This window comes from Lissotriton helveticus, chromosome 4_1 (assembly GCF_964261635.1).
Source record: "Lissotriton helveticus chromosome 4_1, aLisHel1.1, whole genome shotgun sequence".
Classification (NCBI taxonomy): domain Eukaryota; kingdom Metazoa; phylum Chordata; class Amphibia; order Caudata; family Salamandridae; genus Lissotriton; species Lissotriton helveticus.
The window spans coordinates 1,822,702,779-1,822,774,867 of NC_136063.1; positions in this window are offsets into that span (position 1 = coordinate 1,822,702,779).

The window sequence follows — 72,089 nt, forward strand, 5'->3', positions numbered from 1 at the left end:
CCGCGAGTGAGCTGTTCCGCCTGGCACTGGAAAACAGAGAGATGCATATGTCGAGGCATAATGCTGAAAAAACAATGTGCACGAGGTACAAGGGGAGGAACAAAGTGGACCTGTGGCGAGGCGCCAGAGCAATTGAACTATTACTGTAGAGGTGCTAGCAGGAAGGAAACAAATGGCTAATATGGCTCTAGTTGTGCACGCCACATTGTCTGCCTCGCTGTATTTTGAAAGAGCTAAAGCAAAAGGCCGCAAACACGCCAGGAAAGCTAGCTTAGGAATATACTTAACACAAATTTTTTTATAAGCAAGTACAGTTTAAAAATTGCCTGTTTGTAGAGTAAATGGTAAAAGCAGTGAGCTTCAGGCTAGCCTAGTCATTGTGCGTAAGGTGTTACTAAAACATGCAAAAATTGGAAAGCTGTCCAGGGGCTATGGCAACTTAAGCGCTGTTTGTGAGGCGCTAGGAAAGGGAACCAAATTACTCAGAAACAGGCATACAAATAAGCAGTAGAATGTATATGTGATGATGCTTTTAATGTAAATGCATTGTACTGCTAGCTAAAACTGCACTAACAGTTGTATATAAAAATACTCGTAACAACGTATAAAGGAAGAAAGTGAAAGGCAAATCCATGTACATGATGCCATTAACTGCGCAAAGCTTAACCGTGCCATAGGAGCATTTTGTGTGTAGCAATGGACGTCAGGGTAATTTAATGATTGTGCGTGAGGAGTTAGCAACTTAAGTGCTGTTTAATGCATGCACATTACGCACGTGTTTTTAAACCACATGCACGCTGTGCTAGTAATTTAGCACAAAGCGCTCGTAACACCATATTAAGCATAAGGGTTAAAGGCAACTTTAAATACAAAACACTATTACCAATGCACAGGAGAAGGCCTTCCGTACAAGCACTTCTTTTGTAGCAATGGGCGCCAGCCTAACTCAATTATCGTGCACAAGGTGTTACAAGGGAAGGAAGGAAAAAAGTGGACCTGTGGCGAGGCGCCAGAGCAACTGAACTGTTACTGTTGAGGTGCTAGCAGGAAGGAAACAAATGACTAATATGGCTTTAATTATACGCGCCACATTGTCTGCCTATCTGTATTTTGAAAAAGCTAAAGCAGAAGGCAGCAAACACACTAGAAAAGCTAGATTAGGAATATACCTAACGCACATTTATTCATAAACATGTACAGTTTAAATATTGCCCTTTCACAGAGTAACTGATAAAAGAGGTACCAAAGCATCGTACATAACCTGTACTACAATGTTACAATTCACGGGTTTGAACGCCACATTGTCCTACATGCATCCAAAAGAGGCGTACAAATAAGCAGTACACCGTGTATGTAATGATTGTCACAAAGTAAATGCTAAAAGCGGTACACGATACATGCTTATAAGATGTACGACCAGATAGAAGCTTTTGCCATCTAACTTCTGAGCGTATAATGTACAAAGACTATGCGCACATGTCAGGAGAGAAAGCAAAAATAATATATCGCACAAAGTGGACTAACTACAGAAAGGCAGGAAAATAAAATAAGAAGGCGCCAGAGCAACTGAACTGTTACTGTTGAGGTGCCTGGCGGCCGTGAAACTGTCTGCAGGGAGAGAGAGGGGAGGTGCTGGCGGCTGGGGAGGGGGAGGAGAAATGCGAGCCTGGCTGTGTGCGGGGAGAGAGAGGGGAGGTGCTGGCGGCTGTGTACTACAATGTTACAATTCACGGGTTTGAACGCCACATTGTCCTACATGCATCCAAAAGAGGCGTACAAATAAGCAGTACACCGTGTATGTAATGATTGTCACAAAGTAAATGCTAAAAGTGGTACACAATACGTGCTTATAAGATGTACGACCAGATAGAAGCTTTTGCCATCTAACTTCTGAGCGTATAATGTACAAAGACTATGCGCACATGTCAGGAGAGAAAGCAAAAATAATATATTGCACAAAGTGGACTAACTACAGAAAGGCAGGAAAATAAAATAATAAAATAAGAAGGCGCCAGAGCAACTGAACTGTTACTGTTGAGGTACCTGGCGGCCGTGAAACTGTCTGCAGGGAGAGAGAGGGGAGGTGCTGGCGGCTGGGGAGGGGGAGGAGAAATGCAAGCCTGGCTGTGTGCGGGGAGAGAGAGGGAAGGTGCTGGAGGCTGGGGAGGGGGAACAGATGGCGATGGCTGGCGATTTGATGCTGTGCACACGCATTCTAACTCATTGCGCTTGCGCATTGACCTAAAAGCGCACGGGCACAGCACCAAATCGCCAGTCTAGGTAAAGTCTGTTTAAACCCCTATAGTCTCGCTCCGCTCAATGCGCATGCGCATTGACAGGTGAGACCTAATAAAAATGAATAAGAGCAATATCTGGGTTACTGAGGTGGCTAGTTACAATGCTAATCAATCAGTAGGTATTGAATCATTGGGCTATTGGTTTCTCAATATGTTTACCCCATTTAGTCCTGGCCGCTTGAAACACCTCCGTAAAAAAAGTGTTGTCCATAGATTTTCATTTTTGATTTATGTTTTTGTATCATTAGAGAAGTAATTTAGCTTGGCTAGACATTGCTAATCCAGGCTGAATTTTTCTGAACTACATTTTCAAAATTAGTGCATGTGTTGCAGTTGTGGTGTTGATGGAGCAAGGATTCAAGAAAACAAAACTTGCTCAGAACAATCCTTGTTAGCAATTACTAACTGTTAAAACTATGAATGGAATGGAATTAATACACAGCAGTCACCAATATAGGGATAAAAACGTTATGCATGCTTAAATTAATGTGAAATAAAATGGCAACATGACAAAAACTCGCTCTAGTGTGTGGAAACGTTTTGCACATGTGCGAACCAGATTTGCGTAGTAATAAAGTGACTAACTTACTTTGAGAGGGAAAAACTCTCACGCATTCGCAAGAAGGACTAACATGTGGCCTTGATGAACCACATGCCCGGCATCTGCTTGCTTGAATTTAAAAGAAGGCTGCTATTGTTAATGCTTTTGCTCAGAAAATAACAATAACATGGGATAGAGTAGAAGTGGGTGGTGAACAGCGAGGATCATATGTTTAAGAAAAATAATGACAGTTTTTGATTCGTTTATCAATAGTGAATGTTTGGGCCTAATGCGATCATGACAATATGAAAATGGGGTCTGGATGATGAACAAACCGCGCATGCCTAGTAAACGATGTTTGTGACCTGATGACCGAAGAATTGAACAGCGGCCAGATGCCAATGACAGGCGACGTGGGAAGGTGGGGCTATGTATCCCTCATCTATGAAGACTGTATTGAGATGTTAATAAAAGTTACAATGATACATGTAAAATAATTAAAGTTATGAATGAGCTAAAGGGGAGGGTTTGCAGAACAATAAGTAAGTTAATAAAAATGAATAGGTCAGCATGGTATGATGAAACTCCTTATGCCCCCACCAATGATATGCAGTACAAAAGGGGGTGGTGATGGACGGAGCATCTGAACCAATCAAACACTCACACCCAGTCAAAAGATCTGGGTTTGATCCATCACCGTTCTTTAGCCCACTCTGCCACCCCAGTTCAGACATGGCTATATGCAAATCAGTCTGACCCTGTGCCTCATGGGAACAGTCCAGCCCGAACTGCCAAGCCATGCCTTCCCTGGACCGGAAACAAGCTTCCGAGGACCGGTTTCTGGCATTACAGCCGTCTTCAGCCCGGCTTGCTTGAATCCAGTGGCAAAGTGAGCAAGGGACTACCCCCCAGTATTTTGCAATGTCCCTTTTTGCCACTACTAATGCCAGTACCAGGAAAATAATATGTGGGCGCGGCAGGTCTACTTCGGTCACCATTCCCAATAGTGCCAGTTTCGGGTCCAGTGTCAGCTCTACTCCCAGTACCTCCCCCAGCTCCGTGAAGATGTGGGACCAGTACGTTTGAATCTCCGCACAGGACCAGATAGTGTGGTAGAAGTCCCCTTGTTCGACCCTGCATCGAAGACATGTGTCGTCTGTTATCCTACCCATCTTGAGGAGACGTTTCCTATCAAAGTAAGTCCTGTGCAGTACATTCAATTGAATTAGCCGTAGCCGTGACTTAATGGCCACTTCTCGGGGGTGCATCAGGATCAGCTCCCAGTCTAAATCTTCGAATTGCCCCACTTCCGCCTCCCACACTCCCCTGAGTTTCGCCAAATTTCCGAACATATTATTTGTGAGTGTTTTGTATGTGAGGGAAACTGCCTGGTGTATTATTTGTTCCTGTAAGAGTCTGCCTTCTAGGGGTGAATATTCCGGTATATCTTGTAGTGATATCTTTTGTGCTTTCCAAGCATGTGCCAGCTGCAAGTGTTTGTACTGTTGTGTGTGATGTAACCCAAACTCTGCCTGCAACATTGCAAATGTCTTCAGCTCACCTTGCCTAATCACGTCCCCAATAGTAGATATCCCTATGTCGTCCCACCTTCGGAAGCCTTTCAATTTTTGAAGTTCCGTGAACCAGTTGCAGTGCCACAGTGGTGTCTGACGCGTAGGTTTCTCCTCCCACCCCGTGGATCTCGTGGCCCGTGTCCATGCTCGAATCGTGATCATGGTAGCGGGTAGGAGCTTTCTCCCCGCCCTCCCCCCGTACAAGAAGTGGAGTATATTGTGTGTAGACAATTTATGTCTCTCTAATGCATACGTCGGGTGGTCCGCTGGTGTATGTAACCAGTCGTTTATAGGGGTTAAGTGTTCCGCCTAGTAGTATGCCTCCAGGTTCGGCAGTGAGATCCCTCCACTATATTGGTGTCTTTGGAGTGTCTGGAGTGCAATGCGCGGTTGTTTGCCTAGCCATAGGAACGATCGCAGGTCTGCATGGATTTTGGTGATCGTGTTGGTCGGGAGCGGGTAGTATTCATTCTGAAGTGCGTAGAGGAATTTGGGTAGGGTGATCATTTTGTACATCGCTGCCCTACCCAGTAGGGTGAGCGGTAGCTGCCTCCATCTCGTCATATCTTCCACTGCCTCTTTCATTATTCGTTCCACATTATTCTGAAACGAGAGGTTCTTGTCCAGAGTGATATAGACCCCAAGGTACTGGAACCCCTCCGCGGTAGTGAGTAAACGGTCCGGTAGCGTCACTTCCGTCACCGGTCCCCGCGGCGTATACAGGACAGATTTGTGCCAGTTGATGGTATGGCCTGCCATCGCCCCAAAGCCCTCTAACTCTCTGAACAATGTCCCTATTGAGACCTCTGGTTTCGTAATGTACAGTAATACATCATCGGCATATAATGAAACTTTTTCCTGTGTTTCCCCCGAATCACTCCACGTGAAACCATGTATCTCTGGGTTTTGCCGAATTTTGGCCGCCAATATTTCTATCGTGAGTGTAAAGAGTAGCGGGGACAGCGGGCATCCTTGTCTGGTGCCCCTCTCTACATGGAATTCACGTGATAACCATCCATTTACTCGTACCCGTGCTTTCGGTGTCGTGTACAGCAGCCCGATCCATTTCTGGAAACGTGGACCAAAACCAAACCGCCTCAACACCGCCATGAGAAAGGACCAGTGTACTGCGTCGAACGCTTTTTCAGCGTCTAAGGACAGGAACCAGTGCGGTTCCGTCCTATCTTTCACTTCTTGAAGCCAGTTGTGTGTCCGTCGGAGGTTGAGCTTTGTCGCTCTATCCGGCAGAAACCCTGATTGGTCCGTGTGTATAAGGTCTGGAACGACAGTCCGGAGACGTGCCGCTAGAATCGTGGCCAGCACTTTCACCTCCATGTTCAGCAGTGAGATGGGGCGGTACGAGGCACAGTCCTCCTCTGGCTTGCCCTGTTTGTGTATCGGTACTATGGTCGCCAATGTTAGGTCCCGTGGGAGTGTCCCTATCTCGTAAGCTTCCACATACATGGCCAACAGGTGACGCGTTAGCAAGTCTGCCGTTTTTTTAAAGAATTCCGCCGGAAACCCGTTGGGTCCCGGTGTTTCCCCCGTTTTTAACTTATTTATGGCTATACTAATCTCCTCCAATGTGATATCCGCCTCTAGTGGGGTGCTGAGTTCTGCGTCTAGTAATGGGATGTCCACATTTTCCATATATTGGAAGGCCTCGTCCACTGTTCCAAGGTCCCTGCCTCTATAGAAAGTCTCATAGTGGATAGCGAATGCCTCTGCTATGCCCTTGTCTGTAGTTTCCATGTCTCCCCCGTCCCTCCTGATTTTTTCCACCCACCGTGCTGCGCGTTCTTTCCTGCTAAGCCATGCCAGAAGTTTGCCTGACTTGTCACCTACATCATATAGGCGGTGCAACGTTGCTAGCGATTGTGTCTGTGCCTCGTTAGAGACCAGTTGTCTATATTCCCTTTGTTTGTCCTGCAACTGCCTCAGTATGCCCTTCCCTTTCTAGCGCTAGGATTTCAGTTTCTAGCCCTGTAGCCTCCCTGTGCTTTTTATTGCGTTCGTCCCTTAGTCTCCCTCTAATTCTATCCCTCAACACCGGTTTCATGGCCTCCCAGAAGATAATATTGGAATCCACGGAACCCTTGTTCTCCGCCACATACACCTTTATATCTGCCCTCAGTCCTCGTGTTATCTCGGGGGTTTGTAAATCCCATGCTGCCAAGCGCCACTCTGTCTCCCGCCTCACCGTGTTCTTCCCTAAATGTGCATACAGAGGTGAGTGATCTGATATCCCCCTTGCTTTGTATGTGAACTCATCCCCCTCCGCCAGGTATTGCCTTGCGATGAAAATGTAGTCTAACCTGGAGAAGGCTTTATGTGCCCCAGAGTAAAAGGAGAATGCCTCCAGTGTCGGGTGTCGCCATCGCCATGTGTCTGTGAGTCCCATCTCCGCCATGTATTTTGCCAATGCCGTTTGCGTCCCCCCTCTGCGTGTTGTACCTGAACGGTCTAATTCTTCCGACATGACGTCATTGAAGTCCCCCCCACTATTTGCATCGTGTCTGCCGTTTCCAATAGGATGGATGCTACTGCTTTGAGTGTGCGCGATTGGAGTTTGGGCGGGGCGTATACTGAGATAACTGTCATGTTCCGTCTATTCCATGTCCCCTGTATGCCCACGTATGTACCCTGTGGATCACTCCATGCGCGTGAGACAGTAAAGGGATGTGTTTTGTTAATTAGGATTGCGACTCCCCTGGCTCCCGACGTATAACCCGCGTGTGTCAGAACTTTATATCTCCCCCTCGCTATGAATGTACAGTGTCTCGCCCTAAGGTGTGTTTCCTGTAGGAGGATAAGGTCTGGGGCGACCCTTTTGATGTATGAATTTACCAATCCTCTCTTTATTTTGGACCCCAATCCATTAATATTCCATGTCAGAATGGAAATCCCCCTCTGAGGATTTGCAGTGGTCGCTAGTGTGTCCGCCATACTGTGTTGCTCGTCTGGAGGTCAGTAGGAGACCATAGCAGCTGTGTGCGACAACGTTGATTCTCGTGCATCTGACTGTTTCCCAATGAGTGTTCCCGTATCCAACAACCCCCCCAATGTCCCCAACTTGTTTTCCTACCCACTCCCCCACCCCAACAAACTAGAAAACCCTTTCCCCCCTCCCCCTCCCCACCTCCCTCCCCTTCCAGATGTGCCCCTACGCGGGACATGACTTTCAGTAGGAGTAGGCCTGTCGCCCACCCACTATACCCTCCCCTACAAACTCTCAAAAACACCACAAAAGTACAAAACAAAACATATGGGGGTGCCAACTTGCGTGCTTCCCTGCGACGAGCTGCCATTCCCGTCCCACGTAACTGTTTGGTCCCAAAGAGTCTGTCCACACCTCAATGCAATTGGGCGCCTGGATAATCGTAACTGCGGGTCCGCATCTGTTCACGATTTAGAGTCTGGAGTCTCCGATTCTGGTGCGCTATGTTGTCCTGACAAGTCCTGTTCCAGTACACGAATCTCTTGTACCAGTGGGTGGTCAGAATGTCCCTCTTCCTCCTCCTCTTCTCCGGCCGATGTGCGACTGTCCAGTACCTCGTCGTCGTCACCCTCCGAGCGGGCCGTGATGTGCAGTGCTGCAAATCTTGATCCTGAGCCATTCGCCCCGTTTGGTGAGGCCGAGCGCCCCCTTCGCATCATTCTTGTTTCCTGACCCCTATATGGTGTCACTGGGGTCCGCCTCTTGGATCTTCTGGCCTTCAGTCTCTGTGCCCTGGGGATTTCCCATTGGGTGACATTCCTCACGGACCTGTCCAGCAACTCTCGATTGGCTATCTCCCTGCTGTTTAGGATCGGTCGCTCCTCCAGCCACTGCCACGCATCCTCCGGGTGTGCGAAGAAGAGGGTCTGTCCATGAAAGAGCACCTTGAGTTTCGCCGGGAACAGTAGCATATAGGCGATTTTCTGGTCTCTCAGTTTCGCCTTCACTGCATCAAAGGATCGCCTCTGCTTCTGCACCTCCTGGCTATAGTCTGGGAAAATCATGATGTGTGTGTTTTCAAAGCGGATCTCTCCCAGATTCCTTGCCTCTCTCAAGATCAAGTCCCTGTCGGCAAAGTTCAGGAAGCGTGCAATGATCGGACGTGGCCGTGCTCCTGTAGGCGGTTTGGCAAGGAGAGCCCTGTGCGCCCTCTCTATTACGAAACAGTTTGAGAATTGCGTCTCCGGGAAAGTGTCCACCAGCCATGTTTTCAGAAAGGCCACCATGTCGGACTTCTCGCATCCTTCTCTAAAACCCACGAAGCGCAGGTTGTTGCGACGCGCCCTGTTTTCGGCGTCATCTACTTTCCAGAGGAGTTGGCGATGCGAAGCCTGTAGTTCCGTCATGTCTTTACGCAGGGCAGTGATAGAGTCCTCCGCTTCACCCATCCGCGGTTCCGCATTGGTGACCCTTTCTGATAGATTCCGAAAATCCTGTCGCAGAAGCGTTACTTCCGAACCCACCTCGCCGATCTTGGTCTCCAGAGCCGCTCTCGACTCCTGTATATCGGTACGCGACGCCTGGATGGCCTCCATGAGCCGGTCCGTGTCCGAGTGTGGACCCGTGGCCGTCGGGAGTCCAATCACCGCCTGTCGCGGGGCAGCGAAGTTATCCATTGGGCCTTGCTTTGGCCCTTTCGGTACCGTCTCCCTCTTGCCCATGATGAGTCGCGGTCGTCCGGGCCGTTCTCTTCCCACGTGTCGGTGGTCTATGTGCTAAAGTTGTTCCCGGGCTCCCCACGGGTGTTGGAGGCCCAACTCCCCTCAAGAGTATTGCTCAGATCCCAGTCCGTGGTTGCCCCGGGGGTCCCGGCGCCCCGCTTCAAGTGTCTGGCCCGTGGCGTCTGGGTCACTCGGGAGGGGGGCCACCGCCACTGTCGATTTACCGGCGCCCCCGCGGTTCCAACTGCCTCCGGACCACGGGAACACTCCTGCCTGGATGTCCTTCGGGTTATGAAGGTCTCGGGACCTCACCGGACTCTGCCCACCTCCACGCACCGAACAGCTCAGGGGGGGGAAAACAGCTCCCTCGCACTCACTCTTCCATGGTCCGGGGTCCGGACATCGCTGGGGTTCTACTGTGGGGATAAGCCTGTCTCCGGGCTCAGTCACGCCTCCCGCCCTCAGTAGGTGTTGTCCGGTTGTGTGGGGGGGCGCACCCGCAGTTAGATGCACCCGCGGCGGTTGATGCCTCTCCTCAGCCGGGATTCCCGCCCAAGAGCTTTGCAATGAGCACCGCTCCCTTTAGGTAGTCCGCACCAGGCCTCCGGGGATCAGGGTCGAGATTCGTGGTTGTGGGCGGGTCCCGATCCTCACCTCTAGGGTACTTCGCTCGCCGCGCCGGTAGGCCGCCTCAGACCCGCGGCGGTGCTCCACTCAGTCCGCTGTATGCACTAGCCTCCTCTCGCCAAGCAGCCGGTAGGCCAGTCCGTGCCTCTCAGAGCCGACGGCTCGCATTCCTTGCTCCGGGCGCCATGTTGGTGTAGGTCCCCCTCTGATTCCCGGTCCCCCACCGGACAGGGGGGGCGGGGGGTGCGTCGGTGCTAGAGCTCGCCCTAGGCGCGGCTGTGCTCCCCTGCTTCCCTCACCTCGGCACACTCGATCGGGGTTGGAGCAGGAAACCAGGCTCACAGCGCACCGAGCACTCGGGAGCCGACAGCCGCCATGTTGGTGTAGTCGGGCGGGCGAGCAGGGGACTCCGGAGCGTTTTCTCGGTCCGTGGCGCCGGAGATCTCAGTTTTCTTGCCTCGTGCCGGCTCAGGACACCTTCAGCCACAGATTAGTCGATTTTGGTGGGTGCAGGATGGGTTTCGACGTCGGATCATGAGGCAGCCGTATAGGAGCTCTGCAGTTGCACGTCCTAACCGGCCATGCTGTTGGCCACGCCTACAACTATCCATTCTTATGCATTTTTGTTGTCGAATGAGTTTGTGTTAATGATTGTTTGCCAAATTAAATATTTTCTCCTATGCAAAGAATGAAGGGGTTTGCACTGTGAATTTGTATCTGGGGGTGTTCAGTTTATGACTGAAAATTTATATAAACTTATGAATCTTACCCAGAGTCTGTGGTTAGTTCACTGAGCTCTATGAATTAGTTAGATAGCTGTTAATATCACCATCAACTAACTCAACTTTTGGTCCATCGACCAGAGGAAAGAGTGTTGATCAGTGAAAGATTAGTTAGTCACAAATATGGTTATAAATTGTTTGAGATGACAGAAAGCTGACTAATCAGAAGTGAGTGAATTACAAAACGTGACAAAAACAACCCTCCAGTGGATCTGCCAGGGAATGTGGATGGAATATTTGGGTTAAATGTATATGAACCCCATTGAATGGTTTGAATTTAAAGTGTTCATTCTTGGCCTTTTCTCTGGATCAGTGTATTTTTCAGTAACCATGAGACCTATATACTTCATTTTGGTGTCAGAACAGAGGTTTTGGGGGAAAGTAGTCTTATAGAGGTAGATGATAACTCTTCGGAGCAACCCTTCTCCCATTTTGCAAAATGGCAGATCTATGAGGATTTGTTTCAGCCATCACATTGGTCATTTATTTTATTATTGTTTTTGTTTCAGGTTTTTTGTTCAAATTCAAATCTGTAAACAGGAGCGAATTAGGTGGTAGCAGAGGATCTTTACCTCCTGATAGAGTGTTGCTAACTATAAAAACTGTGGACTCCTCCGACAAAGAAAAATGTGTCATATGCCAAACTAATCTAAAATAAAAGCTAACATCAACTGTGGCTGGACAGAAGAGAGTTCAAGATGCTGCAGAAATACGGCAAGAGGAAGTTCACAAAAGATTGAAACTGATCGGTGAAGATGATCAAATATTTTATCATTGTAACAACAAGTACATCAAGTTGTATAACATGGAAAATATTTGTCAAAAAATAGCAGAAACCAGTGAATCACAGCAAGAATGCGAGTCTTCTAAGAAAGCAATAACAACCAAATCCAATGCCCATCCACTTAGAAGATCAATGGCTACACCTCGTCCATCTCCAACAACTGATCAGAAAGCAGAGGATCTTCAATGTGTTATCCGTGGTTTAGACAGAACAAGGGCCAACTGGATTGACGAAATAACAAATGACAGGGTATGTGAGTTTCAAAGGGCAAACATGGTTTTAGTTGAAGCTATTTTTTTCCAAGATGAGGTTTTCAGCTGAGTAGCTGATCTAAACAGCGAGATGAATGAATGTATTTGCAGCAGATCTGTATGCCCTCCCGAACTGCATGCACGCATACATTCGAAAATATGAATGTACAATGAGCTCCTGGGAGCAACGTAACCGCCTACCTTCAGTTAAGTTTGCACACTTTGAAAAGGCAAATTAAGTTTAAAAGCCAATCTTGAGTGCTGACTATGGGTTTACACTCAGTGCGATCCGAGAAATAATAGTCAACACTAATGAAACTATGTTGATCCATATCAATGAAATTAAGGTTTTTCATGTGAGAATGTACAATGACAGAATTCATTTTTCTCAGTATAACAAAAACAATGAGCCACTCGTGGTGTTCAGTGGTTGCGCACCCAATAATTAGGTGAGTCCCCCTAGGCACAATGGAAGCCCTGCACAGGGTTGTTGTGTTAAAACAAATTCAAAATCCCAAATAAAGAGATACTGTGTAGTCAATTAAATGATTCAGATGTATAATCCACGATGCATGAATTTAAACTTTCAATCCATGGTAATTCAAAGTAAACATGTATTAACAAAAGTTGTCCGTGGTCATTACACAACAAGTATTCTTTCTTGATTTTGTATGTTCCAATGCATTTCAGGTGAATCGCCCTTCGTCAGGGAACTGCGCTATAATGCGAAGGAAACATAAAATACAATGAGGAAACCTTCCAGAGAATAATAGTCAAGAGAATAATATTGATAAGCTTATGGCAAGCTACATAGGTTTTCCATAAGAGAATAGTCAAGTGCGTGGGTGAAAAAACGCAATCAAGTTCATCCATAGGAGCTGAAGGCTCCGGTTGTTGAGTCCTCATGAAATAATTAAAAACAACAAAAAACGAAAAAGTCAAGTGATCACAACATTCTTCTTAGGCGAGCGTGGTGAATGGTTAAAGAGACAAATGCCCAAGAGTATGATAAAGCTACCAAGCCCATGGTTCTGCACGAAAAGGTAAACGTGGCTTTAAAAGTCTAGTTTGCCCAAAATAAGTGTGATGCCTTAAAAAATAAAACATACGTGAATACACGTGCTTAAGTTGAGGGTTACGTGAACTACCCTAAGTAAAGGTGCAAACGGTGCTCTGGAGACAGGTAGTGAACCGACAATTTGGAAAAATGTGATAAGAAGGTTCGGTTCGGTGAATAAGTGGGTTTAATGCCTTGCGAACAGGCACGGATACACATGCTTAGTGTGCTGTACGAGTTAAACAACAAGTGCTTAAAGAGTTAAAGTATCGGAAAGGTGGTGACGGAATATGAATAAAATATCGCTAATCGAATCTTGTGGGTTAATGTCCTATGAGTACTTACTAGTGCAACAGCAAAGGTGTGCTAAACAAACGGTTTTGGGTGTCCTTAGTGAACAGTGTGAGCCCGGGCAATGTGCTTAAGAAATATACTTCCTGGTGTAATAATAGTAAAGAAAGGACTCCTAAAAGCAATGGAAATGGCAGCCATCTTGTGAAGTGTTTGTTGATAAAGATTAGATGCACAACAGTATGAGGTTAGGGGGATAGAAACGAAAATAGAAAAACAATGAAGGTGGCCATAGTGGAATAGCCCAGTGTATATAGAAGGGAAAAAGGAGAGTAAACGGGACAGTATGAATTGGAAATAAATATACCGAATATTAGGAAAAAAGACTGAATATAAACAGGAGAAGTAGAAAGACAATACAAGTTGAAAATAATAAAAATGAAGTAAAAATAAAGAAGAAATATATAGAAAGTTAATAAGTAGGAATTGCACAATTAGGTGAGATAGAATGAGAAAGTAGATGGAGATACTGAATAACAAAAAGTGAAATGATAAGAAGGTTCAATTGTCTAATCAATAAACAATTACAAATAGCATAGAAATTCCATTCGGTCATTCATCTCTTGGGATTTCAAAGCATCAAGATGTTTAATCCAGAAGTTCTCTCTTTGTAGTAAATAGTTATTGTTGTATCTTCCCTCCATCCTGGTTCTAACTTCCAATACCAAGAATTTCAATTGGCTAATATTGTGATGATTTCTTTTTGTTTGAATATGTTTTATTGGTTTTACAAAAAACATAAACATGAATACATCATCATATATTGACTCAAGCCATAACCATGCATGTTATCTCCACAAGTCTATACATCAATCACATTATACCGCTGTACTCAGGATGTTACCGTCGTCTTATCATGTGAGAAAGGGTGAACTGGCGTAGGGTTGGTCACAGTGGTCTTGTGGTGTGCCAAATGTCATTGTCTCTACTCCCAATGATCGGTGCCATCCATATACCATTGGAAGGAGCCATCCCGCGGAATGTGACACAACCCCGGTATCTCTGTCTTGTGTGTCTGCGCAGTGTTAGCTGCGAACTCGGGCGGCGAGACCAGTATATTGTCCTCGCGTCTCGGGGACGACATGAGGCCCGTCGCCTTCTCATATCGTGGCCAAAGTCCGACTGCCCAGTGTGTCCGTTGTTGTGTCTGAGTCACTAGCGTGCATCCCCCCTCTCGGGTCATCCAATGTACGCATATTACATTGCAGGCGCGGTCGAGTGTAACAGTGTTGCATTAGACATGTGGGCTTATCTCCGACTGCCTGACCAGTGTATCTGTCAGTGGAGCTATCTCAGCCCTCAGAACCGAGAACCGGTAATATAGTCAAAGGAACAAGGGAAAAAGAAAAGGGAAAAATGAAAAAAAAAAGGGGGGAGTCAACTTGGAAGCGTGCGCTGTGCGATATGGGGAGAGCGTACTAGCTTAATAGGAGCGGGGAGTGACGGTTGCGTGTGGTCAAGTCCAGCATGTCTGTCAATGGACAGTCAACTCGGTGGTCGTTGGGCGGGTCGCGGCAGGGCGGGGGGCACATCCGTGTATATCCTCTGTGTGCATGGCCACGCGGGGTGTAGTGCTCGTGTGAGTGGGTCACGGGCACTCCGGGGCAGGTGCATTGGCTAATATTGTGATGATGTTCAATGAAGTGACAGGTGACAACAGATTTCATGTTCTTTGTTCAAATATTGCTTTTATATTCATTTATCCTTATTTTTATTTTTCGCTCTGTTTTTCCCACATATATTTTGCCGCACGGGTATTTCAGTAGATACATGATATTCATGGTGTCACAGGTGGCTGTGACTTTTAACTTGATCTTTGTACCTTTACGGGGATGTTTTATGGTGGAACCCTGAATGATGTTATTGCAGTTGTTACAATTATGGCATGGTATTGTCACTTTGTATGTTGATGGTTCATTCGTCATTGGATTTTCCAGGATTTCTCCAAGGTTTTTGCCTCGTTTGTAAGCGAATATCGGGGTTTCAGTAAACAGCTGGTTAAAGTCAGGCTCCAAAGTTTGATGATTCGTTTGAACACTCTGCTCATAGTACAAAATTTAGAAACGATACACATACATTCGAAAATATGAATGTACAATGAGCTCCTAGGAGCAACGCAACCGCCTGCCTACAGTTAAGTTTGCAGGCTTTGAAAAAGCAAATTAAGTTTAAAAGCCACTCTTGACTGCTGGCTATGGGTTCACACTCAGTGCTATTAGAGAAATAATAGTCAACATTGATGAAACTATGTTGATCCATATTAATTAAATGAATTTTTCCACCTGCAACAGAAACGTGAGAAATTACAAATTCCACATGCACGTGAAATTTACTAACAAGTTTAATACAAGAGCTTCCAGGGGGAAAATACAGTTCAGGCCTACAGAATTCGGTCAACATAACAGATAGCACATAGCCTCATAGAAGTAGACGCATAAAGTGAACATTATTACTGAGTACATTCAAGTTAGCATGCTACATATGCACATCAATTGTGTGAATACTCATTAGCTACATGTACGAATTCTACATGTTAAGGTTTTCGTCTAACCCATATAATTGCAACATTAATTTCTTCACGTTCACATTGAAATATATCCAATACTTCACTTTTCACGTTATTACAGTGCATGTCCTAATGACCGAATGTTAACACAATAAGGGATTATATGCGGGCGCAAACTACCCCTGAATATAATGCACTCCTACAAATTAAAGAGTAAAATCATGCTTTAACAGTCCTCCCTCTGACGACTAGTGTCATCACACTCATTTTACAACTTCCTCTAGAAAGAACTGACCAGAACAGAAGTTATAGCCAGTCTTCCCTGTCGAAACATGTCTAAGTTCTTGAGATTCTCATAGTGCCTGTCCTACAGTTTCTCCAGTCTTCTCTGTCGCTGTCTAACAGAATTCTCAGATCGTCTCGACTGATGCCACTTGTGAACTTTCACAGTTCCCATCAACAAGATGATACAAACCCCAACTATTACTATTGGTTTCAAGATATAACCAAGAATTCCTTTTCCAAAGTTCACAAACCAACTTCCAACCTTTCCAAATCCTTTATCAACCTTGCTCCAAACTCCCGCAGTTGCCAACCTCAGATCTTTCGCAAAAAGAGAACATGTCAACGAGCTTTCTCCGGCTCTGCACCAAAATTCTGGGACTCTCTTCCACCGGAAATTCGTAGAGCCTCCTCCAAGGTTGCTTTTAAATTGTAAGTAAAAAGATTTCCCATGAATAAGTTCTTACCTTAATAGGATGCGCAATTGTCTGCTCTAATGCATTGGACATACTCCTTTAAGCCCAGAGCTGGATGCTAATCTTGTATTTAAATTTTTCTCTTTTCTCTTCTTCTTATCTTGTTGATTCATTTGTTCCCCTCGTATGTCGCTATGTATCAGTTACTAGCCCATTCTTTGCTGACCCCCGGGATGTGTAACTGGCAATGTATGTGAGCCCTTTTGATTCACTGTCTGTTTTATATTCCCATTTGACTTATGTACTGAACTGTTACCTTCCTTTCCCTCAAATTGTAAAGCGCTCTGATATCCCTTGGGATCAACTTCGCACTATATAAAACGTTATAAATAAATAAATAAATAAATGTATCTCATGATGTATCTCAGTGATGTTACTTATATACTTTCTCTGATCCTCACTATGGTCTGGAATATAAGTATAGCACTGTTGAACGCTCAGCATTTTAAGACTAGCCCTCTTTTGCTAATAACACATCTAAAGCAAGATGGTTTTGCATCACCATAGCTCTTATCGAAACCAATCAATCAATCAATCATGCCATTTGTATAGCGCACTACTCACCCGGGAGGGTCTCAAGGCGCTAGGGGGGAGGGGTATGCTACTGCTCAAACAGCCAGGTCTTGAGTTGTTTCCTGAAGGCGAGATGGTCCTGGGTCAGCCGAAGGTGGATGGGGAGGGAGTTCCAAGTCTTGGCAGCCAGGTAAGAGAAGGATCTTCCTCCGGCGGTGGCTCTTCGGATGCGTGGTACGGCTGCGAGGGCGAGGCTGGTGGACCGTAGCTGGCGGGTGGGCGTGTAGAAGGTCAGGTGGTCTTTGAGGTACTTGGGGCCCAGGTCGTGGAGAGACTTGTGTGCGTGGGTGAGGAGCCGGAACGTGATCCTCTTGTCGACGGGGAGCCAGTGCAGGTTCCTCAGGTGGCTGGAGATGTGGCTGCGTCGGGGGACATCCAGGATGAGTCGGGCGGAGGCGTTCTGGATGCGCTGGAGTCTTTTCTGTAGCTTGGCTGTGGTTCCGGCGTAGAGGGCGTTTCCGTAGTCCAGTCGGCTGGTGACTAGTGCCTGGGTGACAGTCTTCCAGGTCTTGTTCGGGATCCAGCGGAAAATCTTGCGAAGCATACGCAGGGTGTTGAAGCACGACGAGGAGACGGCGTTGACTTGTCTGGTCATTGAGAGGGAGGGGTCCAGGATGAAGCCCAGGTTGCGTGCGTGGTCGGTTGGCTTGGGTGCGGTGCCCAGGGCTGGGGGCCTCCAGGAGTCGTCCCAGGCGGAGGGCGAAGATCCCAGGATGAGGACTTCCGTCTTGTCCGAGTTCAGTTTCAGGCGGCTGTCCTTCATCCACTTGGCGACGTCTTTCATTCCTTCGTGTAGGCAGGTTCTGGCGGTGTTGGGGTATCTGGTGAGGGAGAGGATCCGCTGGGTGTCGGCGTAAGAGATGATGTTGAGGTTGTGCTGGCGTGCGACGGCTGCGAGACGTTTCATGTAGATGTTGAAGAGGGTGGGGCTGAGTGAAGATCCTTGCGGGACGCCGCAGATGACTTCGGTGGCCTCGGAGCGAAACGGGGGGAGGGCGGACTCTTTGTGTTCTTCCGGCGAGGAACGAGATGATCCACTCCAGTGCCTTCTCTTGGATACCGATGTTGCTGAGGCGCTGGACTAGGGTGCGGTGGCAGACCATGTCGAACGCAGCGGAGAGGTCCAGGAGGATGAGGGCCACTGTTTCCCCCTTGTCGAGCAGGGTCCGGATGTCGTCGGTGGCTGCGATGAGGGCGGTCTCGGTGCTGTGGTTGGCTCTGAAGCCGGACTGCGAGGGGTCGAGGGATCCGTTCGTCTCGAGGAAGGCGGTCAGCTGTCTGTTGACGATCTTCTCAATGACTTTAGCAGGAAAAGGGAGGAGCGAGATGGGGCGGAAGTTTTTGAGATCGGTGGGGTCCGCTGTAGGTTTCTTCAGGAGGGCGCTGATCTCGGCGTGCTTCCAGCTCTCCGGGAAGGTGGCGGTGTTGAAGGAGGCGTTGATGATGTTCCGGAGTTGGGGTGCGATGGTGGAGTCGGCCTTGTTGAAGACGTGGTGTGGGCAGGGGTCGGTCGGTGATCCGGAGTGGATGGTGTTCATCGTGCGGGCTGTGTCTTCGGTGGTCACCGTGGTCCAGGTGCAAAGGGTGGCGGTGGGGGGCATTGGTTCGACGGTTGGGTGCGTGGGTGGGGCGCCGAAGCTGTTGTGGATGTCGGCGATCTTGCGGTGGAAGAATGAGGCGAGGGAGTCGCAGAGGTCTTGTGACGGAGTGACATCGTTGGTGCCGGTGCTGGGGTTGGAGAACTCCTTGACGATAGTGAAGAGCTCTTTGCTGTCGTGGGCGTTGTTGTCCAGTCGTTCCTTCAGGGATTTCTTCTGGGTGGTGCGGATGAGCTGGTGGTGCTTGCGGGTAGCGTGTTTGAGGCGGTCATGTTGTCGGTGGTCCGGTCGAGGAGCCAGGCTTTCTCGAGGGTGCGGCAGGTCTTCTTGGAGTCCTTGAGGTCATCGGTGAACCAGGATGCCTTCTTGCTTCTGGGTCTGCTGGGAGGGTTCTTTAGTGGCGCGAGGTCGTCGGCGCAGGTGGTCAGCCACTGTGTGAAGTTGCGGGCTGCTTCGTTGGGGTCCGTTGTGTTGGCGGGTGGGCTCTGGCTGAGGGAGGTGGTGAGCTGGTCTGCGGTGATCTTGCTCCAATTCCTGTGAGGTACCTGTTGCGGGTGGTGGTGGGTCGTGGATCTTTTGAAGCTGAAGTGGACGCAGCTGTGGTCGGTCCAGTGGAGACCGGTGGCGTGGCTGAAGGTGATGTACTTGCTGGAAGAGAAGACGGGATCAAGCGTGTGGCCGGCGTAGTGGGTGGGGGTGTTGACCAGTTGCTTGAGTCCGAGGTTGGCGAGGTTTTCCAGCAGGGCGGTGGTGTTGCGGTCCTTGTTGTTCTCCAGGTGGAAGTTGAGGTCCCCAAGGAGGATGTAGTCAGTGGAGGGGAGGGCGTGCGGGTTGATGAAGTCTGTGATGTCTTCGCTGAATTGTGTGCGTGGTCCCGGGGGTCTGTAGACGAGGGTGCCTCTGAGGGTCGTCTTAGGGTCGGTGTGAATCTGGAAGTGGAGATGTTCGGCTGCGGCGAAGGAGTCGTTGGCGTCTGTCGTGATGCGGATGGTGTTCCTGTGGACGATGGCGATGCCGCCTCCGGTCTGGTTGATGCGGTCCCTCCTGATGATCTTGTACCCGTCCGGGATGGCGATGGCGATGTCGGGTGCAGAGGAGGCGTTCATCCAGGTTTCCGTGAGGAAGGCGACGTCCGGTGATGTAGCGTCGAGGAGGTTCCAGAGTTCCACGGCGTGTCTGTGGACGGAGCGGGTGTTGATCAGAATGCACTTGAGGTGGTTGCTGCTGGTGTTTGTCTTGGCGGGTGCGGGGCAGGTTCGGAGGCAGGTGAACTTGCAGGTGCAGCAGGTGAAGGGTCCGTGGGTGCGTCTCGGGGTGGCTCGGCAGCAGGCGTGGGTCCGGCCGGCATTGAGTGCATTGAGAGTGGCGGCGTCGTAGGTCAGTCGGGTCGTCTTGCCTCGGCGGGAAGGGCCAGGGGTCCTGGCGCTGGACACGGACCAGGCGCGGACGGGCTTACCTTTGGTGCACCTTCGGCGCTCAATCGGTGCTCCCGCTGCACGCGTCCGCTGCGCGGTCGCTCTGGGGGCGTCATAAGTAAGGAGCCGGGAGGGAGGAGCAGCTGGGTGGCGGGAGCGGGGCGGCGAAAGGAATCACAGGGGGGCGGGGCCGCAGGGAGGCAGCGGCGGGAAATTCCAAGAAGCAGCGGGCAGCGGGAAATTCCCAGGAGCAGCGGGAAATTCCCAGGAGCAGCGGGCAGCGAGCGAAGGAATCTGCAGGCAGGAGGCGGCAAAGGCAGGCAGGAGCGGCAGCAGTGAGTGGGGCGACCAAGCCCTGTGGAGGGCTGAGCGGTCACACTCTGTGGTCCCCTACGGTCCCCTTAAGTAAGGAGCCGGGAGGGAGGAGCAGCTGGGTGGCGGGAGCGGGGCGGCGAATGGAATCACAGGGGGGCGGGGCCGCAGGGAGGCAGCGGCGGGAAATTCCAAGAAGCAGCGGGCAGCGGGAAATTCCCAGGAGCAGCGGGAAATTCCCAGGAGCAGCGGGCAGCGAGCGAAGGAATCTGCAGGCAGGAGGCGGCAAAGGCAGGCAGGAGCGGCAGGAGCGGCAGCATTGAGTGGGGCGACCAAGCCCTGTGGAGGGCTGAGCGGTCACCACCTCTCCATCCACGAGTAGTAATGACAAAGCTGTATTTACTGACAACTTATCCACTATAGTTGAGAACCTTCTGATCTTGCCATCATTTAAAACCATTCCCAAACTTGGTATCATCGCTCCAAACACATCTCCTACAATCTCTCCTGCACTGGTACCACGTCTCTTTCTATGTTGTGGCTTCCCTTCCAAAGTCTTCAAATCCTCCTCATGGTATATCTTAGTAAACACAACAGCCACATAACATGTGCCATACCAATTCAGATATACGCATTTCTCCCACACACAAAATACACATTCGGCACCACTTGTGAGAATGGGTGCCTCAATTGTGAAGATGTGATCACACACTGTCCCACAAATATTTTATCATATTATGTCTGTTCTTGTCTGATGCAATGCTTCCTTCGCTGTTCCCAGTCTAAAACAAATGGACGATAACTTCCCCTATCCTTGTGATCTAACTCTTCCTTGGTCCATTCAAAACTTCCTTTTCTATTGTTGACCTTAACTACTAGTGATCTATGTCTATCTTCTACTTGATCTACAAACTTCTTCTCTATGTCAGTCAGCATGCATGTCTAATTATGTCTATGTGCATAAGCTGTGTCTAATGTAACTGTAGGTATGAAATACTTTCCCATTCTCTCTTCTTGTTTATAATATTCATACTTATTCAGATGCTTTGAAGCTGGAACCTTTGAAAGCACCACATCATAATTCGAGAAATAGTATGTGCAATGAACCATACCATTAAACATGCTAAGCAACAAACTACAAGTGATACAATACATCAAGGGCAGTTGATGGTACCTGATACGCTCCTCAACAGACGCAGGTAATTTCATGCACACATAACAATCTCTCACATCCATAGTATTTACGTACGAATATAGCAGCTTTGCATACGCATTCAACGTTTAATCACCCGTAGATAAATCTACGTGTAGCAAGCAACTAGTCTGATTGATCAAAGCACTGTCAGCTCCTAATGTACCCTCTTTTGTGCTAGAAGTGGTAGGTGTGGATGTCTCATGTACTCCCACTCTATTAACTTCATCCTCGTGTGAACCTATAACGGACATAGTAATAACTACAGCTATAACTATGATTACTTACTTATTACAAAAGTGTGGAACACCAATACATGCCAGTAAACCCGATTCGGGTGGGAGAAAAAACAAATTTTGGTTGCTTCACTCCTGAAATTGCCTGTTTCAATAAAAGTTAATGGAAAAAATGCTAAGCATGGAGGGCAGTTGCAGATCATCGAGCCATGAAGGGTGAGGGCAAGTGCATGGACTCAGACAACAGAGGGCAGGGAAAGGTGGGTAGGGGCCGCATGCTAACAGTGCAGGGCAGGCAATAAAAGGCCGTGGCAGAACAATTGCCACTCAGGGCTCGAGTAAGGGGGTAGGGGATGGATTTGAACAATAGGGGGCAAGGAAAAGTGACCATGGGCAGCAAGCTTGGGTGGGGCAGCACAATGGACACTGCTTAGTCAGGCCCTGCATCCAAACCCCCCACCATGCATAGCAATTAATGTCTTCAGTTAAATAACACCCTAGAAATTCACTGAAAAAAGACAAGTCAAAGTGAGATTATAGTTAGGAACTGTAAGAATATCTAATTGTACATAAAAAAAATCCTTAGAAATTCACTGCAAAAGCAGCAAAGGTTAAAGGGAGGTTATAGCTTGGTGAAAATGTCACTTAAAATTTACCATTTGAAACTAACAATGCCACTGAAATTCACGATCTATATTTATCGTACCCTCGAAATGCACTGCTTTTACCTTTGCACATTAAATCAGTCATGACATATTCATTGACCATATCTATAACATCTCTAATCACATCTGAAATGCCATCATTGTTGACAATACTGTTCATGGCAGGGGCACAAGTTATAGTTACTTTTGATAACTATAACAGGTGAATGTCAGTGGTTGTGTTAGTTTCAAATGGTATGTTTTAAGTGACATTTTCACCTAACTATAATGTCCCTTTGACCCTTGTTTTTTCCAGTGAACATATGTATATACTAGCAGCCCGTCCCGACGTTGTCCGGGTATGAAATAGAATGTGTGCATGAAAGCCTGTTATTTACAGTGAGTACACAAATGTAAATCGTCACGTATGCAGCATTAGGTAAGTATCACAAAAGCTAAGATGAGTCAGATGCCTTCTTTAACAATGACCTTGCACGTCGTCTTTTACCTGTTCAGTTTAGTTGTGCATATAGGGTAACGGCACTTGTCCATTGCTGTGCAACATGGGCGTCCGCTTGTGCAGCCAGTGTGAGGAACCGGCCTTGTGATATGTGCCTCAGCAGCGGTAACGTTTGCAGCTTGTGGGTGCTGTGGAGTCCGTTGGTGTGACAGTCCCCGACAGCGTCCTGGTCGATGTTGTTTGCCTGGTGTTAAGTCCTTTATGCTGAGAGTTCAGTGCGTGACAGCGTGCATGCGATGCTGCGCGTGTGTGAAAGAGCAGTCAGTTGAATTTTTTGTAACCGCGTTGGTACGCTGACTCGCCTCAGCCCCCGCCTGAGCACCGGAGCAATATGTTAAGGTGTGTGGCGGCTCCAGCCGTGAGCGTGTTTGTGCGCTGTAGTTGAGGCCACTGAAAAATGCGAAGTGTGTGAGCCGGGAACGTGTTTGGCCGCTGTCTTGCCAGTTAGACAACCCACATGGCGTCAACGGCGAACGCACCGCAAATTGCCAAAAGCACCGCCCAGTGGTATTGTAACGGTAGTCGCCCCCAGAACGCTTGGCGCAAGCGGTGGAATACAGCTTGGTTTGAGGCGCGCCCATCGCTGTATCCACACGCCCCCAGCACAATGCACACGCCCACAACGGAGTACTGTGAACGCTTATTTTACACGCCCCCAGCTCAATGCACACTCCCACAACGGAGTACTGTGAACGCTTTGTTTTTCGGAATGCCGCGCCCATCGCTGTGTATGCATACCGCGCACATCGCTGTATGCACACGCCCCCAGCACAACGCCCCGAGCAGAACGCCCACGCCCACAAGGGACTACTTTGCCCCTAAGGTTCTTTTACCCAACTAATGTATATGGTGGGCAGCTGTATAGCCTATGTCCATCTGCTGAAACTGTCCTTTCCAATGCTGTATTGGGTGTTGTGATTGGCGCTGTGGATCCTGAGATAACCCGCCTCCAAGGTTTGGGCTCTCTCTTTATAAAATTAGTATGGATGTGTGTCTGTGACTGTGTGTCTTCAAGGTACACAAATGTGGAGTTAATAACAGTAAATCAATACCTCCCTCTGTTCGCTTACCTGTTGTTATTTTGGCCCTCCATATATTAGGGTGGCAGATATTCCATTCTCGATATTATGTACTACACTTTTTTAGCAGCAGGCCATGATAGCGTGCTTTTGTGCTTCTGGAATACTTCAAAAACATAAGTAAGCACTGATACATTTTGAGATGGTTAGTGGGATGGCTGGATGCAGATTTGTTATGTTATTTACATTGGGAGTATCTAATGAGGGAAAGGAGGACTTACTATTTATTGATTATGTTGGGATATGTATTCTGATACTGGTGAAAATATGTGAATTGAGTAGCAGACAGGTGCTTGGATTGTCAGGACAGGTGTGGAAGAGAAGCAACCTGAAGACGATTAGCACAAAACAGAGTAATTTTATCACTGAAGAATGAAATGCGGTCAGTACGAAGGTGTTGTAATAGAAGCACCAGTGGCAGAGATGCAATTATTTCCTGGTATGCTCTGAATAGTCCTGTGGATGAATTATCAGCTTTTCTGATATGTAACGGATAGTTAGTCCCTATGTCTTTGGTGAAAGCCAGCCTCAGTTGCGAATTTAGTATGAGGTACTCTCTGCATGGAGACAGTACTCTTTCCAGGGCCTTGCCTCTTTTGTCAACAGTCAGACCTCATCAGAAAAACAATTGGTGATTTGAGATTTGGATGATTTGACTTTCCTTTCCATGAGTGTTGTCACTACGTCCATGGTGACATTATTCAGTGAAGAAAGGCGGTTTGGGACGATTTCTGGGGTGTCAGGAATTCATCCAGTTATTTCTGGAAAAGCACCTATACTTTCTTCCATCTTGATGTGTTATGGATCCCTATCCAGGAGGTGGAAGGAATTAGAGATTTGGCAGGCTGCTTTTGCATTGAAGTCATCTGCTGTCACGAAGTGGACAGCTTCATGCCAACACAATGGCAGCTACTCATGGTGGTTAATTCAGTAATTAGGGAGAATGCAATGTTTAGATTGTGGCCAGTGTCGTCCCTTGAACTCTTTACATATTTGGACAAATCAAGGTGATCCATGATTTTTAGGAAAAGAGTGCACTTTGAGACAGACTTCAAGTTTTGCACCATATTTAGGAGGCTCCAGGGTAGGACTGATTCAGCGCTTTTGTCTGATGTACATAATGATACGAGTAAATGTTGAGATTGGACTGGTAACAAATTTTACAAGTAGTAGTTTTGATTACTCATAATTAGGGCCTTTCAGCTCGTCGCAGTTAATGGTAGATTGGTGGATCAATGCAATGCCTCCAGCCTGTTCCTAAGTATGATATCATATCCTTTATGAAGGATATCAGGAATGGTGTTTGTCATCAGCTCTGTGAACCAGGTTTAAGTGAGAGGATCTAATGGGGAGAGAGAGGTATGTGAATAAGTCATGGATATTGGCTGCATATTGACTGAAGATTTTATGTTGAGGACAGTCCCTGTTAGAGTAGACTGAAAGCAACATTGGCGTCTCCTCTGCTAAGGCAGAGGAGCGTCGCCCCACTGCTCAAGAGGAAAAATAAAATGATAATAAGGCATCGCTATTATCATTTTAGTTTTCCTATTGCAGTCAGTGGCTCTCGGGATGGGACAGGGCTGGCCCGAGCAGGGTAAGGAGTGGTTTGCACTCCCTAAGTGCGCATGACTGCTTGGCCAGCCCTCCTGGCCCTGCCAGACAGTCCTGCGCACTTTGCATCTTCACCACAATTCTGTAATGCACAGCCTGGTGAAGAACATGCCAAGCCTCCCATTCCCCATCGGCGCTCAGACCAATCACAACGCTGAATTGCAGCATCGTGATTGACTCAGGGAAGCATGGGAGGCCGGGTGCTTCTTGCTGCTGGGACCGAACAAAGGAAGAAGAAGATGGAGACGAGGCAGTGGCTGGCCAGCTAGCCAGCCTTAGCAAGCTAAATGTATTGTCTTTTTCGTTTCCACCACCCGGGTCCTGTAGTAGCCGCTACTGGAGAGCAAGTGTGATGTCGAGGTGAGTTAGCCAAAGAGCTCAATATGTAGAACCTGTTGAGTTCTTGGGTAGGTGGAAAATTATTTTGGGGACTTCTTAGACAAACCGTTCTGGATAGGGAGGTGGGAGATTAGCGTGACTCTCTGTCAAGTGGCATGTAGCCGAGGCGCACTGACAGAAATATCGTCTCTTGCAGCAGAGAAATGATTCTCCACCATATAAGAGGTGGAGGATTGCAGGAAAGTGCATCGTTCTGTATGGTTCCCCGTCTTTACTTTAATGGGTTTGCTGGGATGTTTTAATTTGTGATCTGTGAGGCTCCTAAACAGCTTTTAGCTTTTAGTGAAAGATTTTTTTTTTAATCATAATTTTGGGTGATAATTAAAATTGAAAACGAATGATTTTTGTGGTAGATCCAAGGCGTAAATGTCAAATTAATATGATTGTAGTTAAAACAAGTTTAATATGTTGTGCAGAAGTGTGTTTATTAATGTAGTTTAGTTGTGCAACATTTTCGTAAAATGACCATATTAATTAACATGAATGCTGTTTTAATGATGCTTATTTCACTCCTGCACCCCCACCCCCTTCCCTGCGTGTGCATTTCTTCTCTCCCCACAGTCTAAGCAGAGCAACAACAAGCTGATGTGCTAGTATTTTCCTAATGTGCATACTTTTTGAACGGACTCTAGTGTTCCTAACATTTGCAACTGTTCAAGGTTCCTCCACTGTTTCGTTGCTGGGCTTAGCACTCTTCGGTTGGTGTATAGTGCATTTTTCAGAAATGTTACATTTTAGTTGAACTTCCTATGATAATGAGATGGTGAAGATGTTTTGACTTTTTCTTATAAAATGGGGTAGAGCTAACATATGATGTCATTGCCGTAGATGTATCTGCTTTTTCAAAAGAAATTATACATGGGAACCCTTTGATTTTGGGAATGAGCCAGACCACTTAGCATTCCACTAGTGATTCTGTCTGATTTCCTAATGATTTTGCTGTTCATTTAGGATTTAGAATAATTCTGATTTCCGACTATGAATTCTGCATTTGAGCCTTAATGGCTTCCTAACTTTTATTCTGTACCGCTTGATTGAGAACTTTTGTAATAAAACCCTTTAGCTTTTTCCTGATCTCGAACTCATTAATTAAGTGGTCTAAATACTTTTTTGCAACTCTACTAAACTCATGTTGGGTCTAATGTTGAGGAGTGTGTCTTGTAGCTTAAGATCATCCTTGGAGTGGAACCACCCCAGGTACATTTTGGGTTGGCCAAATTTTGGCGTATTTTAATTTTGGAGTTCGGGGTTCCGCTTCTACGCATGTAAGGCTATGGACCCTTGAGGGGGGATGATTCTCAAGAACAGGAGTATCTTCCTGGCACCACACAGGCCATTCCCTCCAAGATTGCTCCCTTTGTTTGAATGGTTGCCTTCACTGCAACTTACTTCACTGCCTTCTGCACCATGTCACACTTCCCAAGCACTTCTATATCTTCTGCTCAGTACTAACTGCGGAAGCCCAGCCCCAAGCTTGTGCTTCTTTTGCCTCTGTTCAGTATGGGATGCGTCTCAAACTCATAAAAGCTACTCAACATGTATCAATGCTTAGTTTTCTGACTAATATTTCATACCATTTTTACACTTTCACAAGTGCTTATATGCAATGCTAAATGGCCATTAAATACCCTTTCCTCTAAAGGTTTGTAAGCTGGCAAGACTGACCTGATTGTGCAATACCTTAAATTTAATTTTTTGTTCAAAAAAGTATTACAGCTGGTAATGGAGTATGGACCAGATGTACGACCAAATTTTGCATGCGCAAATGGGTTTTAGACCCGTTGGCGCATGCAAAATTCAATGGCCCATGTACTAACTCTATTTTTCGAGTCGGAAATAAATTATGACTCAAAAAATAGGGTTAGCAACTCGCTATTAGGAAGGGGCATTCCAAGGGGGTCCCTTCCTAATAGCGTGTCTTTACCCTATGTATGAATATTTAGCAAAACACTTGCAGTTTACCCTGCATTCGCAAATGTGAAGGGGTCCCCTGCGAATGCATGCACAAACATTTTTTAAGGGCAGGCAGTCGTCCCAGGGGGATGTATGACGTTACGACGCATACTTTTACAACGCCTACCTTTACAACGCAATTTTTACAACGCAGGATCCTTTACAACAAATGTCTTTACAACGCATGATATTACATCGCAGATGCCTTTACAATGCATGCCATTACAACGTAAGTATAGGTAAGTATATAATATTATTAAAAAACTTAATTAATTAAAATTAATTTAATTTACTTTAATTTTTATATTACTTTAATTTTCTTATTTTTAAAAATATATATATATTTTTTTAAAATAATGTAGGTGTTTTAAAATAATATTCTAACTCCATAGGGGAGTAATAGTAGGGTAAGTGCTGGCTAGTGTAGGGGTAAAAATTACTATTCTAACTCCAGGAGGGTGTAAGAGTAGGGTAAGTGTTGGATAGTGTAGGGGTAAAAATTACTATTCTAACTCCAGGGGGGTGTAATAGTAGGGTAATTGCTGGATAGTGTAGGGGTAAAAATTACTATTCTAACTCCAGGGGTGGTGTAATAGTAGGGTAAGTGCTGGATAGTGTAGGGGTAAAAATTACTATTCTAACTCCAGGGGTGGTGTAATAGTTGGGTAAGTGCTGGATAGTGTAGGGGTAGAAATTACTATTCTAACTCCAGGGGGGTGTAATAGTAGGGTAAGTGCTGGATAGTGTAGGGGTAAAAATTACTATTCTAACTCCAGGGGGGTGTAATAGTAGGGTAAGTGCTGGATAGTGTAGGTGTAAAAATTACTATTTTAACTCCAGGGGGGTGTAATAGTAGGGTAAGTGCTGGATAATGTAGGGGTAACATTTTTAATTAATAGTAAAATTACTTAATTTTTTTTTATAAATGATAATTTTTTATAATATATTAAAACAAATTAATATTTAATTATTTAAAATAAAATTAATTAAATAAAATTTTTATAAAAATTATATACTTACCTATACTTACGTTGTAATGGCATGCGTTATAAAGGCATCTGCGATGTAATATCATGCGTTGTAAAGACATTCGTTGTAAAGGATCCTGCGTTGTAAAAAATGCGTTGTAAAGGTAGTTCATGGTAAAAGTTGCGTTGAAACGGTTGTTTCCCGTTCCAGGGACCACTAACTGCCCTAAAAAAAAAATTTTCATTAAATGCATTCCGTTTTCTTCTAAGGAAAACGGGCTGCATTTTTATTTTAAACTGCTTTATTTAAAAGCAGTCCCAGACATGGAGGTTTGCTGAGCCCAGCAGGCCACCATCCCTGGGAGGGCCAGCCATTCCCAATGGGGACGCAAATTGTAACAGCCTCATGAATATTGATGAGGCATGCAATTTGCAACCCCATTGGGAATCGCTAACAGTGTTGAACACACTGTAGTACATAGGAAATTGCGACTCGCAAATTGCGACTCGCAATTTGGCGCAAATTGAAAGTCGCAATTTTCCATGGTCGTACATCTGGCCCTACATCTCATATTCAGTTGCGAGGTGGTGAGGCAGACAGCTTAGAGCTGAATATAAAGTGCCAGATAGCTTGAAACAAAACACCCCTCTCCTTGCACTCACAGAGACACACCACTCACTCTGCACTCACACAGACACACCAGTCACGCGGAACTCACCCAAACACCACTCAATCTGCACTCACAAGGGCACACTTCTAGGGCCGGACTGGCTACTAGGCGTTTTGGTGTGCTGCCTAGCTGGTGGCTGATTTTGTTGATGGGGACCTGCATGTGCTTCTAAATGAACAAAGCAAAACAAATGGTTTTAAGCACACGCGGTCCCCATCAACGAAATCAGCCCCAGCTTAGCAACACACCAAAATGCCCTGTAGCCAGTTCGGCCCTGCACACTACTCAAGCTGTACTCACACAGAAACATCACTAACCCTGCACTCACACAGGCACAACACTCTCACTTCGCTTTGTTCGCTCTGCACTCACAGATGCACACTGCTTTGAGCACCCTACACTCAAACAAGCATACCGCTCACCCTGCACTCACAAAGGCACACCACTCATCCAGTGCAGTCACACTACTCAGCTTACACATGAAGTCATTCATACCCCAGATCATGCACACCAGTGTACATTTCACAGAATTTCTAACCTTGGTATAGACATCCAGAGCATGCACACTTCCACTCATTATAGAATTTCTCCCCTCATATGCTTCCGAACAACATTGTGCACACTGGCCCTCAGTTTCCCGAAATCCCTCATAGCTGCAAAATCGGCCCTGTAACAAAAGCGGCCCAAAAACTGCCCTGGCAAAGTGGTCGGCGGCCCCCCCTTGCACCTCTCCCCAGTGGGGAGGAGGGGCCGGCCGAGCACTTTGCCAGGGCCGGTTGTGGTTCCCAGTCCGGCCCTGTTTGTTTATGCTCACATCTTGCTTTACTCAGTGTTTCACTCATATTGTACTTTAACCAGCCCCCTCATTAAAGTCTCACTAATCACAAGAATACTAGTTCCGTTACCAAGGTAGTTATAAAAATGTTGAACCCGTTCATTAGTTACCTTTGCTCAGGGCACAAGTCCTAAAAAAAGAATTGGGGGAGCTAACCTAGTTAATCAGAATGAAAGTGGCATCACGGCGCGTGACATCACGGTGTGTGATATCGCTGCATGTCACATCAAGGTGTGTGACATCACGGCGCATGACATCACAGGAAGTGGCATCATAAGAAGTGACTTCAGTTCTTGAGCCCTCACATATATGTTTAAAAGGTCTATCATGAGTACATTGGAGCACATTTCGAGTATACACGCAAGCCCTCCTGATGGAGGCAGAAGATTCACACTTTTGAAAGCTATGCATAAAACAGTGATGTCTTTTGTCAGCTCAAACCTCCTCTACCCATAGAGCTTTACAAGAAAAAATAGTGGTACCTAAATTATTTCAATGCCTCCTCAGGGGTAGTAAGCACTATATAAATTACATTTATTTTGAGTAAATACAGGGAAAGACCAATGCATCTGACAATCTTACAGTGCATGCATATCCCGTAAACAGGGACTGAACAAGGTGAAAAGCTGCCTCTCTCAGGTATGTGTGAAGTGCTCACAAGGTGTGAGCCTTTCGGTCTCCTCTGCTGCATTTGCTTCTAAGTGTGAGGTTCCTGACTGGTAACAGCCAGGAGACTTGAACAAAAGGAGACCTGATGACCCCTCCAATTGGTTATGGGCCCAGCAGGAGTCTGAACTAAGAATGCCCTGTCCCAGCCTGCACGTTGTTGCGATCTAAATCTGACAACAGCGGGCAGGCGCTGCTGAATGCGTACCAGTGTTTGCAAATAACACCGAGACGAATTCAACATATTTTTTCGAGGGGGCCAACTTCTTGGCAGGGGGTATGGCGTCTACCCTGTGAAAATAGTGGGCGGACACCGTCCACCCACGTATACCCCTGACTCGTGCCCTATTCAACTGGTGTTATACTGCAGAGGATAGAGTCGAGATCCGGAGGAAGAACAGGAGGCAAAAGCCTTCACCAACGGTTAGGAAGGGTCGTGAAAATCCCACCTCCTATTCTCATAGGCTTACAGTATCAAGGGTCAGCCAGTCAGAGGAGGAGGGGGATCCCAGAAGGATGTTTGGAACTACGTAACAGATCCGGGTGAGCAGAGTATTCAACCGAAGCTCAAGAAAAACTGCTGCTTTAGGCAGCGCCTGGTTGCCCTGACCTTTGCCTCACAGACGCACACTGAGCATGTGGGATTTGGGCGACATTGAAGTTGTTCACCTCACAAGCGCAGCTTGTGTTTGTACTTGACTTTGCTGCACTGCTACTTCGAGACTGGACAGTATAAGTGCCTAAGACCAGTATTTCAATCTTCATTCCCTTCCTCCAAGATTGATGGGGCACTGTCCCTATGTCCTCATTCAGGAACCACCCCTGCTCAAATTGCATGACAAACAGTTGCTGCCGGGCTGAACTGAACACAGATGTTGTGATATAACGTAGACTGTATTGCTCGCAGCTAGTGTATACCTTTCTCTTGTTCATGTTATCGTCAACCCTTTCCCAGATATTAAATCTAATGTACAATGCATTTCCTGGTATTGCTGTGCATGTTGATGTTAGGTTTCTGTGTCGCTCTCAAAGGGCAAGTGGGTATATCCAAACTGTCCCACTACAAGCTATCTAGATCCTTTATGGTCATTTGAAGAGAAGGTACCAAATGAATTGTCTAAATGTATGCCCCTGTTTATTTTGGAAACTTGTATGACTGAGGGAAGACTCATAAGGGTTCAGTACTCACTAGTGCTGTTCTCATCCTTGTTAGCACTTTTCATTGTGGAAATGTGGGGCTCATGAAGAGCTATTTGATAACCTGAAGTTTGAAACTGAGGCTGGTCAACAAACCAATACAGTTAATTAGAACGGAGCACTTTAGCCTCCACAAGGAAGACAGAGAATGATTAAATTTTCAAACCATAAAGGTTTACTAAATGTTAAAATGTTCACACAAGGCAAAATCAGCACGTTGTTATCAATCAATAGCCAAATGACTGCATCAATTATTAGGAAGTTTAAATCAATTAAACCATATAAGAGGACAAACTGACATAGGGTCACCTCAAAGGGAAAAGTTTAGAAAATCAGTTCTCCCATAGAGTACCTTAAAACTCCTACTCTGCTCTAAGTCGCATACACACATTTTTTCTCTGACCATTCTGAACTGTAATCTACTCTGCACTATCTTAAATAACAGAATTCTAACATATGGTACACCTATACACAGTTCCCATTAAATGATCTAATCAGATTGGAGTGAAAACATACAATCTTGAGCTCATTAGCTACTCAGGATCCTCCACAATACAGCTTTTCTCAGCGACCTTCAAACTTACAGTTATCTGGAACAAAGCAAGACACATTGGACCAGCCTGTACTCTGCAGATGTCTTCTCGGAATCAATACCAATTATAATATTTGCAATGATTGCAACAAAAAGAAAAACATTCTTCTCATGACAAAGTAAGAAAAAGAAAACCGTGTTCAACAGTATTAAAATTCAGCTTGCCTAGAAATAAAAGTACATTTTTCATGAATCAAGATGGCAACCAACATTAGCCATTTTAAAATGCAGGACATGTTAGCTAATGCCAATCTAAACGTGAATAATACGCAGTTTATAACATTTGCATGTTAATGTAGATCTAATGCAAAAACATTTAATATAAACACCTCTTCACCCTCATTCATGATACTTCTGACTATCTCCACATAAAGGGCCTATGATTGTTAGGTTGGCCCTAAAGTCTATTTAGTTGTTCTTGAAAAGGATGTTCTGCACAGTTCCCACCCGAGAAAGATTGTTAGGCTCGGATATTGCACTGCATACCCACTACATTCTTACAGCGATAAGATGTATGCTTTGACTATCCATATGGATTGCTATTTGATTGAAAAAAGCATAGTTGCAAAAAGGAATTACAAATATGTACTAGATTTGTTGAGCACTTAAAGATTTTATAGTACAAAGGCACAATGAGAACCACCTGAAATGTTAGCAATAGGCGTCTTGTGGATAGGCACTAAAACCTCACCTAAAGAACATCTGTTGAGGAGGCAGTTACAGAATGTTTATACTTGGGAATCAGTGACAAATGTCTATATTTCTATATGTGATTCATTTAGAGTATATAGATTTTTTATTAATGTTTACCCTTAGTTGCATATTATCAAAAAAGAACAGAAGATAAAAAGGACAGAATCATTGCAGGTTGGCAAGTTCATTTTCCTGATCATTGAGAGGGTGGCAAACGTGGCCTATAGCTTTAATTCTGTCAGCAAAAGGCGACTCATATATTTCTCTTCTTCTCTTTTTCTCTTTGTCAAGGAAAAAAGCACCAAGTCTGTTGCTCATTTATTTATTTTTGGATTTTGCTCATATTGCCTTATTTAATCTTAGTGGTTGGCTAGCACTCATTTATGTTTGTACTTACTGAAAAGTACTGTTCTGACATTTAAGTTTTATATTGCATGCTTCAATGTATTAGTCCGTTTCATGGCTCTTGAAAATGTATAAATACTAACTCTGGTGAAGTGTAGTAATGACCACAGCCCTTTCCTGAATTACGGTACTGCCCTAATCAATGTTTTCTTTATAAAACGAGAACATGCTGTGGGTAGAATTGCCAGGCAACACTAAATATACAATAGTGGCAAAAGACTGCTATTTAAAAGTCTATGAACACATCAAGGAATGCCGGGAAATTGTTCGAACTTGTGTTTTTTCTCCCGGAACACATATATTAGGTTTGTCATATGCACACACATAACTAAAATAATATGAATGACCTAAAATGTATTCAATTGTAAATGAACCTAAACAACTACGAGGAATAAAAATAGCTTTTTTACTTTGTTACAATATATTTCCTCTTAAGTTCAGTGCCTGTTCACCTTTCCCTCCCCCTTCTTCAGCCTTAGTTCTACTGTTGAGTTGGATACAAAATTTGAGGCATGATTCACAAAGGTAAATTACACTTTTGAGTAAGTTTACAACTTTTTGGCTATTCACGATATTAGAGTGTAAATGTACTCCAAAAGTGTAACTTACTCTTTGATTTTCTGAATAGGAAAAAAGTAGTAGACTTACTAAGTGAAAAAAAAGTGTAAGTTACCTTTGTGAGTCATGATTTAAATCCAGCTTCCTCAGCAAATGTTTTCAAGATACGTATGGAGTGTAAGCAGGTTTGTGACATTAGAGTAAGATAGGAGGGAACCTTGCAACTTAGTAGAAATCCCATCTGCATGTTCCCCCTTCATCTTTCTTATTCTCCTATATTCAACCATGACATGCACAAAACGGTTGCACCCCAGTGCAGTCTTTTGTGATATAATTGAAAAGAAAGCTCTGCTAAGAAACGGATTTAGACATTGAATATTTAATTCGGTGTGCCCTCGAGCCACTGAAACCTGCTTAACAAGCTCTTTAGTTACCTTCTAGAATAATGTGTGCCTGCAGTTCTAGTCAGCTCACTAATTCATTTTTCTTCCTACCAGTCCCTAATGGTTTCCCTCCGTAATCTACAGATAGACATAAACAGGACATGCAAAGCCACCTCACGGAAATAGTCCTAAAGAAAATCACAACTCGATACTCCTACCGAGAACAGGCATTTCCCGATGTAATTTCTGACTTCAAATGGTTCTTTTACCAGCAACAGATTGTAAAATGTTCCAAAATAGGCTTAGCAGAGCAGTTTAACGTACCAGTGGATTTATGCCGTAGGCTACAAACTAAAAGTAGAAAAACTAACAACACACAGCACAGAGAAGACAGCCAAAACTACTACGTAATCTGCAGCAAACCTATATTCACTGTAAAATTACGCTCCCTACTAAACAAGATTTCGGATGCAGCCAAGTACTCCAAATGATATATTTGGGTGGTCCATGTGGGCCGGCCAGGATGACAATTCTACTCCTTGCACATGACTGACTGTTTTAGTAGGAGCCTCATTAAAAGTTTGAGGTAAATTTCGATCCCTGTCTGATCATGTTTCACACCGTACGGGGATCGGAATTATGAGTTTTGTGATAATTATCACAACCTCGCAGGACCCCCTTATACATTCCGGCAGGTTAAGCCTGCTGAAATGTATTGGGCGAAACGGACCAGAAAAAAGGCAAACCTGTGGAATTTGGTGTGTTGAAAATGATTCCGCTTTCCCTTTGAAAAGACAGAATAGGAGGTATTCATCACATGCAGTAAATGCATCACTCTGGGCTAATGGGATATTCCATGTGTGGTAAATGCCCGCCCTATTCCAACAAGCGTGTAATGAGGGCTTAAGTATTTCATGGTTATTTGCACTAACTAGTGGCTGCCGGCACAGATAAGAGTGGTGAGGCAGGGTGGGGGCGGGGCACGGTGGGGGTCGGGGAAGTCGATAGACCAATGGATAAGTAAAACATTTTTTTTAAAGTTCTTTTTATTAAACAAAGAAAACCAATGCTTCAGAAAAGACATTACAAGGTACATAGAGTGAGTTAGGCGTAAGTCAATGCAAAGTACAGGGTTATTACAACATTTCAACCCTCCCACTGGCCCTCCAAGGGGATAAGAAAAATTAAATACAAAAATTAATAAAACCACTTACCTTGCGCTTGCGGCATCGCCGAGTCGGCCATGCGGCGAGTGCAAGGCAATTGGTTTTATTTATTTTTGTACTTAATTTTACTTATTCCCCCCCCCCCCCCACCTACCCCGCCCATGTCCTGCCATCCCACTGCTCTTACCTGTGCCGGCTGTCAATGGCACTAACCAGTGTTCACAAGACCAGTTGTTTTGTTTACCGATTAGGAGTTGCATTTCCAATGGTTTTTCACAGTTTATTAATCTGTATGGCAGGTGCACATGCGTGCACTGTTGAGCAAAATGTTTTGGTATCAACCTGAGCTGAAGCGCCGCCTTAGGTAATCAGTGTAATAAATGTTGGAGCTTGTGCTGGGGTGAAGTAGAGGAAGAGGCAGATGAGAAGGGGAGGGAGAAGCGAAAGGAGTCAGGAGTTGCCCAGAGAAGGTGTGGAGGCCTTTGATGCAGGTAGCTCAGGTGGAAGCCCTCGTACAGAGCAGCTCACATGGTACATTATATTCAGAAAGGTATATGGGAATTGTTAGATTTGAGGGTCTCTAGTTGGCACAGGTAGGTACTTGTGACAAATAGGGACCGTTGCCTCTAGTCAGGGTAAGGGGGTACACTCCTAAAATAACCCCTGCTCACCCCTTGGTAGCTTGGCACAAGCAGACAGGCTTATCTCAGAGACAGTGTGTAAAGCATTTGTGACAACATACAGTAACCAAGTGACAACACCACAGATGGACACCACACAGGTTTTATATAAAAAATAAGTATTTTTTATATAGACTTAACACAAGACCACAAACAATAAAAATCCACAATACTGTAATTAAAATGGTAGTTTTAGCTTAGTTCTCATTAGATGTTAAAATGCGACACTTTGAGTCAATGTACCTTAAGATGCATCACGCTTCCACAACAAAAGTGTTGCAGAAATGAAGATGCGGCAAAGAACCGGTACAAAGAAATAAAGACGTGAAGTTCTTCCTGATGCGGCACGCTTCTCCAATGTTGCGAGAAGTCTCCACTCGATGCCTCAGCTGCAGCGGGAACACCCTTGTTCAGTGATGCGACGACAGCGGCTTTGGTGGCGACACTCTTCTCCGACGATGCAATACGCTTCCGCTCAATGGGACAACTGCAGCGGCGACACTCTTGTTCAGTGATGCGACAGCAACAGCTCCGACGGTGGCACGCTTCTCTGTGGATGCGAGGCGCTTCTTGTGATGCAGTGCAATGCGACAGCTACAGCGGCGACATCCTTACTCAGTGATGCGACGGCTGCGACGGAGAGACACTTCTTCCTCGTTGCGAGACGCTTCTCTTGATGCGGTGCAATGCATCAGCTACAGCGGCGATATCCACGATGCGACGGCAGCGGCTGCGACACGCTTCTTTGGGGTTGCAGGATGTTTCTTTGAGATGTGGTGCAATGCGTCAGCTACAGCGGCGACATCCACGATGCGACGGCAGCGACGGCGACATGCTTCTCCCTCTTGAGTCGTGCTTCCAGCTCCTTGCGACTCGCAGTCCCTCAGAAGGCCCAAAACAGCAGCAGGCACTTCCAAAGAACTTTGGGGAGCTGGGGGTTAAAGTCTGTTGTCCCTGAGACTTCAGCAAGAGGCAAGCTCTTTTCTCAAGCTTTTGGAGATCCTTCACCAGTTGAAATGAAGCACACAAAGTTCCTTTCTCCTTTCTTTGGTAGTCAGGCAACCACTGCAGGCCAAATCCCCCAAGCAGCACTTCAGTTTAGGGATGGTCTCTCCTCAGTTTCTTCAGGTGCGTCTCCTCAGCAAAGGTTTCTTCTTGTTGTCCTAAAGTTTGCAAAAGGGGAGATGCGTCGGTTCCGTGATCCGGGGGAAATGATGCGTCGTGCCTCAATGCTTGCGCAGAGTAGGGGATGCGTCGTGATCCTTACCGGGGCGGGGTTGATGCGCAGATTTTCGACTTGCGGTCCGGTTGCGATGCGCAAGATGGCTCCGCGATGCGATGATCCTGTTGCGATGTGAGAAGATGGCGCCATTGACGCGGCGATGCAATGACAATGCATAGACGCCCTGGTAGCCTTGCGATGAGATGAAGTCTTTTGTCCCTGAGACTTCAGCAGGAGGCAAGCACAGTTCAAGCCCTTGGAGAACATTCTGTAGATGATGAAAGTCCTTAAAAAGTTCCTTCTCCTTTTCTTGGCAATGAAGCAACCACTGCAGGCCAACCCAGCAAACAGCACACTGGCAGAGGGGCAGTCAAACTCCTGCAACTTTCCTTGGTTCTTCTCCTTGGCAAAAGGTTTCTTGTTCCGGAAGTGATCTAAAGTTCTTGGAACTGGGTTCCAATATTTATACCCCAAAATCCTTTGTCCTCTGAAGGCAGTTAGGCCTCTGCCTAGTCCAAACCATTTCTGGGGCACTCTGTTTACATGACTCCTTCTTTCCTTTCACAGTGCAGGGCAGAAACATCAGATGCACCACAGGAGGTGGAGCCAGCACAGGGGATGGAAGGCACAGCTCTGGAGCACTTTGTTGACAAGATTCCTTCACTCCTTTCTCAGTGTAGGGCAGAGACGTCAGACAAGCCACAGGAGGTGGAGTCAGCATTGTAGAGGGAAGGCCTAGCCCTATTCAGGTCCCAAGTGCAACTCCTCACTTCCATTTAGATGCAGATCTCTCTATTCACCACTGGGCTGCCCCAGCCTGTCTCCTGGAATCCCCCAGCCCTGTCACTCACAAACCCAGACAAGGAATACACAACCTAGCAAAGGCAGGCCTGGACAGTTAGGCAAGAAAATACCTACTTTCGAAAAGTGGTATTTTCAAACACAGAATATTAAAACCAACTCCACTAAAAGATGTATTTTATCATTCTGAGTTCAAGCATACTAAACTCGAATTTCTACCATGTTCCCTGAGTCAGTTAGGATTATAAAATGGAATAATCTAACTGCCCATTCTGGCCTATGGAGAACAGATAACCTTGCAATAGTGAAAAACGAAAATGGCTGTAATTCACTATTAGGACATGCAACACATACCAGGGCATGTCCTACCTTATAATTACAATGCACCCTGCCCTTGGGCCTACCATAGGGGTGTCTGATATGAATAAAAGGGAGGGTTTAGGAACTAGCAAGTGGGTACACTTGCCCAGTCAGCATGGCAGTACCAGACTGCAAACAGGCTCTGCAATGGCAGACCTGAGACACACTTTTACAGGCTCCTTCTGTGGGTGGCACAACCAGTGCTGTAAGCCCACTAGCAGCATTTGGTTTACACGCCCTGGGCACATTCAGTGCACTGTACTAGGGTCTGACAAGTACCCAAACAAGCCAATCATGGAATCACTAATCCATACATCAATTTACCATAGGGAGAGTATATGCACTTTAGCACTGATCAGCAGTGGTAAAGTCATAAAGCAGCCAACAGCAGGTCAGAAAACATATAGGAGGAAGGCAAAAAGTTCAGGGATGACCCTGCAAAAAGGGCCAAGTCCAACAGGGCCTCTCTTTGTTATTCTCAGGGGAAGAAAAATAAAATAGCTGATAATGCACTCCTGTGTGAATTTTATATTTGATGAACAACATAAAAAGTTTGGTGAATCTTTGCTTAAACTCCTCGGGGTGAGGAAAATACTGTAGTGCGCAAAGAGGACGCTGTTCCAGGAATGGGACAGCGCTGTCAGTCCTATCCTCAGAGAGAACTGAAACAACTAATGTGTTACAGTGAACCAAACTCATTTCCTCAGTAAAAGTGCTGCTGGATGAGGGTTAGACCCTGAAGCAATTAGTGACAAGATGAACTGCCAGGACTCCCTAGCTTAGCATTATTGAAGGAACAAAGTATTTTCTCTTGCATACCTTAGTATTTTTCTGCGTACTATCAGGTTGGATTGTCACAATGTGATGGATGAATGTGTCAAGAGACAAGGACAACAAATGCCCTCACTACAAGAAGGGAAGAGAGGCAGGGTAGGGAGCCTCTGGCAGAAAACCTGTAAATATGTTTATAAAAAAAAAAATTACAGTTTTATAGAAGAGTTTTAATGAGTGTAGAGTGGTTCATTTTTGCCAAAAAGTATGAGTCTAATTGTTCGATAAAATGATGTGCTAAATACTTAAACATAGTTTCCCTTGTATACCATATGCCCAGAGTTCTGATGGCATTTTTTACATATTTGTGTTTCAGTAGTAGGGAGGAAATGAAACAAATGTATTTATGGATGGTGAAGTAGAGTTCTAGACATGAATATAGATCAGTTGTCCGGTAAACGTTAATAAAAAAATGTTTTATACCCCAAACTGAGAGGTGTGTGGTAACCTGTTTTGTACTTAAAGAATAAGACACTCTGAACTATATGTTTAGCAATGTATTTGCATATGAATGTCAGAATATCAAGGGAAAAATATAATTATACAAATTATTACAGTCTATATTTCTGCTACAAACATTTTGTGATGGTAAGTATATATATAACTATATAAGGGAAGCAACGTTTTACTATTCTTAACTCCACATTCATGTACCTTGAAGACATGCATATATATATATATATATATATATATGCACTCCAAAAACTATAAGTTTTAGTGGTGTTATAGTTAGCTGGACATTTTACTCATACAAAACCAATGAAATTGCTCCTATATAGTTAGTTGTACTAACTATATTTCGCGCACCCGCAATCCACTGCTGATGATGTCACATATTAGATCATTCATGACATGGTCAGTGACATCACTGATGACATCTCAAATGACATCACTGATGACATCACTGATGACATCATCCAGTGAATGTGGTTTGCTTCGTTATTTAAATATGCATTATATATATAGCAATTTACATTGAAGGATGAGTGGATATATATAAATAAATATTTGGATGGAGGATTTAGTAGCAGTGTAATTCACTGTTTACTTGACCAATTTATAATGTCTCACTAAATATAGTGGATAGTGACTAAACTGTGTGAATATCTGTATCACTTTGTCAGTTGTTGTGTAAACTGATTCTACAGTTGGTTACTAGCTATGTGAAAGTCTATATTAGTTATTGATTAGTTAACTGAGTATTTGTATGGGAGTGTGAAAGTGTGTGTGGTTCGGTGGGGGGTGTGTGACTGTCCAAAGATGTGTGAATAGTTGATTCAGTAGATATATGAAGTTTAAAACTACATGTTCTAACAGTTTGGGTGAGGGAATCTCTTTATGGGTGTGGTGATGAGCAAATATATTTCTCAAAGGTACAGGTCCAACAAACTAGAAAAATAAAAGGCAGTGTATGTGTCAGTTGTTGTATATAAATAAGTATACATAAGACACAATGATTGTGTGAGTGACTGTATGGATAACTGTATACTTGTAATAATGATTTTATAATTCACTAAGTATGACTTACTATCTAAATGAATAGAAGAAGTGGTGTTTGTATAAGTGTTTTGCTAAGTAAATATGTAAGTATGATCCATTGTTTGCATAAGTGAGTAGGATGACTTCATATGTGAATAGGATGCGTGCTGTTGTTTAATGTCGATATAGATGTATAAGTATTTTTGATAGTGTTCTATTGTTCATTGACAGCCTGTATGAGTGAATCCATAGGTAAGTGATTAGATGTGTGTATACATCTATGAATCACTGAGGGGATTTTTAGATACTTGTATTGCTGTGACAATGGATTTAAATATGATACTCTGTATTTTATAAACAGTGATGAAAAATTGTAATAGTGTATGAAAAGGTGTATGTGATTGTCACGTGGATGATGTCATCAGTGATGTCATCAGTGATGTCATTTGAGATGTCATCAGTGATGTCACTGACCATGTCATGAATGATCTAATATGTGACATCATCAGCAGTGGATTGCGGGTGCGCGAAATATAGTTAGTACAACTAACTATCTAGGAGCAATTTCATTGGTTTTGTATGAGTAAAATGTCCAGCTAACTATAACACCACTAAAGCTTATAGTTTTTTGAGTGAATTTCAAAGGTTTTTTAAAAACGAATTCCTAACTATATAGCTCCTGAAACCTATGTTTTTTCAGTGAATTTAAGTTTTTTTTAAATGCTAATTCCTAACTATATAAGGCCTGAAACCTATAGTTTTTTTCAGTGAATTTCAAAGGTTTTTTAAATGCTGATTCCTAACTATATAAGGCCTGAAACCTATGTTTTTTTCAGTGTTTTTTTTAAAACAATTGATTGGTTAACTGGCTTATTAAGTGTATCTTAGTGAGTACATATATTAGCGAGTAATGTTTAAATATTTAAATATATGCATGAGTGATGTAATATGTGACGTCATCAGCAGTGATTGCAGACGTGCAAGTTATAGTGAGTCCAACTAACTATAACGTGGGAATTTCAATGGTTGTATGTGAGTAAAATTTCCAGCTAACTATAACTGGTGTGAAACCTATGGTTTTTTCAGTGAATTTCAAAGGTTTTTTAAATGCTAATTCCTAACTATAACTGGTGTGTAACCTATGGTTTTTTCAGTGAATATATATATATATATATATATATATAAAATTTCTATGGCAAAATTAAACCCCTCATTTTGTTCCTTTTCAAATTAATGTATTAAGTGTTACCACTTTATTCCAATCAAGATGACTTCAGGTGTGCCATACTTTTGTCATAAGTAAGACTGTTAGCTTTCTAGTTGTTCTTTAGAACACTCTGGGACATTCTGTCATTGGGCTATAGTTGGTCTACATCTGGCTGATATTTGGGCTACATTTGGGCTTTTTTGTCTCTGGTGGCCATCTTGGGAGAATGCATATCAGTATTTTTTTAATGAAATATAAGAGGATTTGAGAAGTCACTCAAAATGTGCCCTAATTTTTCTTTCTTCAGCACTAATCATAATTTCTATGGCAAAATGAACCCCCTCATTTTGTTCCTTTGCAAATTAAATGTTTTAAGTGTTAACACTTTATTCCAATCAAGATGACTTCAGGTGTTCCATACTTTTGTCATAAGTAAGACTGTTAGCGCTCTAGTTGTTCTTTAGAACACTCTGGGACATTCTGTCATTGGGCTATAGTTGGGCTACATCTGGCTGATATTTGGGCTACATTTTGTTTTTTTGTCTCTTGTGGCCATCTTTGGGCTACATTGGGCTACATTCGGCTACATTGGGCTACATTTGGGCTCTAACATATATATAGCCCAATGTAGCCCAATATATATTTTTTCAAAGTTAATTTTCGTAAAAACCACTGGAGCACATATCTTGAGACATAGCAAAGGCACATCGGGCTACCAGTCCCTACAATTTTGCTAAGTTTGGTGGAAAACCATTCAGCCGTTCGGGCTAAAAGTGAGTCCAACCGCCCTATGGAAATTAACCTGGGGAAAACACGTTTTGGGACCCCCCTTTTATCTCGGCCCCCGCTTGACGAATCCTCCCCAAACTTTCAGGGAAGGAGCGGAGCGCCGCGAGGCAAAGTTAAGTAAAATTTCAGGAAGATTCCTCAACCGGCGCCAAAGTTATTCCCAATAGAATGTTGCAATTTCCCTATGGAAAACAATCCTAACTATATATACCTACTGACTATCGCCAGTAGGTAATATAAAATTTCTATGGCAAAATGAAACCCCTCATTTTGTTCCTTTTCAAATTAAATGTATTAAGTGTTACCACTTTATTCCAATCAAGATGACTTCAGGTGTGCCATACTTTTGTCATAAGTAAGACTGTTAGCGTTCTAGTTGTTCTTTAGAACACTCTGGGACATTCTGTCATTGGGTTATAGTTGGGCTACATCTGGCTGATATTTGGGCTACATTTGGGCTCTTTTGTCTCTGGTGGCCATCTTGGGAGACTGCATATCAGAATTTTTTTAATGAAATATAAGAGGATTTGAGAAGTCACTCAAAATGTGCCCTAATTTTTCTTTCTTCAGCACTAATCATAATTTCTATGGCAAAATGAACCCCCTCATTTTGTTCCTTTGCAAATTAAATGTTTTAAGTGTTAACACTTTATTCCAATCAAGATGACTTCAGGTGTGCCATATTTTTGTCATAAGTAAGACTGTTAGCGCTCTAGTTGTTCTTTAGAACACTCTTGGACATTCTGTCATTGGGCTATAGTTGGGCTACATCTGGCTGATATTTGGGCTACATTTGTTTTTTTTTTGTCTCTGGTGGCCATCTTTGGGCTACATAGGGCTACATTGGGCTACACTGGGCTACATTGGGCTCCATTTGGGCTCTAACATATATATAGCCCAATATAGCCCAATATATATTTTTTCAAAGTTAATTTTCGTAAAAACCACTGGAGCACATATCTTGAGACATAGCAAAGGCACATTGGTCTACCAGTCCCTACAATTTTGCCAAGTTTGGTGGAAAACCATTCAGCCGTTCGGGCTAAAAGTGAGTCCAACCGCCCTATGGAAATTAACATGGGGAAAACACGTTTTGGGACCCCCCTTTTATCTCGCCCCCCGCTTGACGAATCCCCCCCAAACTTTCAGGGAAGGAAGATTACTCAACCGGCGCCAAAGTTATTGCCAATAGAATGTTGCGATTTCCCTATGGAAAACAATCCTAACTATATATACCTACTGGCTACCGCCAGTAGGTAATTTATATATATATATTCACTGAAAAAAACATAGGTTTCAGGCCTTATATAGTTAGGAATTAGCATTTAAAAAACCTTTGAAATTCACTCAAAAAACTATGTTTTAGGGGTGTTATAGTTAGCTGGACATTTCACTCATACAAAACCATTGAAATTGCTCCTATATAGTTAGTTGTACTGACTATATTTCGCGCACCCGCAATCCACTGCTGATGATGTCACATATTAGATCATTCATGACATGGTCAGTGACATCACTGAGGACATCTCAAATGACATCACTGATGACATCACTGATGACATCATCCAGTGAATGTAGTTTGCTTCGTTATTTAAATATGCATCATATATATAGCAATTTGCATTGAAGAATGAGTGGATATATATAAATAAATATTTGGATGGAGGATTTAGTAGCAGTGTAATTGACTGTTTACTTGACCAATTTATAGTGTCTCACTAAATATAATGGATAGTGACTAAACTGTGTGAATATCTGTATCACTTTGTCAGTTGTTGTGTAAACTGGTTCTACAGTTGGTTACTAGCTATGTGAAAGTCTATATTAGTTATTGATTAGTTAACTGAGTATTTGTATGGGAGAGTGAAAGTGTGTGTGGTTCGGTGGGGGGTGTGTGACTGTCCAAAGATGTGTGAATAGTTGATTGAGTAGATATATGAAGGTAAAACTACATGTTCTAACAGTTGTTTGGGTGAGTGAATCTCTTTATGGGTGTGGTGATGAGGAAATATATTTCTCAATGGTACATGTCCAACAAACTAGAAAAATAAAAGGCAGTGTATGTGTCAGTTCTTGTAAATAAATAAGTATACATAAGACTCAATGATTGTATGAGTGACTGTACGGATAACTGTATACTTGTAATAGTGATTTTATAATTCACTAAGTATGACTTACTATCTAAATGAATAGATGAAGTGGTGTTTGTATAAGTGTGTAGCTAAGTAAATATGTAAGTATGATCCATTGTTTGCATAAGTGAGTAGGATGACTTCATATGTGAATAGGATGTGTGCTGGTGTGTAATGTCGATATAGGTGTATAAGTATTTTTGATAGTGTTCTGTTGTTCATTGACAGCATGTATGAGTAAATCTACAGGTAAGTGATTAGATGTGTGTATACATCTATGAATCACTGAGTGGGTTTTTAGATACTTGTATTGCTGTGACAATGGATTCAAATATGATACTCTGTATTTTACAAAGAATGACGAAAGATTTTACTAGTGTATGAAAAGGTGTATGTGATTGTCACATGGATGATGTCATCAGTGATGTCATTGGAGATATCATCAGTGATGTCACTGACCATGTCATGAATGATCTAATATGTGACATCATCAGCAGTGGATTGCGTTTGCGCGAAATATAGTTAGTAAAACTAACTATATAGGAGCAATTTCAATGGTTTTGTATGAGTGAAATGTCCAGCTAACTATAACACCCCTAAAACTTATAGTTTTTTTAGTTAATTTCAAAGGTTTTTTAAATGCTAATTCCTAACTATATAAGGCCTGAAACCTATGGTTTTTTCAGTGAATTTCAAAGGTGTTTTAAATGCTAATTCCTAACTATATAAGGCCCGAAACCTATGGTTTTTGAGTGAATTTCCAAGGTTTTTTAAATGCTAATTCCTATACTAATTATAACTATATAAGGCCTGAAACCTATGGTTTTTTCAGTGAATTTGCAAGGTTTTTAAAATGCTAATACCTAACTATATAAGGCCTGAAACCTATGGTTTTTTCATTGAATTTCAAAGTTTTTTTAATGCTAATTCCTAACTATATAAGGCCTGAAACCTATGTTTTTTAGTGAATTTCAATGTTTTTTTAAATGCTAATTCCTAACTATATCAGGCCTGAAACCTATGGTTTCTTTAATAAAATTTCGAAGGTTTTTTAAATGACAATTTTTAAATGTATTAATTGTTATTTTTTTTAAATTGATTTACTACATTTTTGCAGGCAGGTGTTCAGAGGGCACGCCCCCTTTTTACAACACTCTGCAGCGCAACCCCTGGCGCGCTTGCAGAGGAGGAACTAATTCCCCTTGCATACTGGGGGTCCCTGGGGGGCAACTAGCCCACCAGGAGCCTCCAGTATAAGCCAGTGGGCTGCATTGCAGAGAGGTGTAATGAGGCCACACCCTTTTTCACACCTCTCTTCAACGCAGCCCCCGGGCGTGTTTGCAGAGGGGGAACTAATTCCCCTTGCATACTGGGGGTCCCTGGGGGGCAACTAACCCACCAGAAGCCTCCAGTATGCGCCAGGGGGCTGCTTTGCTTTGCCCCGGAGGGCGGCCGTCCCCGGGGCAGTGTGGGGGGGATTGGGCACCCGCCACACTTCTTTATCACTATGCCCCCGTGATTTGGTCCCCCTTGGGGGTAATTTTTAAGTAAACAAACCGGGTTTTAACCCCTTCAACGCTGATGACGAGCTGGGCTCGTCATGAGGTAGCCTCCTGCTACGCTGATGACGAGCCCAGCTCGTCACGTAAAGTGCGCTTTTGCAAATCTCAGCGTACGGGCGGAATTCTGGTTAGAAGTGTTGACAGCCAATGAGCATGCTGCTTTCCTGTGAAAATTGCAAAAAACACAGTTGATGGACAGAATGTAGAACAATGTCATACATTCACCCCAGTACAAGGATCTGGGCCTAAATCCATTGTTTTTTTGCACTCCACACCACCCTGGGTTAGACACTGGCTATATGCAAATCAGCTCTGACCCTGTGCCTCATGGGAACAGTCCAGTCGAACTACCAAGTCATGTCTTTCCCAGACCGGAATCAAGCATCCAAGGACCAGTTTCTGGCTATCAGCCTTCATCAGCCTGGATAGCTTGACTCCAGTGGTGTGGAGAGCCTGGGACTCACGTCTGAGCATACCCAGCCCACTCGGGGTGAAAATTGCAAAAAACACAGTTGATGGACAGAATGTAGAACAATGTCATACATTCACCCCTGTACAAGGATCTGGGCCTAAATCCATTGTTTTTTTGCACTCCACACCACCCTGGGTTACACACTGGTTATATGCAAATCAGCTCTGACCCTGTGCGTCATGGGAACAGTCCAGTCCGAACTACCAAGCCATGTCTTTCCCAGACCGGAATCAAGCATCCAAGGACCAGTTTCTGGCTATCAGCCTTCATCAGCCTGGATAGCTTGACTCCAGTGGTGTGGAGAGCCTGGGACTCACGTCTGAGCATACCCAGCCCACTCGGGGTGAAAATTGCTAAAAACACAGTTGATGGACAGAATGTAGAACAATGTCATACATTCACCCCAGTACAAGGATCTGGGCCTAAATCCATCGTTTTTTTGCACTCCACACCACCCTGGGTTAGACACTGGCTATATGCAAATCAGCTCTGACCCTGTGCCTCATGGGAACAGTCCAGTCCGAACTACCAAGCCATGTCTTTCCCAGACCGGAATCAAGCATTCAAGGACCGGTTTCTGGCTATCAGCCTTCATCAGCCTGGATAGCTTGACTCCAGTGGTGTGGAGGGACTGGAACTCACGTCTGAGCATACCCAGCCCACTCGGGGCGAAAATTGCAAAAAACACAGTTGATGGACAGAATGTAGAACAATGTCATACATTCACCCCAGTACAAGGATCTGGGCCTAAATCCATCGTTTTTTTGCACTCCACACCACCCTGGGTTAGACACTGGCTATATGCAAATCAGCTCTGACCCTGTGCCTCATGGGAACAGTCCAGTCCGAACTACCAAGCCATGCCTTTCCCAGACCGGAATCAAGCATCCAAGGACCGGTTTCTGGCTATCAGCCTTCATCAGCCTGGATAGCTTGACTCCAGTGGTGTGGAGAGCCTGGGATTCACGTCTGAGCATACCCAGCCCACTCGGGGTGAAAATTGCAAAAAACACAGTTGAGGGACAGAATGTAGAACAATGTCATACATTCACCCCAGTACAAGGATCTGGGCCTAAATCCATCGTTTTTTTGCTCTCCACACCACCCTAGGTTAGACACTGGCTATATGCAAATCAGCTCTGACCCTGTGCCTCATGGGAACAGTCCAGTCCGAACTACCAAGCCATGTCTTTCCCAGACCGGAATCAAGCATCCAAGGACCGGTTTCTGGCTATCAGCATTCATCAGCCTGGATAGCTTGACTCCAGTGGTGTGGAGAGCCTGGGACTGTTTTTTGCAGCTTTCCTGTGAAAGGCATGCTGATTGGCTGCCACTGTCTGTCAACACTCCAAACCAGGAAGTGTTGGCAGCCATCTTGTGCCTCGGTAGACTGAGGTACAGGAAAGCAGAAAAACAAATGTGTAGAACTCAAAAAGGGGGCAGGGTAGAAGCACCCTGACCCCCTAGGCCTGCTCAGGGGGTCCCACAAGGACCCCCGCACTGTACGCGCACCGTACGCGGACCGTACATATATATATCCTACTGGTCATCACCAGAATGTAGTTATAGTTAAGACCTGGTTTCCATAGAAAAAGCATTTTTTTTTGTTTGCCTAAGACTTTGGTGCCGTTTGACGAATCTACACAAAATTTTCCATAAAAAAGTGACCTCCAGTTTCTAGTTGTGCATGGAAAGTTTCAGGGTTATCTGTCAAGCAAGGGCAGTTAAAAAGGGAGGGGGTGAAAAAATTTGCATTTCCAAGATTATTTCTCATAGAGATTTTAGACCTGACTACAGCCTGAACTGCTGAAAATGAATGACACCAATTTTGGCAGAAAGCTAAATTTAGGTCCAGAAAGAGTGCTTTTCATGATTTGGTGTAAATCCGTTCAGTAGATTTTGAGATATTTAAGGAAAAACAAATGTGTATATCTAGGGACACTAAGCCATAATGGATCCTTTGTGGATCCCCGCGAATCCGCACACCAACAGCAATGCTATGATTGGCTGGCCGGAATGTGAGTAGAAAGTTGTGGCCACCATTTCAGATATCAGGGAACAGTCCCAGGCTGAGAAACTTCAGATCAAATGTAGGAGAAGGGGTCAGGGTAGACATACCATGACCCCATGGGTACAATATAGGGTTCTGTTAGGGACCCCTGATGAGCAAACAAATGCCCTGAAATTATTTTCTTTCCATGTGCGAGGCTTCGCGGATCTGCTGTGATGCTCAGCGCTACCCCAAGTAAAGTTGCGGGGATCTGCAAATTCTGCCATAAAATTAAAAATATATATATGTGCAATCACGATGCACTCAGACACTCATACACTCATACACTCACTCACAGACCTACACAGGTGCTCTCACGCCCACTCACAGACCCACTCAGACACTCACACATACACTGACAGACCCACTCAAACACTCACACACCCACTCACAGGCCCGCTCAAAAACTCTTACACCTACTCAAAGACCCACTCAGACACTCACAGACCCACTGACAGATCTACTCAGACACTCATACACCCACTAACAGTCTCACTCAGACACTCATACACTCACTCACAGACCCACTCAGACACAAACTCACAGACCCACTTAGATGCTCTCACAGCCATTCACAGATCCACTCAAAACTCTCACACCCATTCACAGACCCACTCAGACACTCACGTACAGACCCACACAGACACTCACACATTCACTGACAGACTCATTTTAGCCCACAGGGGCAGGACGTTTTATATTACACTTGAGTGGGTTTATGATTCTCACTTATGACAATGTTTGCATGTTGTATATCAACATAGCTGCTGGGGATATGAGTTTGGGCAGCACACTATATGGGATTTCTAGATTGACAACAGGGCGCTGTATTTCACTATTTTATTATAAAACTAAGTATTTACTTTAGTTTATGCACCTCCTGATTGTTAACAGGGTACTGCAATCCACAAGAAGCCTGAAATTAATTTGTCACATACTTGGGTTTAAGCACTGCATTTCCCAATAGGTCGGTGCTGTGATTATCTATATTTTTCCACCTTTTTTCAGTCAATATTGTTACACCGACCAGAGATGCAGTACAGGGCGGTAAATGTTTTACTGCACATATTTAGTGTGCAGATTCACCAACACACGACGGGTCCCATATTGCATTTGGAATGTGTTGAAATACTTCATAGAACGCAGCACGCATAGTTCCAGCACCGATGCAGTACAGAGCGGTACAAGTTTAAACTGCATGCATTTCATGTGCAGATTCACCACCACACACTACGTGTCCCATAATGCATTTGGAATCTGTTGTAATACTCCACGGTTTGCAGTACACATAGTTCCAGCATTGTTATGATTGGGCATATTCACTGCCACACACCGTGTGTCCCACTATGCAGTTGCTCTCTATAGGTCTTTTCTCTCCGTCCATATTATTACAGTCACATGTGCCTATTAGTGTGAACGCTGCCATCACTGTGTTTTGGGATGCATATATCATGTTAGTATTATAACTAGGCCATGCCATTGATACAGATTGCAAATTCTTCGTATACAGATGAAGTTATTATCACAACTGTTCTGTTTTGTATTTTTACATATGATGTACCTATTGAATGTACTTAGCATTAGTTAGCATTAAACACAGTCTTACTTTTGGCTTTTCATATATGCTATGATGGTGGGTGCTCATGGCTTCTGAATATCACTTACACTTTTACATTTGTCCTTAGTATATGTCACTGACTCGATTCGCCCTCTAAAAATACGTATCCAGGAACACATAAGAGCTATTCGTAATCTAGATACACAATACCCCATGGCATTACACATGAAGGAACATCACGAAGGGAGAACAGATATTTGGTTCCACGGTATAGATCACACACCACCCCATCCTAGGGGGGGGGACCGAGATTGGCATTGAGACGCAATGAAGCAGGTTGGATTTGCAGATTGCAAAGCACCATGAAGGGACATAATACTGATGAGGAACTACATTATTTTCTCTAACATGCTGGGACTACCCGAAAAGATCAATTATGGGTTTAGCAAATCCACGCCTCACCTAGCCATCAAAGACATTCAATTTGTGGTGATTTACTTGTAACATACCATAATACTTGGGAGTCCATTCCCCTAGCCTTCTGAGAATTAGGGACATTACCGGAAGAATAGCCTTAGGAATAAAAATGGGACCCGGGGCGACATAGAATAGAGGGTGTTACAATGCACAACGCTCAATTTGGTTCCTATTATGTAGATGGCTTAGGATATTGCAAAGAAGGCTCTGGTATCTAATAATATACATATGAGAGTAGATAATATGGCCCTAAAACGGCTATGGTTATATGGGGACGTGTGTCATTATGAAACGAAAGATGCATACAACAAATTGTGATGTTTCATACAAGAACTATAAGAAATTGAAATTATATATATATATAATCTGGAAATTGAAGTTATACACATGTGGTCAAATGTCTGCATTATAGAATCTTTCTTGAACTTTTTATGTGTACGTAATTTTTCCAAAAAATGGCTGTATTATGGATCCCTAAAATTTACCTTATGTGCCACACACAATGTCAACAGTGGTCTAGGGTGGATCTATGTGCAATCAGAATTCAAAACCACGAGTGCTTTATTGCCGCGTATTGCGCAATGTTTACAGGGCGACTGCAGGGGAGACCATGATTTGGACACATCCCCTAGGGAAACTTTTAACTGGAAGATACTAGCGCTGACGGACTATACATATATGGTGACTTATGCAGTAATGAACAAAATTGGGCATTCTGAAAATTGCTGTATTGCAGTAAATATTTTAAACTATGTACATATCATTGTCGCACATTCGCGGTTTAATATAACAAAGGCATAGCCGGGGGTATAATTTGTAGAGATTCCCTTGGGATACACGTTGCGTGAACATCAGGTGCTTGTTACATTGCGGAAATAAAAAGCGGCGTTTTGGGCGTCGGCTGCAAACTTTCAAACGGACACTTTTTTTCTGAAGAGCACGCTACTTTTCTCGGTGAGTACGGGGTTACCAATATAGATCTAGGAATGGGGGAGCTGGGACCACAAAAAACATAGGTTTTGGAGTTGGCTAATATTTTGGTAACGCGGCATTGTATAGATGCATATAACGTGTTTTTGGCATCAGAAGTACAATTGCAGTGTATTTTATAACTTCGGAACAATGCCGTGTATGTTAAAATTCTGGATTAACGCGGCGGTTCCAGGATGCGGAGAATGTGTTTTTTACAAACATAACGGTTAAGGGTACCTCTAATGTTGTGGCATTTAAAAATGTCTTCGTTATTTTCGAAGGCTCGCAGACTTAGAAGAGGGTATACGGCACAGCTCATGCAGCGTATATTAAATTGTCTCCGCTAACATTGGAGGTTTACAGACTTGGAAGAGTGTCCAAAAAATAGTTGTTTTCATTTGGAAGCTCGAGTGGAAGGGGGACTCCATGCCTAATAGGTCCATATAACTAGGCCTAAATGTGATAGCTTTTGATGGCATCTGCAATGTGTTACGATGTATCAAGACTTTAATTTATAAGAACAGCGCAAAAATGCAAATCAGAAGTCAAATACGTAACCTATATGGACTAAGAGAAGAATGTTGCTTTTGCTTTCAATACATAGGCACAGCAGCCGTTTACTTTTATTTGGACACATGACGCGGAAGAACAAGATGTGATGTCTGTGCACATTGGACACAGCCAGCACGGTAAGACATTGCTTTGTAAAAGTCCTTTCACTTCCTGGTTTGAATCATATATATTGATCCCCTTCTATGTTTCCCCCAAAAATAGGAGGGCCCTGTTATTACCTATAGACAATAGCAGCAGAATATACTATCGTGGGAGAGAAATAAATTTGCTCACTCTTCTGAAATACGTTGGTTCCCCCAAGTTTTGCAAAAATAATAGCAATTGGGCTTGGCCCTGTTATCACTTATGTACAAAAGTAGCGAAATAAATATATTAACAAAAAATATGTACAACTATTTGAAATACTGTGTCTTTTTCACCTTATCCAAAATACTGATTGCACTGGTCCACACTAGAGGCTACTGGTATCAAAATGAAACACTGGGTTGTAATAATTATGCCTGGTAGTAAAAACATAAAAGTTGAATCACAACGGTGTTAGATGTTAAATTGACAATAAAAAGTATGATTTCAGAGATATAAGGAAACAATGAACAATGAAATGTTGTAGATCAAAGTTTGGAAAGGAAAGGAAATGAATTGTACCAGATCATAAGCAAAATGTTACTTTAAAGGATAATGAGTATAGAAATCTAGCTCCTCCCTAGACTTTCAATGTTATTATCTTTTTCTCATGTTAGTTGTGAAGGCAACGTGTGTATTTAAAAAGGTTGACATTTATATATCTTCACAATGGATGACTTAAAAATGTATATAAAAAATTGGATCCGTCTGAATAGAGGGTTTACATTCTGTTGTGATGTAATTATTGTACATATGTAGTGTATATTTTGTAAATATATAAAATAGAAGGATAGAGGATTAGAGATGTATTTAGAAAGGAGATTTGCTTCTGTCTTATGAATGTAAATATTATGATTGGAAAATTATTATCCTTAATGCATAGTACTACATGAAATCTTTTTAAAATGTTTTTACAGCCCTGATGAAGTTCTGTTGAACGAAACGCGTTGGCTGCCTAAAGAAAATTGAATAAAGAAGAGACAAAAAAACAAAACAACCATTTATGGACATTCTTTATTGATTTTATTTGTATTTGTAGTAATGATCTCTGGTGGTGCAACCCACAGTGGGTGGAATATGTCACTGACTATGTGTATGTAATGGTCCCATCAGTTCCTCACACTTATAATAATCAAGGCTACGGCCAAAACGCATTGGAGAGGACCATATTTGTTGATTAAAACTGCATCAAGTAAATCCTGGCGTGTCCCAGTTATCCTTCAACTGAAGGAATTGTGCTGTGACATATATAGCTCACTGAACAGAAACAAAGGTTAAAGTAATGTTGTAGTTCAGTGTGAAAAAATGATCTGTTTTAAAAAGGGAAAAAGTAATAATTCACTGAAAAAGGATAAAGTAATGCTATAGTTAGGTATATATATCAGTGACTACATTAACATTTTGAACAAAAAAAATAGAAATATACCAGTTATAGTTAGCACGGCTAACTTTAACTTGCACCTCCGCCATGCACTGCTAATGGGCTCACATATTACATCACTCATGACATTCTGTGACAACATTTATGACATCACTGATGACATCATCCAATGAGTGCATTAGTTTGCTTTATAGTTTACATAAAGCTGGTAATTACCGTATTACTTTTCTACCTAGTTTTGTACAGCTTGTGTCTTGCTAGGAGTAATTGTGTGCACACAACTCATGTGCTCCTAATGCACCATAGATGTTTTGAGGTGCTGATCACTATATAAATCTTTGTATTGAAGAGCAACTCTGTGTGCAGGTGAGAGGTAATGGCTTGCATTAATTATTTTCCACACACGTTCTTTGATACTGCAGAGAATGTTTCCAGCAGGGCAACGATTCTACGTACTACATACTAAGTATTGTAAGCAGCCTTGAGTTATTAGGCAGAATTATCACAGCATGACAATTTCTACTTAACAAAGAAGACTGTGTGTTTCAGGTACTATTAACCTTTGTACATGTGCTTGTTTTACTTCAGAAGATTGGCTATCTGTAAAGTTTTTACCACTGTATGAAGGGTGCAGGTAGTATGCTCTTTAGCACCTTCAGACCAAGTAAATACTTTTGAATGTTCTGTGGTGCATTTCTCATGAGAGTTTTACTGTCTGAAAACAGTGTGGTTTAGAGTAAACTCTCTCAATAGAGTGAACACTGTTTACAGTACCCACTTTTCTACTCATATCAATTTCTGTTCTCATTGTAGGTTCAATGACTGCCAGGGGTTTGACAAATGCAAAAACAACAATTGATGGACAGAATGCAGAACAATGTCATACATTCACCCCAATACAGAGATCTGGGCCTAAATCCATCGTTTTTTTGCACTCCACATCTCCCCAGGTCAGACATGGCCATATGCAAATCAGTCTTGACCCTGTGCCTCATGGGAACAGTCCAGCCCGAACTACCAAGCCATGTCTTTCCTGGACCGGAATCAAGCATCCAAGGACCGGTTTCTGGCTATCAGCCATCATCAGCCTGGATAGCTTGGAAAACGATGGATTTAGGCCCAGATCTCTGTACTGGGGTGAATATATGGCATTGTTCTGCATTCTGTCCATCAACTGTTGTTTTGCATTTGTCACCCCGAGTGGGATGGGTATGCTCAGACGTGAGTCCAATGCTCTCCACACCACTGGAGTCAAGCTATCCTGGCTGAAGACGGCTGATAGCCAGAAACCAGTCCTAGGATGCTTGATTCCGGTCCAGGAAAGACATGGCTTGGCAGTTCGGGCTGGACTGTTCCCATGAGGCACAGGGTCAAGGCTGATTTGCATATGGCCATGTCTGAACTGGGGTGGTGTGGAGTGCAAAAACACGATGGATTTAGGCCCAGATCTCTGTACTGGGGTGAATGTATGGCATTGTTCTGCATTCTGTCCATCAACTGTTGTTTTGCATTTGTCACCCCGAGTGGGATGGGTATGCTCAGACGTGAGTCCCATGCTCTCCACACCACTGGAGTCAAGCTATCCTGGCTGAAGACGGCTGATAGCCAGAAACCGGTCCTAGAATGCTTGATTCCGGTCCAGGAAAGACATGGCTTGGCAGTTCGGGCTGGACTGTTCCCATGAGGCACAGGGTCAAGGCTGATTTGCATATGGCCATGTCTGAACTGGGGTGGTGTGGAGTGCAAAAAAATGATGGATTTAGGCCCAGATCTCTGTACTGGGGTGAATGTATGGTATTGTTCTGCATTCCGTCCATCAACTGTTGTTTTGCATTTGGCACCCGAGTGGGATGGGTATGCTCACACGTGAGTCGCATGCTCTCCACACCACTGGAGTCAAGCTATCCTGGCTGAAGACGGCTGATAGCCAGAAACCGGTCCTAGGATGCTTGATTCCGGTCCAGGAAAGACATGGCTTGGCAGTTCGGGCTGGACTGTTCCCATGAGGCACAGGGTCAAGGCTGATTTGCATATGGCCATGTCTGAACTGGGGTGGTGTGGAGTGCAAAAAAACGATGGATTTAGGCCCAGATCTCTGTACTGGGGTGAATTTATGGCATTGTTCTGCATTCTGTCCATCAACTGTTGTTTTGCATTTGTCACCCAGAGTGGGATGGGTATGCTCAGACGTGAGTCCCATGCTCTCCACACCACTGGAGTCAAGCTATCCTGGCTGAAGACGGCTGATAGCCAGAAACCGGTCCTAGGATACTTGAATCCGGTCCAGGAAAGACATGGCTTGGCAGTTTGGGCTGGACTGTTCCCATGAGGCACAGGGTCAAGGCTGATTTGCATATAGCCATGTCTGAACTGGGGTGGTGTGGAGTGCAAAAAAACGATGGATTTAGGCCCAGATCTCTGTACTGGGGTGAATGTATGGCATTGTTCTGCATTCTGTCCATCAACTGTTGTTTTGCATTTGCCAGGGGTTTGATACAGGTAAAGATGCCTGTAGTAGGGCATTACTTATAAAACAAGGATTCAGTATCTGGAGGAGCCTGGTTTTCTCTGAACAGTTATATACAGATTGCACACCGTGTGCACAATAAGTTACCCTTTCATCAGTGGTTTATAGTCAACATGAACTCGGCTACCCATGTAGTGTATGGTATAGGGTCAATGTTGCCCATAATACAAACTTGCTTTACCAATGGGGGTTGTATGCATGATAGTAGTAAAGATGCTTCATATTATTTTGAGCAATTTTGCACTTATTTTCATAGGTCTAATGCTATACCAGCTTGTAGAGCAATGTGTACAAAAGAAGCTTAAATGATGTAATCAGTGATGTCATAAATGATGTCAAAGAATATGTCATGAGTGATGTAATATGTGAGGTCATAAGCAGTGCATGGTAGTGTGCAAGGTATAGTCCTTCTATTACCGGTGATCCCATCCCCCAGCGCCGTTGTTTATAACTAAAACGGAGGGAGGCCATGTGGCCCCCTCACTGAGCCTGATTTGGCCCTGGAAATCCCATCCTCCAGACCTTTTTCAATGAAAGGGGGGCCGTGTGGTCCACCTCTCCGAGCCTTGTTAGGCCCTGGGTACCCCAACCCCCACGGCCACAACTAAAATTCAAGGAGAGAAGGCCACACAGCCCCGTACCCGAGCCTTGTCAAGCCCTGGGGGCCCATTTCTCCAGGCTGTTTTTTGAATTAGGAGAGGACAATATTTGCTGTTAGCATAATGCATTTTAGTCCCTAACTGGAAAATGGTTAAACAATTGTTGATCAACTTATGTTAAGGCACTGTATCCATATATGTTCAATCAGACTTTGTGCGTGATATGTACTTTTTTGTAATGATTTTAATTAATCAACAAATAAAAAATGACTACTACTATGAATTAAAGGAGAGAGGGGGAGGGGGGACCCCTCCCGGCCTTGCTAGGCCCTGGGGACCCCATTCCCCAGGGCGATTACTAAAAATATAGAAGGCGGCTATGCAGCCCCCATCCCTGAACATTGTTAAGCCCTGGTGAACCATTTCTGTGGGGCTGTTTATTTTATTTAAAAGGATTAAAAGGGAGGGGGCCGTATGCCCCCCTCCCCAAGCCTTGCTTAGCACTGGGGACCCCATTCTCTAGGGCCATTACTGAAAATAAAGAGGGGGAGTCTATGCTGCCCCCCTCCTCGAGTCTTGTTAGGCCCTGGGGACCCCAACCCAGGGGCTAATCATTTAAATCAAGGGGAGAGGGGCAGCTCGCTCCCTCTCCATGAAAAATTGTTGACCTTGGGGACCCCATCCCCAGGAGCACACATTTCTAAAAGGTGGGTGCCTACCCAGGGCACACTCCATAAACTTGCAGCCAGCTTCCCTGATGCAGCGAAAGCCATGTTAGCTCCCATCCAGAAGGAGTTTTGATCTGTTTCCCTGCCTGCATCAGCGCGGACAGGGAAACAGATGATCAAAAGTCTGCTTCTAGCTGCCAGGAGTATTTTCAAAGCTCTGCCGATTCTTCTGGGCAAAAATGTTTCAATTGGACTGAAGTCATTCACATAATTCACCAAGGGCCAGATGTAGGTAGGACTCAGTTACCAATTCTTAATTACCGAATTTTACCGATTCGGTAATTAAGAATCGGTAAATAAGAATGGGGGACATGTAGGAACATCCAGATGTTCCTTTTACCGAATCGGTAAAAATCTGTATTTACCCATTCGGTAAATACCGACCGGTAATGCCCATTCATTCCTATGGGCTTTGCAGCCCATAGGAATGAATGGGCATTACCGATTCGGTATTTACCGAATCGGTAAATACCGAATTCCACAAGGGTGCAGGGGGTGTCACTTTGACACCCTCTGGCACCCCCAAAAGAGGCTTGGGTGCCATGTGCCAGGCATACCTGCCCTAAGGGCAGGTCTGCCTGTCATATGGCACAGGTGTGCATGCACACATGTGCATGCACACCGGAATCGGTATTTTACCATCAAATATATTTGATGGTAAAATACAGATTCGGTAAGGGTTGTGGGACTCAGAAGAGTCCCACCTACATATCAAATTTATCGAATAGGTAAAAATATCGATTCGGTATTTTACAGATTCGGTAAATTTACCGATCGGTAAATTTACCGAATCTGTAAAATATGTGGCCCTACATACCATTTCGTAAATACCGGTCGGTAACGGCCGAAAATACCGTTTTTCGGCCGTTACCGACCGACCTACATCCGGCCCCAAGTCCTTTCAATGACATAATGCTGTGTCATAAGTAGGTTAAAAGCAAAAACTGAAATGTCCTCTACAACAAAATTATGTTGACACAAAGCCTAGATCTAATAAATGACCCAATGATAAGGTAATCTGATATCCATACCTTCGGTCCAATTGAAATCATTTTATCCTGAAGAAGCAACAGAGTTGTGAAACACGTGTTGGTTGTTTTGGGAGTATTTTTCATCTCCTTCTGATGTACCGCTGATGATGTTAATTTTTCCTTTTGCCGACTTTGGAATAAACATTATACCTTTTTTATTTTTTTTTATTTTTTTTTTTGTTCACCAAGCAGTAGTTACAACCACATCTCTTATTATTACAATGAAAGATAAATACAGTTCTCAATGTACATTCGGCTGTCAGTTAGAATCAACGCAGGACATCACCTTCCCCAACATTGAATTAAGCCCCCGTGGCCCGCCAACAATTATATCATAGCGTCCATCGTCCCCACTGCCCCATCAGCACATTAACATTTTCGGGTCACTGTGTGTTTGACCATATGAGCTATATGCGCGTCTCTTCCACCTGTTCATCTGAGGAGTCCACTGGTTGGCTTAATAAATAGTTCACAAACGGTTGCCAGAAGTCCTTGGGTCTAGAGGACATTGGCAGGTTCTCTTCGTAAGTGTTCAGTGTTTCTTTACAGTATACCATGTCTGACAACCAGTCCTTGAACCTGGGTGGTCGCCTGCTTCCCCATTTTATGGCTATTCGTCGTTTTGCTAACAATAGCACTACAGCCAACAGTTTACGTCGTCCATGCTGTCTAAGCTTATACATTCCTAATAGACAGTTTGTTGGTGAATTTGGGATTGGTTCAGATAGTATGTGAGACAGCGCAGCCGTAACTTCCTGCCAGTACCCCACCAGCGCTAGACACGCCCATGCTGTATGCAGAAAATCAGCCCCCGGGGCAGAGCATTTTTTACAGTTATCATCTGTTCTAAGACCATATCTACAGGGTTTCACTGGAGTGTAGTATGTCTGGTGCAGATACCTGAAGTGTATGATGCGAAGATTACAATTTGGTGTTAGGAGGTGCAACTGTGCACAGCTATAATTCCAGTCGTTCTCTGATATTACGGATCCCGTCGCCTCTGCCCATCTGGCCCTAGCCTTGTCATGATTAATGTTCTGCTCGCTCTGTGATGCAGGTTATAGTTTAGTGACCAGCGCCACTCGTGTCGGTGCAGTGAGCAGTTTTTGAAGAGCCAGCAGTGCAGCGGGCTCCGCCGGGAACTCTTTGTAGAGATCTCTCACAGCCGCTCTCAGTCTGTGGTAAGCAAAGAGTTTGAGCGGTGTTTGATGAGCACAAAGGGCGGGATCGCTGCTTGAGATGAATGTGTTGTGTGGGAATAGCGTGCCTAGTGTCGTCAGTCAAATTTCACCCAGGGTTTCTCTCATTTTCCGCTCAAGCGTAACTGATAGTCTAGGGTGATGTGCCATAGGGAGCGCTGGTGCATATACCGGCAGTTTCTGTGCTCTTGAGGCCAGTGTATGCCATGCTCTGGAGGTGCACTTAACAGGGTGTATGGTGTCGTTCGCGTAATATCCTATCGGGTCAGAAATGTATTGAGTCAACTTGTTCGGGAGTATACGGTCAGTCTCCACCGCGACGTGAGGGATATGTGAATGTGGCTGAGTCCAGTAGTGTGCATGTTGAGCTTGCGCACAGTAATAGTACAGCTGTAGATCAGGTGCTGCGAAGCCTCCCTGGTGATAAGGCTTGGTGAGGATACGCCAGCTCACTCTTGGCTGCTTACCAGCCCATGTAAGCCTCTGCTGTGCGGTGCCCAGTCTATGAAATAACGCCTGTGTGAGCCATATTGGTATGTTCCAGAATAGATAGAGGAGGCGGGGCAGCAGCACCATTTTTTGCAGTGCTATTCGGTCCGCCATGGACAAGGGCAGCTTAATCCAGCGTTCAATCTGGTCCTCTAATTTGCTCACCACCACTCCATAATTCTCCTTAATAACCGTCTCAGGGTCTCGATGAATCCAGACCCCCAGGTACTTCACCGGGTCTGCTCTCCACTGCAAGGGATAGTCCATGCGGGGTTCTAAGGGCGCCGGTGTTGGGGGTATCACTACAGATTTACTCCAGTTGATACTGAGGCCCGAGTATCGTTCAAACTTGATGTATTCCCTGATCAGTGGATTCAGGTTCGTGGCCGGGTGTCTAACGTATAGTACCATTTCGTCCGCATAGAGCGAGATGCTCACGGGTCGCAAGCTAAACTGGAGTGCCGTTTCTGGGTGGTTCTGTCTAATTTTACAGGCAAGTGGTTCTAGTACGATCGCAAAGAGGATGGGCGATAGTGGGCACCCCTGCCTTGTCCCTCGACTGACCTCAAATGTTTGCGAGGTATGGCCATTGATTCTTACTCTGGCTCTGGGTTCCACATACAGAAGGGCTACCCACTGTAGGAATGCTCTCGGGAAACCCATCCTAGTCAGCACGGTCATCATGAAGTCCCATTCAACCGAGTCGAAAGCCTTCGCTGCATCAAGCAGCGCGGCCACCGCTGGCAGCTCGGGGTTCAAGCTATGATACAGAGCGAAGATAGTGCGTATATTTTGGGATGTGGAGCGTGTGGGTATGAATCCCGCCTGATCTGGTAGGATTAGCATCTTCAATAGTGGCTGTAGTCTGGTGGCGAGTATTTTTGCTAGTATTTTTACGTCCGTGTTGATAAGGGAGAGGGGGCGATACGATTCACAAAGTGTTTGGTCTTTGCCTGGCTTTGGTAACGCTATTAAGAGTGCCTCACGGAGGATTGGTGGGAGAGCCCCTTCCTCGCATGCCTCCTCCAACATCTGAGCCAGGTGTGGAATCAGCAGATCTTTGTATTCTTTATAAAATTCGCCGGGTAAACCGTCCAGTCCCGGTGCTTTATTATTAGGTAATGAGTCCATTGCCTCCAGGAATTCCTCTTTCGTTATATGATGGCCTAGGTATTCCCTATGAGTATCCGATAACCATGCTAGGCTCACATCGTCTAGGTATGCATGTATGTCCGGTGCAGTGAGCGTAGTTTTAGAGGTGTACAGTGTGGAATAAAACATGCCAAACTGCTCCAAGATGGAGGGGGTATCATATAGTGGGGTGCCCTGGTCGCTGGCAATGTGTGTTATCAGTGAATTATTCTGTGCTGGCCTAATTTTTTGAGACAATGCTCTACCCGGGCGCCCTCCCTCACCATATGCCCTGGCTCTGTGCTGTTTGGAGAGGTATTTTGTCTCTGTGTCTGCATATTCGTGGTATGTGTCCAGCTTTTTCCGTATTTTAGCTAGTATGGGGGTGTGTAATGTGTTAGCGTACTCTAACTCTAGCGCCTGTATGTCTCTCTCCACCATCTGTAACTGTTGTCTGATGTCTCTCAGTATTCCAGCGTGCTTTCCTATGTAGTGCCCTCCTATGGTCACCTTAAACGCCTCCCATAAAGTTCTATAGCTTTCTACTGAGCCCTCGTTGGTTTGAAAGAATCCTTCTATAGCCTGTCTCAAGTCCTCACGGAATGGCTGGTCCCTCAGGGTAGATGGCCTGAGCCGCCAAGTGAATTGCCTGGGGGTGTGCGTCGGTATGTCTAATACCAACTTCACTGGCGAGTGATCAGATAGGGTCTTTGGTAAGTGTTCCACCTGCGTGACCCAGGTGCTGGCAGCTCGAGTATCTAGCCAGTAATCAATCCTGGACCAGGTGGAATGGGCTAACGAGGTGCATGTGCCCTCCCTTCTCCCTGGGTGCCGCAGGCACCACACATCAAGCATGGACCACTCTTGCATGCCCTCAAGAAGGGAGCGCGCGACACGCCTGCCGTGGCTGTCAGAACCAGTAGCTCTATCCAACGTCGGATCTAAACAGGTATTGGAATCCCCACCCCACACAACCTCCGTTGGGCTGGTGTCGCGGAGTTTAGTCCATATGCCATCGTAAAACGCCGGGTCATCTGTGTTGGGGCCATAGGTTGTAACTATCGTAAGATCCATACCCCCGAAGTCCCCGCTGAGTAGTGTGTATCGCCCTTGATCGTCCGAGGCCGAGTGGTGTAGTGTAAACGGGATATTGCGTTTCACCAATATCAGGACACCCCTGGCATAATTGGAATATGAGGACGCCACACGGTATTGAGCCCATCTGTTCCCTATTCCAGTGTCTTTCCGAGGTGCTGTGTGAGTCTCTTGGAGGCATGCAATGTCTATCTGGTGTCTGTCTAAATAGGCGAGCACATTTCTAATTTTTCGCGGGTCCTGTAGGCCACGTACATTCCATGACAATAGTGTCAGCGTCCTAGTTTGACATGTTGCGGCCATCCTGCTCAGTCCAATTATGGCAGGCGGGTCGTGTGTCTGGGGCTGACCTCGATGTCACGTGGTTGTGTGAACTGTAACTAGTGGTGTCATATATTGCTAGGTGATGTTTAACTGTAACTCCCCGTAACCTCCCCCACCCACTTTGTCGCAACCCCCTGGACAAAGACATCTCCCCCCGACCCCTTCTTCTCCCGAAATCAAAATAACAACCATTGTGGTGCACACAAGTGGGCGGTAACTGCCTGGCTGTGGCCTACCCCCCCCTCTAGAAACGCTAGATAGGGAGGCCCAACTGATACATATGAAAATACACTGCGGCCATTGACCCAGCCCCCCCAAGTCGGCTTCAACCCAGTCTATGGTGAACAGGCCTTACGCCCGTTGAACCCAAGTTAGTGCATAGAATACAACAGGTTCCTGGTACATAAAGCGCTGAGCGTTCCGCAAGCCACTTATCTGGTCCGATCGGCGTCAGGTCCGGAGTCCCTTGCATGCCGGGGGAGCCTCTCGCTGCAGGATACTCCGTTTATCGCTCAGCTCGTGGGTGTGGCGTAGACACCTGATATTTGTGTTGCAGGTTTGGTAGCGATCACCCTGGGCAATGTCGAGAGGAGACAGGGGTAGCCCCGTCTCCTTTTGCAGGGTGGTTCCCCCATTCTAATCACGTTACTCGACATCTGACATGGGGCCTTGTTCTTGTTGTCTGTCTCTCGGTTTCTTCTTCGTTCTCCTTTGGGTTTCCGTTGTTGCAGGTACTTCGATACAGCCTTGGGGTCATTGAAGATCTTTGCGGACCCTTCATCGGTGATCTTCAGCCTCGCAGGGTATAGCATGGCATACGGAATCTGTAGTTCTCGGAGTTTTTTCTTGACTTGCACGTATTTTTTCCTCTCTTCTTGGACTGACTGAGTGAAGTCCGGGTAGAGCGCTATGTCCATACCTTCGTGCTGTAGGGAGCCCAGTTCGCGTGCTTTGCGGAGGGCAGCGTCACGGTCTCTATAGTTCAATATTTTGGCTATGATAGGGCGCGGTCTGGCGCCCACCGGCGGTTTCGGGGCCAAGGACCTGTGGGCCCGTTCAATCAGGAAGACGTCCGAGAACGTGTCCCTGCCCATCAGGGTTATTAAGAGCTTCTCCACATATTGCTCCATCGGTCCTGTGCTGGTAGTTTCCGCAATGCCCATTATGAGTATGTTGCTCCTCCTGGACCTGGCTTCCAAATCCTCAGCTTTGGCTGACAGTGCGGCTAGCTGTTTTTCCATCCCGCTTGCTTCGTGGACACCTGGGCAGTCGTGTCCTCCACCTCCGATATCCTGCGCTCGGCCATGTCGATTCGCTCCGTATGTCTGTCCAGCCTCTCGGACATTCGGTCAACTCTGTGTGTGAGATTGTCTATTTTCCCGTCAATATTCGTCAGGGCTGTTTGTATCGTGTGAAACATCGATTGTATGGTGTCGGATGCCATGTCACCTGTTGCTGGTGCTGTTGGAGCAGTTGACGGTGGGCTGTCGCCATTTTGTTCTGGAAGCTTCTTTGCCTGGTCGAAATTCAGCTTCGGCTGATTCTTATCTGGCTTGCCCATCTTGGGGATATACCACAGCACCCCTGAGCGATGTCTTGGGCGTCACCTCGCCACTAGCTGCTAGGTTACACCTTGTCATGATGTTTACTGGCACCTAGACTGCTCCCACGGCCGCCACCCGCCTTTCGCCTCTGATGGGTGTTAGCGGCGCTTCAGGGGGACACAGGGGTCGGCCCCGCCGCTCTCAAATATGGGGTGTGGGGGGGCGCGTAATCTTTACTCCCTTCCCAAACCTAGGGCCGTGGTGAGCACGAAGTGCAGGTGAGCAACAGTGTCTGCTTGTGTAAGTAATAGCGGGTTAAGACTGTCAAGGCTGGCCCTCCACTCCGGTGCCCCCCGCGGTGGAGGTGGGGGACCGCCGTGTTGAAGGTGTATGAAGAGCGCCCCCAGCAATCCGGGATCTCAGTGTCTCTGTTCCGCTGGCTGCTTCGAGGTCTCTCACCCTGGTAGGCCAGGAGGGGGGCCGCAGTGTGTCAGTGCCACATAACTCCCCGCCCGACGCACCTTAGGGTCGTGGATCACCGTCTGGGATCTTCTCCGGCCTCGAGCTCCAGGCTGATTCGCGCTCCTCACTTCGCAGCGGTGGGCGGGGCTATGCCAGTCCGGGCGGCGTGCAGTGCGTGCCGGCTCGGGTTCGCACTGTGCTCCGGTGCGCCGCAATGCCGTCTCTCGCTGGGCCTCAGGTTGGTAAAGTGTCAGAGTAGCGCACAGGTTCGTTTTAAAACTTCAGTCGAGGGGTGATGGGACCCTAAGGTGCCGATTTCATACTAAATCGAGCGCATTGGTCGCACCGCAGTGCAGGATCGGGATGAAGTTGGTGGGCTCACGGAGGAGCTCACTCAGAACGCGGCCATTACTCTTCGCGGCTAGCTCCGCCCCCGGAATAAACATTATACCTTGAAGATCAATAGACTGATTATTGTGAAGATTGAGTAAATTTCCCAGACTATCATGTAAATATTTCCATATGGACAAAACACCGTTCGGGTAACCAGTTTTCTGGAAATAGAGCACTGAGCTCATCTTGTACCCAAAACCCAAAAGTGATTTTCTAATTATCTATCTATCTATCTCTCTCTCTCTCTCTCTCTCTCTCTCTCTCTCTCTCTCTCTATCTCTCTATCTCTCTATCTCTCTATCTCTCTATCTCTCTCTCTCTCTATCTCTCTCTCTCTCTCTCTCTCTCTCTCTCTCTCTCTCTCTCTCTCTCTCTCTCTCTCTCTCTATCTCTCTCTATCTCTCTATCTATCTATCTATCTATTCACTGAAAAACAAAGGTTACAGGGAAGTTATGCTCAGATTTCACTTGTACAAAACCATAGAAATTCAGCTGTTATAGTTAGCGCAACGTACGCCACTGCAATCTACTGCTTGTTACCCCACATATTTCCTCATTCATGACATGTTCAGTGACATCACTGATGATGTCACTGATAACATCAACCACATAACCACTCACATACCCACTCACACCCCCATACAACCTCTAATACACCCCCTCACACATCCACACAACGACTCTCATACTCATTCACAAACCATATAAATACTCAAGCACCCACTGACTTATGCATATAGACACTCATCCACCTACTCACTCACACAATAAACAAACATGGTCTCTGGTGCTGGTTTCTATTGAAGCCCCTGGTTGGGCCAGGTCCCTGGGTCATGTAGAGTTTATCATAAGAATGGCGGGGGCGCACGTGGACCCACTCCAAGGGCATTTTTTATGCCCCTGGAACCACCATCTCCCTGTGGCTACATATACGTATGGGGAGCTTCAAGCGTGTTTCCAGATGATTCTGGGGACACATTATTGAAGCAGAGAAATACGAGGATATCTCCACCAAACAAAGAAACACTTGCTTAAGTTACTCAAGAGTAAGTACCCCTGTTTGGTGGAGATTCACCTCTTTGTAGTCTCGTAGTCTTCTCTTGATGAGGATTCACATTATCACAAATGTATCGATGAATGCGCTTGCGAACAAGTACATTATCAAAATTACATGCACACAAGGTCACTGGAGACATTACCCGTGGTCCTTTACGCTGCTGTAGTGTAGAATATGCACGAGACATTTACCCATCGAGCTAGCACTTACTAATTAACTAGATGAAAGTACTCCGGTTAGGTAGAAGTTTTCTGAAAAACTGGAGACTCTTCTGGGGAAAAAATGAGGTTTGATTCTGGCCCTGGTGCACATTTCACAGAAATTAAACCTCAACGGAAAGCACTTACAAAATAAACATTGGAGGTACCCCAGTTGAAGCTCCACTGTAAGTAAAGCACAAATATTAATAACGTCTTGGGCTTGGCAAAGTCAAATCAAATGTGTTTCCTTTCGAATTCCACGTTGAAAAACAATCTGAAATCTTCAATAGAGGTGAATGCATCGTTGATCTAATGGGGTGCAATCTGATCTGTCTTGACTGAGATGAGTGCTTTCTTTCTTGGCGTCTCCTGGTGAGAGCAGAGTCCATGGTTCTCCCTTTTAAGTACACTAAGTATGCAAATGCCCAATATCCATAGCGCCACTCACACACCCACTCACAGAACGACACAAACACTCACACACCCGCACACAGACCCATTGTGCCACTCACAAACCCAGTCACAGACCCACACAGGTACTGACTCACCCACTCACAGACACACACAGGTACTCACACACACACTCACATACCCACACAACCACTCACATACTCATTCACAGACCAATAGCACCACTCACAGACCCAGTCACAGACCCTAAAAGGGACTCACTCACCCACACAGGTACTCGTAAACCCACTCACAGACCAACACAGGGCCTCACATACCTACTCATACACCCATAGCACAACTCACACACCCACTCACAGACCTACACAGACAATCACCTACGCACACACAGACCCACACAGACACTCATCCACCCACTCACACAGCTACTCACAAACCCACACAGACACTCAAACACTAACTCACACACACACACAGGTAATCATAGACCCACTCACAGACCCACACAGCCACCCACACAACCAATCTCAAAGGTAGCAGGTTACAGTTAGGATTAAAAAGATTTTTTTTTAAACTTAGAAATTTACAGAAAACAACAAAGGTTACAGGGATGTTATAGTTGGGAAATAGAATTTAAAAAAACATATAAATTCACAAAAAACAAAGGTCATGGTTACTTTATAATTAGGTTCAGATTTCACTCATAGAAAACCATGGAAATTCAGCAGTTATAGTTACCTGCACTAACTATAACTTAACGCCCCAGCAATGCACTGTTTACGACCTCACATATTACGTCACTCATGACATGGTCCGGTTGTGTCGCTGTGCCGTGTTTGTTATGTTCTTACAAGGGGTTGTGGGGTCCGTACTCTCCTGGTCGCTTATTTTATGGGGTCCCTGGACACGACTACTGACACCATTAGATCTGGCAGAGGATGATCATGGCTGAAAAGGCAGGGACATACAAATTCATTACTTGGAATGTGTGAGGTGTAGGAGCAGTACAGAAACGGTATAGAATCCATTCCTTCCTCCTTAGAAATCAGGCACAAGTAGCCTTCATACAGGAGTCACACCTCACGACTTCAGAGGCACAAAAGTTGAGAAAGAAGTGGAGGGGCGCTGTCTACTCCCCTTCATACTCCACTTTTTCTAGGGGGGCAACCATTTGGGTTCGTCATGGGACGCCTTTTGTGGAACTTGAGAGAAGGATGGAAGACCAGGGTAGATACATTCTTGTGAAGGGCACCCTAGATGGCACACTGATAGTCCTGGGCAGTATATATGCTCTGAACTATGAACAGGACAAGTTCCTGCACACGGTAGGGGTGGCACTCTCGGACTGGGTCGGAATTCCCTGGGTGCTCGGGGGGATTGGAATGCAGTTCTGGACTTGGGCCTAGATAGATCACATCCTCCCCTTCAGGCAACGGGAGCCGCGAAACTGACTGATTTGTTTACAACATGCTACACCCTGCATTTAAAGAATACTCCTTTTACTCCCCGGTCCACGACTTACATACCCGAATAGATCGTTTCATGTGCTCCCGTACTCTCGTCACGAAGGTTGGTGTTTCGGAATACTTAGCAAAAACTTTTTCTGCCCATAGACCCCTGACGATCACTCTTCTCTGGGGTAGAGTGACGACTCCGGTGCCTATCTGGAGGCTCAACCCGCTTCTCCTGGAGGATGGTCGTTTTAGGTCTGCTCTGTCCGATACCCTAATACATTATTTTGAAGATAATTGGGACTCCGCCTCCTCCAATCTGATGGTGTGGGATGCTATGAAGGTGGTGCTGAGAGGAGCGGCGATAGGTCAGCTAGTGGGGGCCAGACAAGAGATACATAACAAACTTTGTGAGGTGGAAGAACGCCTGAGGGTGCTCGAACAGGAGGCGAGCGTGGACCCGGGAAAAAGGGGGGAACTACAGGAAGGATCCATTGACCATGCAGAGGTATTGGAGACATTGCGCACTATAGATTATAACGCATACCTGAGGAGACAGCACGCCGAAGCAGACCGATCCGGCACCCTTCTGGCCCGTTTGGTATGGGACAGACCAGATCCGCCGGTGATCACCCAAATACATAGCTCAATGGGCGTCCTAGTGCGCACACAATCCGAGATTAATCTGGCGTTCCATGACCATCTGAGGGCGTTGTATGCCCCTACTGGCCTGGAAGACCCTGTACGGGTGCTTGAGTTTATGCGCGACCTTCCATTCCCGTCCGTAACAGCTGACATACAGAAAGCGATTGAAGGCCCCATCATGCAGCATGAGATACGTGCTGCTATTAAACATCTCAACCGTAACAAGGCGCCGGGTATGGATGGGCTCCCCGTGGAGTTTTATTCGAGACCCTCATACCTGTCCTGGAAAAAATCTATAGGATGGCATTTGAAGAAGGACACTTACCAGTGTCGACCATGCAGGCCCTAGTAACTTACGTACCTAAACCGGGCAGAGATATATTAGAGATGGCAAACTACAGACCTTTGTCTATGCTGTCCACAGAATATAAGATCCTGAGCAAGATCATAGCCCTGCGAGTCCAACCCCACCTTCCTGCTCTTATACACCGAGATCAGTGCAGATTCCTCCCCGGGCGTAGTACCTCTCTAAACACGAGACGGTTACATGCACTAATGGTAGCCTCGCCGAAGGAATTGGCCCGGGTGGGGTGCATTGCACTGGACCTGAAGCAGGCATTCGATTCTCCGTCGTGGACCTTCATGTTCGAAGCACTGAAACGCTTTGGCTTTCCGGAACAGCTGTTGCGGTGGATCCGGTTATTGTACACTGACCCCCAGAGCCAGGGCGCGAACAGGACAATATGTTTCGGTAAGTTACCCAGTGCATAGGGGTACCCGACAAGGCTGCCCCTTATCCCCGATCTTATTCGTCCTGGCACTGGAGCCCCTGGCTATTGCCCTTCGTACACAAGTGGAGGGGATGGGTATCCCAATACAAGAGTCACACCACCTGCTATCCGTCTATGCGGATGATATGTTGTTATATCTCCGCGACCTGGAGGCAGACCACACACAGTTGTACGGTGTTTTTTGCCGGTTCGAGGTGGTATCTGAGTTAGCCATAAACCCGGATAAATCGATTGGCTTTTATTTCTGGGACGCACCTCACCCCCTTTCCATAAGTTTTGGAGCTCATCGGATCTCGGTGGCACAGACCACCTTTAAATATCTGGGGATTCGAATATACAGGACGATGGAGGACCAAATAGATGGTAATATTACGAGAGCTATTGCCGGTCTCCGGAACAGCATCGGTTTTTCGACCTCATTGCCTCTATCTGTTATGGGCCGTATAGCTATCACTAAGATGATTATGCTCCCTCGCCTATTATATTTCTTTGTAAATCTGCCTGTGATCCTCCCACAACATATTTTTAACACAATGAATACCATGCTGATTAATCTCATATGGGGGTCCGGTCAGAGACGTATCAGTCTCCTTAAACTCCAGCTGGGTACCAGAGCTGGAGGCCTGGGAGTCCCAGACTTTTGTGGATACTACTATGCTAGCCAGCTACAGTGGCTGTCCTACTGGGTCGCGGATAGAAATCTGCACGAGATCGGGTTCACGACTGACCGACTGGACCGGGGAGAACTTCACAGCCTGCTGCTGCCGATAGTCGGATCCCGCGTAACTGTCACCCACTCCTACATACGGCCCTGATCTGCTGGAGGAAGGCTCTAGCATATACTGCATCGGTAACACCATATGCCGGGAATGTTCCTCTATTGTGTAGACCTCACACAGTGTAAGGTGAATCGCGAATCCTCCCAACACGCGGAAGCGTGTGAAATAAATTTATACAACGAGTAGCTTGAAGATATAATTCCAAAGTAAATGGTTTAATTAGAACCTCATTTCAATACTCGGAGGCAACATGAAACAACGTTGTGAATTTCAAAATAAAGTTATTGGATCGTGGCGATGTTTTAAACAGTTCAAACAGTGTAAATCATTAGTTGATGCGTCCCCTATGCATTTTGAGCGGAAAGGCTCTTCATCAGGGGAAAGGTCTAAGAAGAAATAAAGAAAATATGCGGATAAAGCACAAGGAGCAGGGCTCAAAATATCTAATCCAGTTAGTAGAGGTTGCATGCGGAGGTTAAATGGAAAGGCAATAGTGATAGGATGGTGACGTTATTTACGTGACATGGTGAAGGAAATATAAGACACATGCTAAATCAAAAGGTAGCAAGCCAATAGAACACAAAAGCAGACCTTAGAATGGTGAAAATGGTGGGGGTAATCCAAAAGTAGGAAAAGTGAAGATAAGTGTTGCGGTCTAGAGTGGAGCTGAAAACGCATCCCCCAAACGTGCCGGAAACTGTGAAGCGGAAA